This window comes from Primulina huaijiensis, chromosome 2, assembly GCF_012295235.1.
Source record: "Primulina huaijiensis isolate GDHJ02 chromosome 2, ASM1229523v2, whole genome shotgun sequence".
In the NCBI taxonomy this organism is placed as follows: domain Eukaryota; kingdom Viridiplantae; phylum Streptophyta; class Magnoliopsida; order Lamiales; family Gesneriaceae; genus Primulina; species Primulina huaijiensis.
In genome coordinates this window covers 8,627,394-8,699,482 of record NC_133307.1, presented here as the reverse complement: position 1 = coordinate 8,699,482, position 72,089 = coordinate 8,627,394, and the positions used below count along the sequence as shown (strand labels likewise).

At 38.8% G+C, this 72,089-nt stretch overlaps 1 protein-coding gene and 1 pseudogene across 1 annotated transcript; one reads left to right on the top strand and one right to left on the bottom strand.

The window, feature by feature from the left end:
- Positions 1-36,802: 36,802 nt before the first annotated feature.
- On the top strand, positions 36,803-37,339 carry LOC140991898 (uncharacterized). The gene is made up of 2 exons (XM_073462064.1): positions 36,803-36,972; positions 37,057-37,339. The coding sequence occupies exons 1-2, from the start codon at positions 36,803-36,805 to the stop codon at positions 37,337-37,339; spliced, it is 453 nt and encodes a 150-aa protein (XP_073318165.1).
- A 23,412-nt stretch (positions 37,340-60,751) lies between these two features.
- On the bottom strand, positions 60,752-63,643 carry LOC140966632 (cinnamoyl-CoA reductase 1-like; annotated as a pseudogene).
- Positions 63,644-72,089: the final 8,446 nt, after the last annotated feature.

Here is a 72,089-nt window from a genome sequence, read left to right as displayed (position 1 = left end):
CCCCTAATTGCAAACGACGCTGGTGCAAAATTGAGGCATTTTATGGATGGTCTGCGGCCGATCTTACGCCGTGATGTTAGGGTGGCTGGCTCTACTACCTATGATGTTGCTGTTTCCAGAACTCTAGCGGCAGAGCAAGACCAGAATGATATTGAGCGCGATCGCCAGGGTAAACGACCATTTCAGGCACCACACCGTCCTCCCCAGCAGCATCATCAGAATAAGAGACCTTTCCACGGTCCACCCAGGAACAGAGGGCAGCAGCAGCAGCAACAGGGACGGGCAGTCCCGAGGACAGTGGAGTATCCAGTCTGTGCCAAGTGCTCACGTCGTCATGCTGGGACTTGTATGTATGGTTCGGGAAAGTGTTATAAATGTGGTAGTACTAACCACATATTGAAGAATTGTCCTCAGAAGAATCTGCCTACCCAAGGCAGAGTTTTTGCTCTCCATGCTGCGGAGACTAACCCAGAGACGATGCTCATGACATGTATCCTAAATCTTTAAGTTGTATTTGAAGTTTAATGTTTTGGGTTAAGATTTTGAACTTAGAATTTATGATAGGATTGCATGTTCTAATCAATGTTATTTACGGAAATTTAGGTTAGGAGAACTTTGACCTTTGCATGTCTATAAGCATAGTTCTTGTAAAACTATTGGGTTTAGCATGATATTCCAATATTTCATGGAGAATCTTTATAACCGATTCAGTTATGAAAGCCTTGATAGCTTCAGGGGCTACTCATTCATTTATTTCAGAAACCTTTGCAAATTCTCTCAAGATCTAGACAATTGGGCTAGACATAGCGTATTCAGTAGCATTGCCTTCTGGAGAGGAGATGACAGCTACTAATGTGATCCGAGACATAGACCTCGAACTTCATGGTAATCTCGTTTATGCGGATCTTATCGTGCTACCAATGCCCGAGTTTGATATCATTCTGGGTATGGACTCGCTTTTGAGGAACAGAGTTTTGATTGACTTTCAGCGGAGATCTGTTCTAGTTCGACCGCCTGGGATGGAACAATTCTTATTCGAACCAGACAGGTACTTTCATTTACCGCGTATGATATCTTGTGTTCAGGCTAGGAAGCTCATTCATAGAGGGTGCCGAGCATTTTTAGCTACTCTTGTATCTGTTCTTGAGACGCCCAAACAGTCAGCATCCGATGTTCCTATTGTCAAAGACTTTCTAGACGTTTTTCCTGATGACGTCACTGGTTTACCACCTGTGCGAGAGGTGGAATTCTCTATTGAGCTTATGCCAGGTACCGCGCCGATCTCAAAGGCACCGTACCGATTAGCACCGACAGAGATGGCAGAACTCAAGAAGCAGATTCAGGAACTTCTTGACAAGGAGTTCATTCGCCCGAGTTTTTCTCCATGGGGCGCGCCAGTCTTATTTGTGAAGAAGAAGGATGGGTCGATGAGGCTTTGCATTGATTATCGGGAGTTGAACAAAGTTACAGTGAAGAACAAATACCCACTCCCGAGGATTGAAGATTTATTTGATCAGTTGCAGGGAGCTTCAGTATTCTCCAAGATTGATCTGCGTTCTGGGTATCATCAGTTGCGGGTGAAAGACGCTGATGTTCTCAAGACTGCTTTTAGGACTCGTTATGGCCACTTCGAGTTTCTTGTGATGCCGTTCGGTTTGACGAATGCGCCAGCGATCTTCATGGATCTCATGAATCGCGTATTTCAGCCGTATCTTGATCAGTTTGTGATAGTATTCATAGACGATATTCTCATTTACTCAAAGAATCAAGAGGATCACAGCAGACATTTGACCACAATATTGCAGACCTTACAAAAGCACAAGTTATTTGCGAAGTTCAGCAAGTGCGAGTTATGGTTAGAGAAGGTGGCGTTCTTAGGCCACGTAGTTTCTATCAGTGGTATTGAGGTAGACCTGGCGAAAGTTGCAGCAGTCAAAGATTGGGTTGTGCCGCAAAATGCATCAGAGATCCGTAGTTTCCTTGGGCTAGCAGGATACTATCGGAAGTTTATTCGGGGATTCTCTTCCATCATAGTTCCACTCACGTCATTGACGAAGAAGAATGTTAAGTATGTGTGGAGCGATGAATGTCAGAAGAGCTTCGATACATTGAAGCAAGCTCTGATTTCAGTACCAGTATTGGCCATGCCTTCAGGACCCGGAGATTTTGTTTTGTAGACCGATGCTTCGAAACTCGGTTTAGGTGCAGTATAGATGCAGCATGGAAAGGTGATAGCATATGCTTCTCGTCAGTTGAAGATTCATGAGAAGAATTATCCTACCCATGATCTAGAGTTGGCAGCCGTAGTATTTGCATTGAAGATTTGGAGACATTATTTGTACGGGGAGAAGTTCCAGATCTTTATCGACCACAAGAGTCTCAAATACTTCTTTACACAGAAAGAGTTGAATATGCGGCAGAGGCGTTGGTTGGAGCTAGTGAAGGACTATGGCTGTGACATTAGGTATCATCCTAGCAAAGCTAATGTAGTTGCGGATGCGTTGAGCAGGAAGGTCGCAGGGATGGCTCATTTGGTGGTTTCGAGACCTCTTCAGTTTGAGATGCAGAGGTTTGATCTAGAGACGTATCCTCGAGGTAGAGTTCCTCGTCTATCTACTTTGACGATCCAGTTTTCTCTTCTAGACCGTATTCGCAGTGGACAGTTAGCAGACGAGCAGTTGGCAAAGTGGAGACAGAGAGATGAGGCCAAGGGCAGTATTTTGTACGCAGTTAGAGACGGTATTGTAGGATATCGAGAAAGAATATGGGTTCCTAGCGGTGATTCTATTCGAGAGGATATCTTATCTGAGGCCCATATGTCGTCATACTCTATTCATCCGTGGAGTACGAAGATGTACAAAGATTTGCAGTTATTATATTGGTGGCCCGGAATAAAGAGGGATATCAGACGCTTTGTGTCTGAATGTCTGACATGTCAACTAGTGAAAGCGGAGCATCAAAGACCAGCAGGCATGCTCAAGCCTCTTCCTATTCCCGAATGGAAGTGGGAGAATGTTACCATGGACTTCGTTGTCGGATTGCCGAAGTCAGTCAGAGGGTCGAATGCTATATGGGTGATTGTTGATCGTCTTACGAAATCAGCCCATTTCTTGCCTACTAAGGCGACTTTCTCCATGATCCAGTATGCGGAGTTATATATCCAGGAGATCGTTAGACTTCATGGTATTCCCATTTCTATCGTGTCTGACCGAGATCCTAGATTCACTTCCTCATTTTGGAAGAGTCTACATTCAGCTATGGGTACGAAGTTGTTGTTTAGCACAGCTTTTCACCCACAGACAGATGGTCAGTCTGAGAGAGTCATTTAGATTTTGGAGGATCTTCATCGTGCATGTGTCCTTGATTTCTCCGGGAGTTGGGAATCAAAGCTACCGTTGGTGGAGTTTACCTATAACAACAGTTTTCAGTCGTCTATAGGTATGGCTCCATATGAAGCACTGTACGGTCGTAAGTGTAGATCTCCTATACATTGGGATGAAGTAGGGGAGAAATCTGAGTTGGGTCCGGAGATTGTGCAGCAGGCTGCTGATACAGTAGTCAAGATCCGTGACAGGATGAGGACTGCTCAGAGTAGACAGAAGAGTTATGCGGATCAGAGGAGGAGAGATCTAGAGTTTGCTGTTGGTGACCATGTTTTCATGAAGATTGCACCGATGAAAGGTGTCATGCGGTTCGGAAAGAAAGGAAAGCTCAGTCCGGGATTCATTGGACCATTTGAGATCCCCGACAGAGTTGGGACATTAGCTTATCGTGTTGCTCTTCCGCCGAATCTGGCCGGAGTACACAACGTGTTTCACGTCTCCATGTTGAGGAAGTATATGGCGAATCCATCACATGTCTTGAACTTTGAACCGTTGCAGCTCACTCCCAACTTGTCTTATGAGGAAAGGCCAGTGAAAATTTTAGACAGGCAGGAGAAAAAGCTTCGGAACAAAATGGTCAAGCTAGTGAAAGTCAAATGGCTCAATCATTCGGAGGAAGAAGCTACGTGGGAATCTGAGCCGGAGATGAGGAGTCGTTATCCCGAGTTATTTGGTAAGTTTTAATTTCGAGGACGAAATTCCTTTAAGGGGGGTAGAGTTGTAGAACCCGAAAATCAGATTACGTATAAGCCATGCATAATTTCTATTATTTAATTAAAATGAATTTTTATTTAAATATGAAGTGATTTAATTATTTTAAAAGAAGATGTTTAGTTTTATCTTTACAGGGTAAATACGCGAGGTCGGAACGGAGTTTGGAGATTTAAGATAAAATTAATAATAGGAAAAATATTCCTAAATTTAATTTAAGTCAAGGAATAATTTAATTTAAAGAAAAAGAATGTTTTAGGATTTATTAAAATTAGTTGGAACCAAGTTATTAAATAAATTCTTTTAGGTTCAATATTTAATTAAAGCTAAAATTAAAATGTGTAAACAATTGAGGAGGAATTAATTTAGGCTTAATATATTTAAGAAATTAAACATAACATTTAAATATTTAAATTTTAAGTCAAGCATGCCATGCAATATTCTATACTAAAATAATTTGTCATTCATTAAAAATATATATAATGAGTGTATTAAACCTTAAGAAGTTAAAATGCAAGATTAAAACACTATTATACCATGCAAGAAGTAGTAATAATATTTGGTTAAGACAATTCAAAAATTGTAGTAAACCACATTCAAATTTATCACTAAATGGTTTTATAGTGTATTCATTTCCTACTTTTAATCTCCATAATTATTGGTAATACATACACCATAATTCTCTTTGAAGCTCCTCAACCCCTTTATGCTAGCAAATAACGTGAATTACAGCAAGAAAATTTGCAAAAAAAAAATAATAATAATCGGCAGCCAAGAAAGCTAGAAACAATTTGAATCCATTCAACTCCTTCACATATAACTCCCATTTTAATGTATATTATGGTCCTTTAACACCACTTATAACATTTCCTCTTCCTTACCCTCATATCCTACACTCAAATGCTAGAAAAAAATCAAAAGGAAACAGCTGAGAAATCGTGAAAAACAACAGCAGCAATAAACAAGAGAATAAGAAACAATTCAAACTCCTTCAATTTCTTGACTTGTAACTCCCAAACTAAAGGCATATAATGGCACCTTTAACACTTATTATATTGTTCACTTTCATCACCTACATTCCCCACAACCTCACCTTCAAAAATTAGCAGAAAATAGCAGCATAGAATTGAGTGAAAGACAGCAGGAATAAGAAAAGAGATTCAACTCCGCTCCGCCGCGCCGTATTCGTCGTATTGGTTTGTTTTCTTCAAAAAAATTTCCAGGCATGTATATGTTGTTTCTTTGCTCTTCAATCAAGTCCTATAAATATTTTTAAGCATTATATGTTCAGGGTTCATGAGGTAAAAACGAAATTTTGACAGTAACTACACACAAGTTTCGGTACAGAATTTTTTTGGCTTCATCTTTGTGGCTCACGGGTTTGCTGAGTTTTATTTATTTCAGGATGTTGCTCGGTTCCAGGCTCACATGGCTGCTATGAGGCTTGAATTAAAATGTGTTAGGATGTTTTTAGTTCAATGGTTCAAGCCCATACACGCATAAACCGAGAGATGACAACAACAATTCCATGGGTACAGATTTTGTACACGTTTTCTGTCATCGGATGGTAAAGGGTGTGTTCAAATCTTGGCTGTCCTATGGACAATAGCCATGGTTAGAACCCTTCCTTATCATGTCTAGGATCTGACCAAATCATCTTTTCAAAGCTTGCTTCATGGATCTCTAAGATTTTTACAGAAACATGACAAGTGCTCTTCAGTTTTTCAAAATCTGATTTTTGTGTGAGTGACTTCGGTTTTGAGGTGTTGGGATGGGCTGTGGCTGGCCTCTAGCCCATAGCCATGGTTCACACAACACTCTATCATGTCTAGATCGAGCCATGGTCAATCAAATGGCCATTGAAACGACCCAAGACAGTAAACCATGTCAATACATCACACTACACAGAAAGTTGCATTCTCGGTTTGGTATTGTAATTGTCTTAGGTGTTTGCTTGGGTTGTGGTTGGCTTTTAGCCCTTAGCCATGGTACAAGCCATGCCTTAGGATGTTGATAAGAGTCTTTGGTTGGTGGTTCAAGTCAACGACCATTTGTTTCAGATTTGTACACCAAATACGCACAGCAGTTACTGCTGCAATTTTTGTTTTTTTGACAGCAAGTTCCGTTTTGTTTCAGAGGTCATGTTTGGGTTTTTGGTTGGCTTTTAGCCCATGGCCTTGGACTGGAGAGTACCTCAATGAGTTAGGAAGGTCATGTTTTTGGCCGTTTGTGATTTTGGTCGAGTTTAGAGGTCATACGAGAATTTACGGTGAAAGGTGCCAATATGACTCTCGAAAGAATGTTTTATGTTTTTGGATTCTGTTCACCTATTTTCGTGTTTTGAAATTCTTATGCATGTTTTTCAGTATATTAGGGGTATTTGTAATCATGGTTAAATGTCGGTTTAATCTTGGTTCGGGTTAATACGAATCCATGATTAAAAATCAAGTTGTTGATCCTAATCGTCTCATTTTTTGTTCTATTGTTAAGTTTTGGTCAAGATGTGAATATTTGCATGTGTCACATATTAGAATTAGGTTGCAGCAAGCCTGGGAGCGATCCAACTCATCCGGTAAAAATAAGGTTTTAATTATATTACGTGCATAAAAATATAAAATGTTTATTTTTGAGATATATGCGATATGTCTTGTGGCCATCTTATGCTTATGGGTTTGGAAGTCGGTAGGCGCAACCGAGGACCTCTCCACCCGGTGACTTACGACCTGTTATGATTATGTATGGTTACGGACATCCAGTCCAAGGGCTGTGATTGATCTCTACCGCCCAGTATACTGTAGTTTAGTCTGATCAGGCGCTTACGTTATGTTATGGGCCACTTGCTTAGAAACATTATCTCTACCAGAAAATTATGATATGATATGACAGAGCTCTATTGAGCAAAGCTTTTACGTATGATTTTCAGATATGCACGTAGTTATAATTATTCATGACACGATTTTCACCATGTGCTTTACGATACCATATTTTTATGTTGCATGCGATTTTATTATATATTTATTTGTTATTCACGATATATACATGTTGAGTCTTTAGACTCACTAGACTTGATTGTTGTAGGTATTGATGAGGTCGAGACTGCGGGCGGAGACCAGTGAGTTATCTTGGGGCAGCAGTAGTAAACCCAAGGACCTCATGTTTTAGTTTATGCACCTTTTATCGTTCAAACTCGATTTTAATATGTTGGGTTATTTTTAAATTGTTGTTTGAAATACAATGTTGACTTCCGCTGTTATTTTAAAAGTTTAAATTATTTACATGTTTATTTTATAAATGAGGCAAGTTATTTATTTATTTAGAAAAATTTAATAATTCCGCAAAAATTATGAATACGAAATGCGGGCCTTTACATGTACTATAGCTTAACAACACCTAACCATACATTATACAATCCAATTCAAACCATTTAGAACCCTTGATCAAGCCTAGGAAGCTACTGAAACATTCTGCCATAAATTGCACAAAACCCTAGCCTCCCAACCTTGCACCCCTTCGGCCCTAGCCAGTAATCAGCCCAGCCAAACCCTAGCTGACCATCCTAGGACCATGAAAAAACCCTAGGGACCCTACTAGACTGAGATTAAAGGACCTAGAACCACAACCCCTCAAACTCGACCCCAAGGCATACGCAACTCCCCAACCCTCATGCGATCACCCTAGCCTTCGAACCAACCCTCATTCTATCACCCTAGGACCCTCATACCATCCTCTTAGGTCTCCTAGATGTGAACTGAAAGTAGCTAGAATCCGTTCCCTTCTAGGAACCCAATTCGCAAACCATAGTCTCAAACAAACCAAATTTTCGTTCAACCTTAGCCTATCTATTGTCCGGCCCTTATGCAGCTTTGTCTAGGATCCTAAAACCTCTAAAATTCATCTTTTTTTATTTCCTTAGCATGGCAGCACCATTATGCACCATTAAAAAGAGTTTTAAAAAAAGAAAACACTAGTTTTGTGCATGTATAGCCATAAAAACGAAAATACAAGAAGTATATCATATTTTTCATGCAAGGATTGTTAAATACATATAATATGGTATGAAAGATGTTAGAAAGAAGATTTAAGGTGTGCCTTTGCGTATATTACGCACGAAAATCAACTTGCGATGCGAGGGACGTTGGCGGAGAGGCGCGGGGTGCAACCTTTCTGATTTACTTCAAATTTCGTGATTTTTCCTTCAAATTTCGAAAATTTCATTAAAATACACCACTCATTAAATAATTAAAAATAATTATTTAATAAAAATATTTTTTCTCATATGGTCCGCGGTCTCCGTTCCTCGATCGCTTCTCGAATAACCTTTAAAACATAGTTTTTATTCATTAATGTAGAAGACTGCATTTTAAATATGTAAACATGCACACCATATTTAATTTATGCAATTAAAACCATCTAATTAGTTATTTTCCATTTTCCCTAGATTTGCATGCAGTTAGATTACGTTATCGCATTTTGGACCTTACAATTCCTCCATCCCTTAAATAAAATTTCGTCATCGAAATTAAGATTTACCAAATATCTCCGGATAACGACTCCTCATGTCTATCTCGATTTTCCAAGTAGCTTTCTCCTCCGAGTGATTTAGCCACTTGACTTTGACCATTTGTATAACCTTCTTTCGGAGTCTTCTTTCTTGTCTATCCAAAATTTGTATATATCTTTCCTCGTATGACATGTTCGGAGTCAACTTCAGAGGCTCATAATTTAGTACATGTGAAGGGTTCTACATATACTTTCGCAGCATCGAGATATGGAACCCATTATGTACTCCAGCTAGCATGGGTGACAACGTCACTCTATAGGCTAATGTTTCAATCTTCTTTAGAATTTCAAACGGCCCTATGAACCTCGGACTGAGTTTGCCTTTCTTGCCAAATCTCACAACACCTTTCATAGGTGCTATTTCACGAATACGTGGTCACACACTGCAAACTCTAGTTTTCTTCGTCTCTTATCAGAGTAGCTCTTTTTTCGGCTTTGTTCAGTCTTCATCTTATCTCGGATTTTTGACTACCAGCTCAACTGTTTTCTTGATCAAGTCCGGACAAAATTCCCCTCTTTCACCAACCTCGTCCCAATCTATGAATGATCTACACTTCCTTTCATATAGTGCCTCGTAATTAGCCACTCCTATAGACGATCGGTAGCTATTGTTATAGGTGAACTCCACTAGAGGTAACTTCAGTTCTCAACTTCCTTGGAAATCGATCACATAAGCTCAGAGTAGATTATCCAAAATTTGAATCACCCTTTCAGACTGACCATCGGTTTGAGGATGGAATGTTGTACTGAATAACAACTTTGCCCACATCGCTGCATGTAGACTCTTCCAGGATGATGAAGTGAACCTCAGATCTCGGTCAGAAACTATGGACACTGGAATTCCATGCAGTCGGACTATCTCTCGAATATATAACTCTGCATACTGTGTCATGGTGAATGTCGTCTTAATAGGTAGAAAGTGCGCTGATTTCGTAAGATGATCAACTATCACCCAAATGGCATTAAAACCCTTGTTAGTCCTTGGCAATCCTACTAAAAAATCCATTGTAATATTTTTCCATTTCCACTCGAGAATAGGAAGTAGATTAAGCTACCTTGCTGGCCTCTGATGCTCTGCCTTAATTTGCTGGCATGTCAAAAATTCGGACACAAAACGTAAGATATCTCGTTTCATGCCCGGCCACCAATACAATAACTGCAGATCCTTGTACATCTTCGTACGTCCAGGATAAATATAGTACGAGGTATTGCAAGCTTCCTTCAAAATAACCTCTCTCAGTGAATCGCCACGAGGAACCCATAGTCGATCTCGATATCAAACTATGTCATCTTCCTCAGAATACAGCTTCTGACCCTTAGCTTCATCTCTCAGTCTCCACTTTTGCAATTGCTCATCAGAAGACTGACCCTCGAGAATTCTTTCCTAATGTTCGACTGTACTTTCATAGTAGAAAGATTAGGAGCCTCGTTCCTAGCATACACTGCAAGCTCGAATCACTGAATTTCTGCTTGCAATGGTCTTTGAACTAAAAATTGCGCGATGACTATTGTCTTTCTACTCAATGCATTCGCAACTAAATTAGCTTTTCCCGGATGGAAACTAATATCGCAGTCGTAGTCCTTTATCAACTCTAGTCATCTTCGTTGCCTCATATTCAACTCTTTTTGGGTGAAGAAGTACTTCAAGCTCTTATGATCAGTGATGTAACGCCCCGAAAATTTGAAGGTCTACGCGAACCACATACATGCAAGTTATTAAATTCCTTGTGTATTTCAATTAATTGTTTTAAATGCATAAATTAATTATGTTGTGCATGTTGACATGTTTAAAATATATTTTTCCTACATGGTTGCATTAAAATATATTTTTTAAAGGTTATTCGAGCTGCAATCGAGTAACGGAGACCGATGGCTGAAAAACAGAAAATGTTTTATTAAATAATTGTTTTTAATTATTTAAAATATGGTTGATGCTTTTTCTTATTTTTGAAAATAATGAGTTTTTAGGTGATTTTATACGCCGGGACGTAAATTTTATCGGTGTTGGATTTTCAACAAAAATACGAACGTATTGGCAACCCGGCTAATAAATTCACAAACTTTATTAAACAAAATAATTTTTAATTAGCACTAATGGACTTATAGGGCCTAATTAAATTTCCTAATGGCTTTTGTTAGTGTTTTTGTTTATTGTTTAAAGCCCCAAACCCTTCCCCACACCACACAATCACACGCCCCTTCCCCAACAATTCAAGGACTCCTTTACACAAGCAAACACACGGCACACACAATAATTCAAGGAGAAAGTTTCGGCCATCCATAGTCTTCAAGCAAAGGGTTCTCGTTCGTCGTCGTTCTTCTATCCGTCAACGTTTATTCGTACGTTAAACACGCAAAGGCACACCTTATTCTTTCATTTACTCATCATCACACCATATTATGTATTTAACTATGAATTGCATGAAGTTCAAGTGACACTTTTTATTTATTTTTCGTTTTTGTTCAAACATGAGTTTTTAAGGCATGGTATAGATTCCAAAAATTGTTGTTTTCATACGCAAAAGGGCTGCCATGATTAGGGATTGTTTAAGGGTTGTTTTTACACAATTTAAAGAGTCCTAAGATGCACTAATATGCTGCACAAGAGACATGGTAGAAGATGGAATCAGAAATTACGTAATTGGGAGTCAAGGGCTTGGGTTCAAGGGAAATATTTGCATGGCTTGGCTTGGGTCACGGCTGGGGCTTGGCTCGAGTCAGGGAAGGAGTCCTAGTCATGCTAGGACTCGAGGGTCATGGTTGGGGAGGAGTCCTAGCCACCCGAGAGCTACATCAAAGAGTGGTGCAGGTTTGCAGCTGGTGCAGGGAAGAAGGAGCTCGGCCAGGGGGCTTTGGGCTGGGCTAGGTCGAGTCATTAGGGTCCTAGGAGGGTGCTTGAGGGGCTATTCAAGGGCTGGATCGTTGGTTAGGTGGCAAAGCAAGAAAACAAGAGTCCTTGTCAAGTGGGTCTTCTCGGCTGTGTTTCTGCAGCTGATGTGGTGGCTGGGGTCGAGTCCTTAGGTTCTAAGGGTCTAGGAGGGTTCCTAGAAGAGCTGGGTAGGGGCTGGTGTGGCTTAGGTGGCTGCTGGCTCGAGAGGAAACAAGAGAACGTGAGATAACAAGTGAGAAGCGCAGCTGCTGGTTTCTAAACTAGGGGCTCGCCGCATGGGTTCTAGGGCTTGGGCTGGTCTTGGCTGGGTTTGGGCGTGGTCCAGGGTTGGTTAGGGACACGGTGGTTCAGTGGTGGCTCGGCTGGAAGAGCCCGAGGCTAGCTAGGAGTACTAGTGCAACTAGAACACCTCACATGCACATATGCATGCAGTTGGGTCATATTCCAGCAGGGTTTGAGCAAGCTAGGGCCAGGTTCTATGGGCTAGGCTTGGTCAAGAGGGTGTCTAGGTGGGTTGGCTCGGGTTTGGCTTGAGGTGGCTCGACCATGGCTCGGGTAAATTGGGAGATGGCTCGGTGGATTCAATAATGTGTCAAATTCGAAAATTAAAAGGCTAAACTTGGAACCATGGGTCCACGGGTATGGTTCATGGCTCACAAGGGTAGAATAAATAATAAAAATGATATGTTTAAAATTTGGGATCAAATTTTGGAGCTTTGGATTTATTTGGGATTTAAATGCATTACGAAACGTTAATTAAAGAATTAATTGAAACGCCGAGATTTAAGCATAATAAAATTATGAAAAATTATATTTAAGCTCAACTAATTATTAAAAGTCTAAGTTTTTAATTTGAGAATTTTGTATGAATGTTTGGTTTAATTCGGGATTAAAACGCAGTAATACGTCATATTTAAAAATTAAATTAAAAGTACTCGATTTAAGCCAAATAAAAATATGAGAAAATTAATGTAAGCTTAAATAATTATTTGGGATGGTCTAGAGTCGTCGGAATTAAAAAAAAAAGTCAAAAACGTGAAATTTTACGTCTAGGGGTAAAACAGTAATTTTACATCCAAAAATTAATAAACGTCATGGCAGTGTCCTGAATACTGTTTTATTTGCTAATATGATTATTTTAAATGTTTATATGACTTATTATGTTAAAATGTTTACGGATTTTTATATGTTAAAATGTTTATGTTTATGGAATTGTTATGAATTAATATGTCAAAATGTTATTTTAAATATTATGATTTATTATTTATAAAATGTTGGTTTTAAATGTGTATTTATTTTATGATTTAATATATTATGATTTATTATTTTAAATGTTTATGGGTTTTTATGTTAAAACGAAAACGTTAAAAGATATGTTACATGCTTGGTTTAAAAGAAAAACGTTATATGCATGTTTATTTTTATAAAGTAATGAGAATACGAAACGTTGAATGAGTGAAGTAATTGTGACTAATACGATGATATGTTGGAGATATCGTGAGGATGAAGTTATCAGTGGGAGCCCGACGATCGTATTTCTATTGATACGAATATGATGATATGTTGGAGATATCGTGAGGGAGAAGGCCCCAGAGGGAGCCCGTTTACGGGAGAAGGTCCCAGAGGGAGCCCGACGATCGTATTTTCATTGACACGATATGATATGTTAATACGTAAGGCCAATGCTCAGTTGACGGGTGAGAGTGTCGCTGATGTCCCCATCGCCCAGTACTGTTGTTACATGTAGATGGATCCATCGCCCAATACGTAGACGAATATGAAAGTCATAATTAACGATCTGAATTCAAGAAAGAGAAAAGGAATACGTATATGTTTATGATAATATGAAAATGTTTATGAAAAGTTTATGGAAATGTATATGTTTAAAGTTTATGCATCTTCATGAAAACAATATTTTAAGTACAAGTATTTTCACTGTTGTATGTGATCTGTATATGTAGCACTTGTTATCAAGATTATGGTGTGTTGAGTCTTTAGACTCACTAGGTGTGATTGATGTAGGTGATTATGATAATAATGTTAATAGAGGTCTTGTTGATTGACTTTGCTGGACTGAAGGTGCACATAACCTCAGGACCGACGCTAGTTTTTCGCACTAGTTTATGATTATGATTTATGTTAAAGATATTTTTACGACAATTTATTTATGTTTGTGAGTGGTTTCGAGATGTTATAGTATGAGCTATACTTTTCAAATAATGTTTTTAGGTTTGATAAAACGTGAGATGATTTTATGATTCAATATTGTCTTTTGTATTTTTAAATGTTAGTTGAGTGTTTTATTTTAAAAAATGGTGTCAAGACATTTTAAAGTATTTATATATATGTATATTTTGAATTATGGAGATTAAGGAGGAGAGAAAAAAAAATTAGCACGTTTTAAGAAAACAAATAGCAGACGTTTTAAGTGGAAATCTTGTACTTCTCTCCATATAAGTAATGTCATTAAATCTTCAATGCAAAAACCACTGCTGCGAGCTCGAGGTCATGAGTCGGGTAATTATTCTCATGAACCTTCAACTATCTAGACGTGTCCGCTATCAATTGGTCATTTTGCATCAAGACTGCACCTAAACCAAACTTCGAAGCATTCGTGTAAAGAACATATTCTCCTTGCCCTGATGGCATCGACAGGACTGGCGCTGTAGTCAAAGATTGTTTCAACTTCTCGAAACTTGCTTGGCATTCGGATCCCCAAATAAACTTCGCATTCTTCTTTGTTAAAGCGGTCAAGGGTACCGCAATAGAAGAGAATCCTTGAATGAACTTTCGGCAGTAGCCAGCTAGACCCAAGAAACTACCCGATCTCGGTTACGCTCTTCGGTACTGGCCATTCTTTAACTGCCTCGACTTTGCTCGGATCAAACTCAACTCCATCTCTAGAAATAATGTGGCCTAAGAACGTCACTCTCTCGAGCCAAAACTCGCACTTGCTGAACTTAGCCAATAATTTTCTATATCGCAATATTTGTAGCGTCGTTGTCAAGTGCTGACTATGCTCCTCTCGGCTCTTTGAGTAAATCAGAATGTCATCAATGAAGACTATGATGAATTGATCTATATACGGCTGAAATACGAGAATTATGAGATTCATGAAGATCGCTGACGCATTGATCAACCCAAATGACATGAACCTAAACTCATAGTGCTCATATCGAGTCCTAAAGGCGCTTACATTGGTGTTCAAACCAATTGGTTAGAACACCAATGAAGTGTTAATATCAATGTGGGTGGATGTTCATCACCCACCCACTTGTGCAATATGATGTTGAACGCCCACATCACTTCATTTTGAACGCCCATATCACTTCATTTTCTTTTTTTTTTTAAATATTTTATTATTATTTTTTAAATTTGAAAGTGAAAAAGCAGTCCTCATTAATTACATGTATTTATATATATAATATATATGTATATTATTTAATTTAATAATTTATTTAAATAGTTAAAATAAAGATTATTTATTTTTAATAATATTAAAATAGTAACGGTTAGTTTTATTAAAAATATTAAAAAATTATTTTAATGGCTATTTAACTGCTAATTAACGACTACTTTAATATAAAAATTAAATATTCATCTATAAATACTCACACATTCCAAAATTATTTCAAACATCCAAACACATTATTCTACGTCATAAATCACTAAAAAAATCTTCTCTATTCTATTTTCACCATATCAATATTATTTGAAAATTTTATTTATAAAATCTTACTTTGAGCCGAAATGGATGAAAATTACCGAGGTTTTTTTAGAAATTTCTAAATTATCCAAAAATACCGGAAGAAAAACTTCTTCCCCAAATTCACAAATTCCACCAAATTATCCCTATAATCCATATCCATCAAATTATCCATATAATTCGTATCCACCAAATTATTCATCTAATCCACATGCAACCAGTATGCTTTTTACATCTCCGATGGAAAATGAACCTGCCACCCCGACTTTCGTCCCATAGATTCAATTGTCCGACTATGAATCCCCAATTGAAGTCCCAAATTTGGAGAATGTGGATTCTTGCGCTGAGGGTGGAAAAAAAGGTCAACCTGGAAAAATGTTGAAGACGAGATCTTAGCGAGATCGTTTGTCACTATCAGCAATGACCCAATCATCGGCAATGATCAAAAGGCGGAAGTTTCTGGGGACGTGTTGTAAGCTAATACAATGACAATCGTCTTGTAGGTACACAAAATAGAAGTGCAAGTGTCATAAGATCGCACTGGCACAATACCATCCCAAAAAAGTATATCGATTCAATGCAAACTACAATAGCATTTATAGTGCATATCATAGCGGTCACAGTGATGAGGATATACTTAGGCTTGCGTCTGAAAAATATTGCGAGGAAAATAACGGCATCACATTTAATCTCGAGCATGCATGGAGAATCGTAAAAGATCGTCCAATGTTTACTCCATAGTCCGTTGATCACCTTGTTTGCACGAAAAAGGCAAGGCCCTCGGAGTCTGGAGCAAGCAACACCTCATCCAACCAAGATGCGAGTCTACATGTAGACCTAAACAAAGAATAAAATCGTCCAATAGGTCAGAAGGCTGCAAAAAGAAAAGGAAAAGGCAAAACGAGATCGGACATGGAGTGTATGACAACAAACTTAGACAATATGTTTGCAAAGTTTACTGAGTATACAAGCATGAAAAAACCTGAAGTTGAAATGAAGTAAAAACAACTCGAAGTAGAGGAGATGAAAGCAAAAGCTGCCATGGCCAAAGTTCAACTAAAGGAATACACAATCCTTTCGAAGGATACTTTGCAAATGACATATGAGCAACTTATCATCCACTAACGTCTATGTCAAGAGATTAGGGGGAGATGGAATATTTAATTTTCAGTTATTGTAATTTTCGATTATTTTAATTTGCATTCAATATAATTTTCATATCCGTTAATGTAACTCTCTGGTCAATTAATATAGTTGTTGCAAAGTAGTCGTTGGAATATAGCCGTTGCAAATATGGTCGTTGGAAAATATCCGTTGGAATATAACCGTTGCAAATTAAAAAAAAATATATAGACATCTTGTGCTATAAAATTCTTCACTCTACAAACATACCACTTGACAAACACGTAGACTTGAATTTGTTTACTCCAAAATGTCTCAATATTCCAGTAGTTCCAGCTCTAGCTCGGCAAGTGAAAACGAAGTCCAAGTTGAAGTTGATGACGAAGATTATGATCCGGAGAAAGAGCTAATGTCATTGATACTTCAACAAAGCCGACAAATAGTTGAAGCATATCAAAGTAATAACGTGATGTGGCGAAGAAGAAGGTTCATCCAAAGAAATCATGAAGCAGGGCATGCGAGGCTCTTCAATGATTATTTCTCCACAAACACGGTGTATCCAGATCAAATATTTCGAAGACAATTTCGCATGCAAAGAGAGTTATTCTTTCGAATAGTGAATGCACTTGAGAATCTTTCACCGTATTTTCAAGAAAGGGACGATACTGTGAGAAGAAAAGGCTTGTCACCACTACAAAAATGCACGGCTGCAATTCGTCAATTGCAGTATGGAGTCCCGGCCGACCATCTTGATGAGTACCTACTCATGGATGAATCAACTGCCATCAATTGTATTTTCAAGTTCTACGGATATGTAGTTGAACTATTTAGTGATCGATATTTGAGAAGGCCAAATGCTGATGATGTTCAACGTCTTCTTCAAATGTATGATGAGAGGCACGGGTTCCCTGGAATGTTTGGCAGCCTTGATTGCATGCACTGGGAATGGAAAACTTGCCCAGTTTCTTGGAAAAGCCAGTTTACAAGAGGCCATGGGTCACCAACAATCGTGCTTGAAGCGGTCGCGTCTCAAGATTTGTGGATATGGCATGCATTCTTTAGTGTCTCCGGTTCACATAATGATCTTAACGTGTTGTACGAATCTTCCATATTCAATAACGTCTTGTAATGAAATGCCCCAGAGATTAATTTCATGGTCAACGAGACTCAATATACGAAGGGGTGTTATTTAACAAATGGAATATATCCGGAATGATCCACTTTCGTTAAGGGTTTTCTTTGCCCGGAGGATCCAAAGAGGAGGCTTTTTAAGGAAAGACAAGAGTCTGCAAGAAAAGATGTTGAACGAGCATTTGGGGTGCTCCAAGCTTGATGGGCAATTGTCAGAGGTCCAGCTCGTTACTTGTACAGAAAAAAGTTAAAACATATTATGTTAGCATGCATTATTTTACATAACATGATTGTTGAAGGTGAGGGGGTTCACGTGACAAATTGGTACAACGATGAAGGTGACGAACCCACACAACCCGTCCAGGGCTCAAACCGAGAATTTCATGAATATCTCCGAACAAATTCCGAAATACGTGATACTCATGTGCATCACCAACTTCGTGCCGACTTAGTTGAACATATTTGGTCATAATACAACAACAATCCTTGAATTAGTATTTACATTTTCTCTTACATTTAATTTATATGTTTTTTTTTTTATTTTTATGCAAGTATTATTTATTTTTATATGTTATACTGTTTCATTTTAAATTTATAATAAAATTTAATTTTAAATAAATGACACTTAGAAAATAAGATAAAACTACGTACTAAATATATAAATACATATTATTATTTATATAAAATATTTTAAATTTTGTAAATAATTTGAAATTTAATTTATTTACTTTTAAATAAAAATAATATGAATGAGTGGACAACGAGACCTACAAATAATGAGTGTTAATGTAAATGAATGTGAGAGAATAGATTTTCTAATATAATGTGTATGTGGCATGTGGACCTTAAGATTTTTGATGAGGTGGTGGGTGTTATAACGGTAACGAATGCGGGTGTCCTAAAAGCCGTCTTTTGAACATCAGATTCTTTTACCTTCAGCTGATGGTATCCCGAACGAAGATCTATTTTTGAGAAAATCGATGATCGATGCAATTGATCAAATAAGTCTTCGATTCAATGAAAGGGATACTTATTCTTGATGATGACTCACTTCAGCTCTCGTTAATCAATGCAGAGTTGCATACTACCATTCTTTTTCTTCACAAATAATGCCTGTGCGCCCCACGGAGAACAACTAGGGCGGATAAAACCCGTGTCCAGCAACTCTTGAATTTTATCCTTTAACTATTTTATTTCGGCGGGTGCTAGATGATAGGATGCTTTAGAAATTGGTACAACTCCCAACATCAATTCAATAGAAAATTCCACCTCTCGGTCCAGTGGAATGTGAGAAACATCATCAAAAAAGAAGTTAGGAAAGTCTCTGACAATCTCAACATCCTCTAGCTTATGACTGACGGGAGCAGGCGCTAAAATAATACATGCTAGAAAAGCTTGGCAGCCTCGCTTCATAAGTTTCCTCGCACAGATGCAGGATTTAATATGCGGCATTTTCTTATTCCTCGCTGCCTCAAAGACAAAAAATTTCCCGCTGGGCGGTCGAATAGACAATGGCCTCTACCAAAAATCATTCGAAACTCCATTCAATGATAGTCAATACATGCCAAGAGTGATGTCGAATTCAAGCATTGGGAGCACGATAAGATCTGCCTGAACCACATCTTTATGCAAGTGAAGCTCCAGATTCTTCACGATACTCGAAGTGACCATTTGATCACCAGAAGGAATAGAAACCTTGAAGCCCAATCCCATATCCTGGGGTATAATCTTTAGTCGCTTGACGAATGTCTCAGATGAATGAGCGTGTAGCTCTCGAATCCAACAATATGTAGGTTGCTACACCTAAAATGAATATCCTCACTGCGACGAATATACTATCAAATCTAATCTTGTTGAAACTTAAGGTATTTCTATCATTAATTACCCAAAATTTCTCGAAAATTAACGCTTTAAACCTTAATGTTTCTCAAAAAATACACATTTGGACCCCAAGAAATGTTTGAAAATAGCATTGTCAACGCTTGAATTTTCGAAATTCTTCAATTTGGCCCTAAATTTTCAAAAATTTGCATTCCAAACCCATAAGTTCGAATTCCATCATGTTTAGCTCTAAAGTCTTGGAAATCATTGTTTTAACCCTTGGAATTCTAGAATAGCGAAAACAGCCCCCCGTTTATTGAGGTTTTGTAAACAGCCCCTAAACTTTTTAAAGTTTGCAATTAAGTCCCTGAATTTTTTAAAATTCTTGATTTTACCCTTAACTTTCGGTTCCCTCAATTTCGGTCCTTGGACTCTTCAAATTTTCGGTTTAGCCCTCGAAATCTCGGCCCTATGCAATTTAGCCCTTAACTTTTTGGTTTTTTCATTTTGGTCCACAAGATTTCGAATTATGCCAAAACATCCCAAAATCTCTATTTTTCCAATTTTAAGCCTTAAAATTTTTATTTGGGTTCAATTCAATCCTTTACATTATTAAGGCTTATATTTTATGCTAAATTTCTATAGTTTTTCCATGTCGTCCTTTAAATCCAATTATAATAGAGCATGCAACCTAATTTCTTCTAAGTTCTTGATTATCCCAATCAATTCTCTTAATCAATTTAACATTTCATGCAATAAAAGCAATATAAAAACGTTAAATAACTAGGTTACCAATGATTAGAATTGTGTCTGGCTCTTCCTCAGCTTCTTCTGCTTGCATCACATAAGCTCTGCCCACATTTGGTCCTTTCTTCTTCGGGCAATCAACGGCCTTATGTCCCTCTTCCTTACGTATGAAGCACCTATATGATCCCCACATGCACTTGTTATAGTGTAAGTGAATGCATTCTTTGCATAATGGTCTCTCTTCAGGTTTCGGTGCTCCAGGCTGTGGTAGCTTCTGTTGCCCCGGCTTCTTCCATTGTCCCTGAGGTTTTTGTTGCCCTTGAGCTTTTGGAGGTCCCGTAAATTGCCTCTTGACTGGCTGAGAGCTCTGCTGGTGCTGCTGCCTCTTGCCCTGTGACTCAAAATCAATATCTTTCAGGGCTTGCTAAGCTTGGAATTCACAAACAGTGGCATCTGCATAGTCCGCTGGTCGCATCATCATCACATAACGGCGTATGGTAGGTCGTAAACCATCCAAGAAGTGCCTTAGTTTCTCAGCAGCATCCCTAGCAATAAGGGGTACAAAGTGACAACCCCTATCAAATCTCCTAACAAACTCAGACACAGGAGTGTTTCCTTGACGGAGAGTCATGAACTCCCTCTTCAAGCGTCCACAGACGTCAGTACTAAAATACTTCTCATAGAAGAAGTTCTTGAATTGAACCCAAGTGAGGGTGGCTAGATCAACTACATGCTCAGCTCCTTCTCACCAACGAGAAGCATCGTCTCGTAGCATATATGTAGCACACCTAACTCGATCAGCATCTCCCATATCTAGATAAAGGAAATGCACCTCAAGAGATTGAATCCAACCATCAGTAGCAAATGGGTCGGTGATGCCAGAAAATTCCTGCGGACCCAGCCTCCGAAACTGATCATACATGTCGTGATGTGGCCTCTCAGCATGCTGAGCTTGCTGCTCAAAGAAACGTGTCATGCCCTCTAGAACACGAGTAGCAGCATCCCCATTAGGAGGTAGGGTGAATTCCCTTGACAATCTTCATTAGTCTCAACTTGCCTATCGGTACTAGGTGCTCGTCTAGGAGGCATTATATCTGAATGTTTTTCAAATTCTAAAAGTAACCAACTTGCGATGCGAGTGACGTTGGCGGAGAGAGGCGGGGTGCAACCTTGCTGATTTTTTTTCAAATTTCATGACTCTTCCTCTCAAAATTTCGTGTGGTGTGTGTGCTGATGAAGAGTCCTAAATATCCTAGAGTGAGGGGCGTGTATTTGATGTGTGTGTGGGTAGGGTTTTAGGGCTTATATTTTAATTAAAACACATGGTGCAAGTTTAGGCTCATTAACCTAGTATAATAGACCCATTAGGCCCATTAGATAATATTTGAAATATTTTGTTTAGGAAAGTTTGTAAAAATATTAGCCGAGTTTTTGAAAGTCCCTATTTTCATTGGAAATTGATTGTTGGTTTAAAATACGACTCGGCGTGTAGAAATACTTTAAAATACCTTATTTTCGAAAATCTTATTAAAATACACCACTCATTAAACAATTAAAAATAATTATTTAATAAAAATATTTTTCCTCATATGGTCTCCGGTCTCCGTTCCTCGATCGCGTCTCGAATAACCTTTAAAACACAGTTTTTATGCATTCATGTAGAAGACTTTAAACATGTAAACATCCACATCATTTAATTTATGCAATTAAAACCATCTAATTATTTATTTTCTATTTTCCCTAAATTTGCATGCAGTTAGGTTACGTAATCCTTTTTTAGACCTTACAGAAAGCCCATAAAGGATTATTATTATTTTTTAAAAAAATAAATCAGGTTGCGTATTGTGAAAAGAAGATCGTGGGAGATTACAGGCTTGATCATGAAAGAGTGGGGGAACCGCCTAAATTTGAAAGAAAAGAGATTCATAGACAGAATTGAAAAAGAGAATTTAACTCAACTACACAACATTCAACAAATTTCTAATTCTCTACAAATTTTAGACAATATCTTTACGCATTTTTAGATATTAGATTAGGTTTTCAGTCTTCGCAAGAGTCTTCCGATTCCTAGTTTTTATTATATTTCTTTTTTTTACGTAAATTCCTACTATTTGTTTGTATTAATAACATCAAATATTTATTTCAATCATCCAGTTTTATTGTTGTTTCTTTGTTTTTTATTGCATCATAGTTTAGAAAATAATAACTGACAGTCAAATCTGGTATCCACTTCGTTTGATTTCATAGAAGTTAAATTTTTATTATTTTTCATTTTATTTGATGCTTGTAGCACCTGTCACTTCCGCAACTCCAAATATTGTTCAAACAAATGTGCCAAGTTGCAAACTAGACAAGTTTAATAATTTATCGTAAATTTATAGAAAAGAAATACTAAATAAACCAACAACACTTAAAAAAAATGATGGTGGAAGGTTAATTTTTAAATATTTCAATGGATAATTAACAAAAGTTTCATAATTATTTTTTATTGTTATTTAATTCGAGAGTTGTTTAGGGTAATTCACATAAGAAAATCTGGATTTTTTTATGATCATAGAACATCTAATTTTTATACGCTCAACTTGGTTTATATATTAAATTAATTAGTCTAATTCGATATGCAAAAAATTAAATATAATCTTTTAACAATTTTTATATAAAAAAATTTTAATTTCCAAAATAGAAACTATATTTTGTAAAATTTTGTATATAAACTTGCATAAACAATAAGATCAGTACAGAAATTAAAAACCGATCTCCTTTTCGGAATCCTACTATTTATTACACAATTATTTTCTTATAAAATCAAAATGTTAATAATGCATACAGATAAATTGCAATAACATCTAAGAATAAATACATGTCACGTGGAAATGATTATATAATTGTAACGTCCAAAAGCCAACCTACGCAAACCACATTCATGCAAATGAATTAAATTTCTTAATTGTTTTATTTAATTGATTTTAAATACTTACATGATGCATATTATATGATTAAAAGTCTGATTTCATGATTAAATGATTAGATGACATGATTTTATGAGAATTGAAGATTTATCCGAATACTCGATAATAAGCTGGGGAAAGGAGACTGGAGACGAACAAGATAAAATAACTATTTTTCAATAAATATTTTCAAGGCCTATTAATATGATTAAATTTTTCTAAAATTGGTAGAGTTCAAACTATTTTACGAGTCGAGTTCGATTTTATCCGGGAAGCCAGTTTTGGGCAAACGAGGGACTTTTAAAATATCAAAACTATTGTTTTTGAAAAATAATTTTTATAAACTTTTATTTTTCAATTAAATATGTGTTATTGGGCCTAATTTACCTAAGATTAATAGGCCCAATTTCTCCTAAACATAAAAACCCAAAAGCAAAGCTCATTATCATGCAATTTAAAATCTATTAAATGAAACCTAGGGTTTCAAAGAGCTCATACCAGCTGAAATCATATAATTCACACACACATAATTTTCGAAAATTTGGAGAGGAGAAAACAAGGAGTTCTTCGTCGTCCGTTCGTCTTTCTTCGCAACCCGTGCCGACAATCGTATATTCTAGCGTTCTAAAACGCAAAGACATGTTTCTAAATTTTTTTGACGCATAATTCAAATCATAATATGCATGTTTTATGTATTTTCGCATGTAAAATATTTGACTTCAAATTGCTTATCGTTTTGACGATTATTTTTAAAGTTTTGAAGATTCTTATGCGTATATGAACGTATTATGATTTCCAACGAGTACGTCGCCAACATAGGACATTTAAGGGATGGAACAAGTGACATTTAGGTGCGAGACGAGGGCTCGACAAGAGCTAGAAGGGCCGTGCATGGTGAGGGGTAGTGTCCTAGGGTTTTCATGAAAATTTTGGCATGTAAGGGTTCGGCTAGGGGAAGGAGGACGTGTGGCTCGACTTGGCTTGGTTTGATGTTAGGAAGATTCCTAGCATGGCAAGGACTCATTGACAGCAGCCGAGGAGGAGTCCAATAGGGCTAGGACTCCTCCCATGCGTGCGCAGGCGGCTCGATGCTGGCTTAGGCTGGCGAGCAGGGGTAGGAACATGGTCCAAGGATGGCTAGGGTACAAGAGGGTTGGTGGTTGCTGGAGTAAAAGAGTCATAGTGTGAGCTAGAGTCCTAGTGAGGTTAGAAGAGGGCGCCGTGACTCAGAGCTTGCGCAGGGGACCTTTGCATGGGCTGGGGGCTGCGGTGCTGGTCCAAGAGGGTTTAGGAAGGGGCCATGAGGGTCTGGTCAATGTATGGGCTAAAGTGGCTGGGCAATGGCTCGATGAAATTAGGTCGTGGCTCGAGATGGAAGGGTAGGGTTTGAATTTAGGGTTTATGAGAAAACGGTTCGAACCATGGTCCACGGGAGTCGGTTCATGATTCACAAGGGTATTTTAAGAATAAAAAGTTTATGTTTAAAGTTGGAAAGAAAATATTTAAGTAAAATTAGGAAATTAAACGCCTCGCGAATTAGTAATTAAGAAATTTTAAATCTTGGGGCAAAACAGTCATTTTACACCTGGGTAATACGGAAAGGGTTGGCAGTGTCCCGAGGGATCGTAACACATGTTAGATGATATTTCATGACTTTTATGATGAAAATGTGAGATTTTATGGTTTATGGTAAAGCTGTGCAATTTTTACTGTTAAAATGCTACTTTACGAAATTGGAAAGGATACGATATTTTATGATTAAAAAGGAAAAGAAAAATATTTTGAAGGATGTGAATTGGCTGTGACAAAAAGGATATGATATATGATTTTTGGGAATATCATCAGGGAGAAAGCCCCAGAGGTAGCCCGTTTATGGGAGAAAGCTCCAGAGGGAGCCCAACGATCGTATTTCCATTTTACGTCGATGCTTAGTGCCCATCCCATGCGCAATGGTGACCTAATACCAATCATTCGATCAGATGATAAAAGCTAGTTACTTTCAAGTATCAAACTTCACCTAAAATGATTGAAAGCTTTACGATTTATGATTTATTTATGATTACAATCTTATTTTGAATAAAAATATGATTCTAATGAATGTGTTTGTATATGTATTATTTTCTGCTCCTGTTTAGAATGTACTGAGTCATTAAACTTACTAGGTTTGAATGCTGCAGGTTATGATGCTATTGAGGGAGGCGCTGGCGCTTGAGTGTGTGGAGTGTGATCATATATCATATCCTCTCTATCACAAACTTCAACTCACTTAAAGTTATGCTTGAGTTGGTAGAGTATTGACGCTTGAGTAGGTGGAGTAATTAGAGATTTTTATGCTTAATTTTGAAGTTAGTACGATCATGTTAAAGGGTGGAGTTGAAATTTGTTAATTGACGATTTAAGGATTTTTATACACTTGGGATTTTAAATGTTAAATTATTTTGATAAATGAAAATGTTAAGTTATTTTAAATGGTGAATTTCGAAATTATGTTTGTAGAAAAAAAATAAAATAAAATTTAGGATGATTTTAAAGTTAAAAAGTAGTAGATATTTCAGTTGGTATCAGAGCCAAGGATCCCAAAAGTTTGTGTTACTACCACTCCGAGAAGTTCAAGAAGTCACGCTTCAAAGTATGTGAGTTTTACTGCTTTAATTTTATATGCTAAATTTTTAAAAGCTTTCATGATGAATGATATAGAGGTTAGGTACATGATATTTTTAAATATTAAGTGCATGTTGGTTATGTGGTGTGGATAATTTGTACAGAGATGTTTCCTAGACGAGTTATTCGTAGGGATAATGAGGATAGACATGAGGAGGAGATTTCACAGCCTCCACCTAATCAGTATGCTAGAGTCCGTGTGCTAGCCGGTATGGCTCGTTTATTAGAGCAGCACATGGAGAATGGGGCGAGGGTCCGATCAGAAGGTGTCCATGAGCGATTGAGGATTATGGATCCCGCAGATTTTTCTGGCACTACTGACCCATTCGTGGCTGAGGGATGAAGTATATCTTTAGAGGTGATTTCGATATATGGATATGACGGACGCCGACCGAGTTCGTTGTACCATCTATTTGCTGAAAGGCGACGCTTCGTTATGGTGGGAGGAAGCGGAGCGAGGGGTGAATCTAGCGACACTGACTCGGGAGGATTTCAAGAGGAGATTCAATTATAAATATTTCACTGCCGACGTTTTTATGAGTTTCCGCCAAGGGGACTTTACTGTTGCTGAGTTTGTGCAGAAGTTTGATAGGGGCTATCATTTTGTTCCCTTGATTGCTAATTATACTGCGGAGAAGTTACGGTACTTCTTTGATGGATTGACGACGACGATCCGTAGTGATGTGATGCTCACTGATCTTATTGACTATACTACTGTCGTTGCTAAAGCTTTTCGAGCCGAGCAATCACTTAAGGATATTGATTAGAAGATGCAGTGTAAGAGGAATCGCGCCCAACAAGATAGTCAGTATAATAAAAAACCATTCACGGGACCACCTAAGCTACTGGGACAGCCGAAACCATAAGGACAATCACCTAGAGAAAACAGCCTGAAGACTACTGAGAAGCAACTTTGCAAAGAGTGTGATCGCAATTACTACGACAAGTGCATGTGGGCACCTACAAGTGCTTCAAGTGCGGAAGAATGAGACATAAGGCTGGTGATTGTCCAAAGCTCAAGAAACCACGACTGTAAGGGCTTACGTGATGCATGCTGAGCAAGCGGAGCCAGACACTACGCTTATTACAGGTATTTTGACTATTTAAGCATTTTACATTGTTTTACTGCTTAAGATAAAAGCATGGATGCTAGAATTAAATTGAGATGTATTGAAGTTGATGAATTGAAATTTCATGCTACAAACTCTAGGGTTTAAGAAATTGATTTCTAGAAAACACTAGTTATTTGGATCAAATTGTAAAAGATTGAAATTTTTAAGGGCTAAATTGAAATTTATGAAAAATAATTTATGAGAACCTAGTGCAATTCAAAACGTAAGGGAGTAGATAGCAATTTTCGAAAAATGTTGAGGAAAAATTTAGACAAACTCGAAATTTCTTAGGACTTAATTGCAAAATTCAAAAGTTTTAAAGGATCATTTGGTATTTTTTGAAATTTAAGGGGTTGAAATGCTAATATGGGAAATTATAGGGGCCTAGATGATATGAAATTTCTAAATTTTATGGATTTAATCGAGAATAATACAAATATTACCAAAACGAATATTGCTAGCGGGAATAGCTACTTACGCTTTGCTAGATTCTGGAGCTACGCATTCTTTCATATTTGAATCATTCGTGAAACAATTGAGAATTTCCCAGTGGACGTAGAGTCGGTATTTCGAGTTACAGTGCCTTCTGGCAAACATATGGTTTTTAGTAGCATGGTTGAGGATGTGGAACTTAAATTGCAAAAGAATATTATACGAGCGGACCTTAAAGTACTACAAATGCTCGAGTTCGACACTATTTTGGGGATGGATTGACTCACACCGAATGGGGCTGCTATTGATTTTCGACGGAGGTCAATATCTATTAAGCCACCGAATGGGAAAGCATTTATCTTTGAGGCGACGCAAAAAAATCAAATGCCGCATATTATTTCATTCATGCATGCGAAGAAGCTTATTCAAAAGGGTTGCCAAGGTTTTCTCGTTAGTATTATATCTGCACCCGGCACTGACAGTCGATCTATTGAGGATGTGGAGGTAGTTAAGGGTATTTCCCGACGATGTTTCTGGCATCCCACCCGTAAGAGAAGTGGAATTCAATATAGAGTTGATGTCTGGTACAGTACCAATCTCTAAAGCACCATATCGATTAACATCCGCTGAAATGAAGGAATTAAAGGACCAAATTCAAGAGCTGTTAGACAAAAGATTTATTCGCCTTAGTTTGTAGAGCCCAAATTCAGTACACGTAAAACCCATGCATTTATTAAATTGTCAAATTATTTATTTAAGTTTAAAATGATTTATAGCGATGCATGATCTATTTAATTGCATGATTTTAAATTATTTATGTTTATGTGATGCACGTTAATTGTTTTCTTGAGTTTCATGTTTCAGGCGATTATTCGATGCAAGATCGAGGTAAAGTGACCGACGACGATTTTGACAATTTTAAAATGTGGTATTTTATTTAAAGTAAGAAAATGTCATTTTAAAAGATTTATTAAGTTTTAGTTTTTTTTTAGCATAATTTAATTATTTGGTGATTTATGATTTTAAACTTTTAAAGATTTAGTATGGGTGTGCTTTTATTTTTAATTTTGGGATTAGTGTTATTAGTGTGGGTTAAAATTTTAATTAGCATGTTAATAATTTGTCTAAGCTAAATTAATCCCCCTAATTACCCAACTCACACACACGATACAAATTTATACACTAAAATCACGCACACACACATTTACACACACACACAAGTTCAGCACACACATATCACACATACACCTTCCATTTCATTTCATTTTTGAGAGGAAATTCTAGGGTTCTATGAACAAGAGCAGCCGCCCCCTCCCTCTCCATTTTCCAGCAAGTTTTCTTAAATTTTCTTCAAGAAAAATCGAGCCACAAATCATTCCGGATCAACCTCGCATCTTTCTTGCTTCGGTATCGTCGGTTCGGTAATTTTAAATATCAAAAGGCATGTATAATCTTTTGTTTTTGCTTCGATCTCATCATATTATGTGTTGTGATTTTTATTATGCATAAAAATTTATGTATGTTGTGCAAAGTTTGAGCAGAAAATTGTTGGATCGATTTTGAAACGTTTTTGGATCTAAAACTCAAAATTTGCTGTCATTTTAAATAATGCGACTCTTCGGTCAATTTTTTGAATAAAGTTTTAACTTATAAAACGTATTAATTTTTGATACCTTCGATTTGATATAAAATTCGTAATTTTTGGACAAGAAACGAGTGAGTTATAATCATTTTCGTGGGACTGCTCAAACTGAAATATTCTTAAAATATGTTCTTGACTAATTCTTGAAGTTTATTTGTTGGGGCTTCGATGCTGCATTTAAGTATGTTGAGTATGATGTTGGGATGGTTTTTGGTGTGTCGGTTTACATCGATAGACACTTGTTTGCATTAGAAGTCGTAAGATACGTTTTGGTGTCAAATGTCGTGTTCACGGATTGGGTTGCGTTGTTTGTGACGCGTAGTTATTTTGGGGCGTTTGTTTGGGTTTGAATTAGTGCCATAGCATCCTAGGATGGGTCTTGAGGCATTGGTTCACGGGCCATATGATCGAGTTAGGAGGAATAAGCCATCAATGTAGTGTTTCTTCGTTGGTTTACAATTCCAGCACCTACACGAACCTGTATCCGGACCCGGACAAGGAGTCCGTGCCCTTTATCCTTCAAAATATGAATTTCCAGCATCTACCCGGACCCTTACCCGGACATGTACACGGGGTCCGTGTACCCACCTTTAAAAAAAACAAATTTTTTTTAAAATATGAATATAAAATATAGGATGTGTTTTATGGTTATGAATATAAAGTATAGGATTTGATTTGTGGTTATGAATATAAAATATAGGATTTTTTTGGGATTTTATGTCATGGTTTAGTACAATGATTAAACGAGGTCAAGTCCCGAGTGATTTAGAATATCATAAGCTATTCATTTACTTCAATAGTGAGCACGAGTACCTACGTCTAAGATATGAAACATAAGTGTTTGAACTCATGTTAGTATGTACAGCAGTCATCCCACCATATGGAAGCGTCGCCTTTCAGCAGATAGATGGTACAACGAACTCGGTCGACGTTTTTATGAGTTTCCGCCAGGGGGACTTTACTATTGCTGAGTTTGTGCAGAAGTTTGATAGGGGCTGTCATTTTGTGCCCTTGATTGCTAATGATACTGCGGAGAAGTTACGGTACTTCTTTGATGGATTGGATTGAGGCCGAAGATCCGTCGTGATGTGATGCTCACTGATCTTATTGACTATACTACTGTCGTTGCTAAAGCTTTTCGAGCCGAGCAATCACTTAAAGATATTGATTAGGAGATGAAGTGTAAGAGGAATCGCGCCCAGCAAGCTAGTCAGTATAATAAAAAACCATTCACGGGACCACCTAAGCTACAGGGACAGCCGAAACCACAAGGACAATCACCTAGAGAAAACATCCCGAAGACTACTGAGAAGCAACTTTGCAAGGAGTGCGATTGCAATTACTACGACAAGTGCATGTGGGCACCTACAAGTGCTTCAAGTGCAGAGGAATGGGACATAAGGCTGGTGATTGCCCAAAGCTCAATAAACCACGACTGTAAGGGCTTACGTGATGCATGCTGAGCAAGCGGAGCCAGACACTATGCTTATTACAGGTATTTTGACTATTTAAGCATTTTATATTGTTTTAATGCTTAAGATAAAAGCATGGATGCTAGAATTAAATTGAGATGTATTGAACTTGATGAATTAAAATTTCATGCTACAAACTCTAGGGTTTAAGAAATTGAATTCTAGAAAACACTAGTTATTTGTATCAAATTGTAAAAGATTGAAATTTTTAGGGGATAAATTATAATTTACGAAAAATAATTAATGAGAACCTAGTGCAATTCAAAACGTAAGGGAGTAGATAGCAATTTTCGAAAAATGTTGAGGAAAAATTTAGACAAACTCGAAATTTCTTAGGACTTAATTGCAAAATTCAAAAGTTTTAAAGGATCATTTGGTATTTTTTGAAATTTAAGGGGTTGAAATGCTAATATGGGAAATTATAGGGGCCTAGATGATATGAAATTTCTAAGTTTTATGGATTTAATCGAGAATAATACAAATATTACCAGAACGAATATTGCTAGCGGGAATAGCTACTTACGCTTTGCCAGATTCTGGAGCTACGCATTCTTTCATATTTGAATCCTTCGTGAAACAATTGAGAATCTTACCAGTGGACGTAGAGTCGGGATTCCGAGTTACAGTGCCTTCTGGCAAACATATGGTTTTTAGTAGCATGGTTGAGGATGTGGAACTTAAATTGCAAAAGAATATTATACGAGCGGACCTTAAAGTACTACAAATGCCCGAGTTCGACATTATTTTGGGGATGGATTGACTCACACTGAATGGGGCTGCTATTGATTTTCGACGGAGGTCAATATTTATTGAGCCACCGAATGGGAAAGCATTTATCTTTGAGGCGGCGCAAAACAATCAAATGCCGCATATTATTTAATTCATGCATGCGAAGAAGCTTATTCAAAAGGGTTGCCAAGGTTTTCTCGCTAGTATTATATCTGCACTCGGCACTGACAGTTGATCTATTTAGGATGTGGGGGTAGTTAAGGGTATTTCTCGAAGATTTTTCTGGCATCCCACCCGAAAGGGAAGTGGAATTCGATATTGAGTTGATGTCTGGTACAGTGCCAATCTCTAAGGCACCATATCGATTAACACCCGCTGAAATGAAGGAATTAAAGGACCAAATTCAAGAGCTGTTAGACAAAAGATTTATTCGTCTTAGTTTGTAGAGCCCAAATTCAGTACACGTAAAACCCATGCATTTATTAAATTGTCAAATTGTTTATTTAAGTTTAAAATGATTTATAGCGATGCATGATCTATTTAATTGCATTATTTTAAATTATTTATGTTTATGTGATACACGTTAATTGTTTTCTTGAGTTTCATGTTTCAGGCGATTATTCGATACGGGATCGAGAAAAAGAGAACGACGACGATTTTGACAATTTTAAAATGTGGTATTTTATTTCAAGTAAGAAAATGTCATTTTAAAAGATTTATTAAGTTTTAGTATTTTTTTAGCATAATTTAATTATTAGGTGATTTATGATTTTAAACTTTTAAAGAGTTAGTATGGGTTTGCTTTTATTTTTAATTTTGGGATTAGTGTAATTAGTGTGGGTTAAAATTCTAATTAGCATGTTAATAATTTGTCTAAGCTAAATTAATCCCCCTGATTACCCAACTCACACACACGTTACAAATTTATACACTAAACTCACCCACACACACACACAAGTTCAGCACACACATATCACACATACACCTTCCATTTCATTTCATTTCATTTTTGAGAGGAAATTCTAAGGTTCATAGAACAAGAGCAGCCGCCCCCTCCCTCTCCATTTTTCAGCAAGTTTTCTTAAATTTTCTTCAAGAAAAATCGAACCACAAATCATTCCGGATCAACCTCCACTACTATAAAAACGGCAAACGACAACGGATTTTATCCGTTGTCGTAGCCATTTAAAAATTGTTGTAACTGAGGGTGTTGTTGAAAGTCCGTTCAACGACAACGGTTTTTATCCGTTGTGGTAGATCAAATTTGAAACCGTCGCAAATAAAAATAGTGACGGGTATGAATAAAACCGTCGCTAATTCAAAATTAGCGACGGGCAGCAATCACAGCGACGGTCATCTGTCAAGATTTCCGTCGCTAATGTGTTTCGAAAAATTAAAAAAAATACTTTTAATAATTTATTAAATCTAAAAGAAACTAATAATCCAAACTAAAATCGTGTAAAAGAAAAAAAATTTTAAGTGTTGTGAAATAGTAAAATCGTGTAAAAGAGAAAAATTTTAAGTGTTATAAAATGGTTAGAAAAATTTTACGTGTTGTATGAAGTGATAAAATTGTGTAAGAGAAAAAAAATTTTAAGTGTTGTGTGAAGTGATGAAATGGTGTAAGAGAGAAAAATTTTAAGTGTTATGAAGTGGTGAGAAAAATTTTAAGTGTTGTGTGAAGTGATAAAATGGTGTAAAAGAGAAAAATTTTAAGTGTTGTGAAGTGTTGTGGAGGAAAATGGAACGAAAATGGAGATATTTATAGACAGTTTGCAACGCGTTTTGGTTAAACCGTCGCTATTGGCGACGGTAAATAATAAACCGTCGCATATTTTTATTTGGCAACGGTTTGGATTTAAACCGTCGATAAAATTAGCGACGATTTCAAAAAAATGTCGCTAATACAAACTCGTCGCTAAATTTAAAGATGCGACGGGTTTTTTTTAAACAGTCGCTAAAATAAATAACCGTCGCTACGTTTAAATTAGCGACAGTTTTGGCGACGGTTTTTGAAATAACCGTCGCTAAATTTTGCAACGTTTTCCAAAACCGTTGTTGTTTGTCAAAAAACCACGCTAATCGACAACGATTTCTTCAAACCGTTGTCCATTTTCCAAAAAAACACGCTAATCGACAACAGTTCATAGAACCGTTGTCGGTGACTCAAAAAAAACGCTCAAAGACAACGGTTCTATAAAACCGTTGTCATTGATCCCAAAAACCGTTGTCTTTGAACCCCCAAAGACAACGGTTTTTAAAAACCGTTGTCTTTGCCCCCGAAAAGACAACGGTTTTCGATAAAATCGTTGTTAAAAAACATACGACAATAGTTTTTGGGAAAAACCGTTGTCGTATGTGCGTTGTTGTATGCAGAATTTCTTGTAGTGCTCGCATCTTTCCCGCTTCGGTATCGTCGGTTCGGTAATTTTAAATATCAAAAGGCATGTATAATCTTTTGTTTCTGCTTCGATCTCATCATATTATGTGTTGTGATGTTTATTATGCATAAAAATTTATGTATGTTGCGCAAAGTTTGAGCAGAAAATTGTTGGATCGATTTTGAAACNTCGATGCTGCATTTAAGTATGTTGAGTATGATGTTGGGATGGTTTTTGGTGTGTCGGTTTGCATCGAAAGGCACTTGTTTGCATTAGAAGTCGTAGGATACGTTTTGGTGTCAAATGTCGTGTTCACGGATTGGGTTGCGTTGTTTGTGACGCGTAGTTATTTTGGGGCGTTTGTTTGGGTTTGATTTAGTGCCATAACATCCTAGGATGGATCTCGAGGCGTTGGTTCACGGTCCGTATGATCGAGTTAGGAGGAATAAGCCATCAATGTAGTGTTTCTTCGTTGGTTTACAATTCCAGCACCTACACGAACCTATATCCGGACCCGGACAAAGGGTCCGTGCCCTTTTTCCTTCAAAATATGAATTTCCAGCATCTACCCGGACCCTTACCCGGACATGTACACGGGGTCCGTGTACCCACCTTTAAAAAAAAACAATTTTTTTTTTAAATATGAATATAAAATATAGGATATGTTTTATGGTTATGAATATAAAGTATATGATTTGATTTGTGGTTATGAATATAAAATATAGGATTTGTTTTGGGATTCTATGTCATGGTTTAGTATGATGATTAAACGAGGTCAAGTCCCGAGTGATTTAGAATGTCATAAGCTATTTATTTACTTCAATGGTGAGCAAGAGTACCTACGTCTAAGATATGAAAGATAAGTGTTTGAACTCATGTTAGTATGTGTAGCAGTGGCCCCAAGCGAAATCAAACGAATCCCTCAACGCCTAGTAAGTATGTTCGACGTGCAAAAGAAAATATTTTTAAGTTTTTGAGGCATGCTAAATGTCTTGTGACCAATTATGAACGGAATTGGAAAGCGGTAAAGCATGACCAGGGACCAATCCACTCGGTAAANAGCGTAAAGCATGACCAGGGACCAATCCACTCGGTAAAGCATGACCGAGTTTAGATCAGGATTGGAAAGTGGTAAAGAATGACCAGGGACCAATCCAGCCGTTAAAGCATGAACGGGGATCTCATGTATGTGGTAGTGGACTTTTCTTGCCAGCCCAGTACTGTGCTTTAGTCTGATCAGGCACTTTTATGTATGTGTCACTTGCTTTGAAACATATCTGTACGCAAAATTATGTGATGTATGCTCAAGTATGTATGATGCAAGCATGTTTATGAAAAGTTTNAGATGGTTTTTGGTGTGTCGGTTTGCATCGATAGGCACTTGTTTGCATTAGAAGTCGTAGGATACGTTTTGGTGTCAAATGTCGTGTTCACGGATTGGGTTGCGTTGTTTGTGACGCGTAGTTATTTTGGGGCGTTTGTTTGGGTTTGATTTAGTGCCATAGCATCCTAGGATGGATCTCGAGGCGTTGGTTCACGGTCCGTATGATCGAGTTAGGAGGAATAAGCCATCAATGTAGTGTTTCTTCTTTGGTTTACAATTCCAGCACCTACACGAACCTATATCCGGACCCGGACAAAAGGTCCGTGCCCTTTTTCCTTCAAAATATGAATTTCGAGCATCTACCCGGACCCTTACCCGGACTTGTACACGGGGTCCGTGTACCCACCTTTAAAAAAAAACAATTTTTTTTTTAAATATGAATATAAAATATAGGATATGTTTTATGGTTATGAATATAAAGTATATGATTTGATTTGTGGTTATGAATATAAAATATAGGATTTGTTTTGGGATTCTATGTCATGGTTTAGTATGATGATTAAACGAGGTCAAGTCCCGAGTGATTTAGAATGTCATAAGCTATTTATTTACTTCAGGTGAGCAAGAGTACCTACGTCTAAGATATGAAAGATAAGTGTTTGAACTCATGTTAGTATGTGCAGCAGTGGCCCCAAGCGAAATCAAACGAATTCCTCAACGCCAAGTAAGTATGTTCGACGTGCAAAAGAAAATATTTTTAAGTTTTTGAGGTATGCTAAATGTCTTGTGACCAATTATGAACGGAATTGGAAAGCGTAAAGCATGACCAGGGACCAATCCACTCGGTAAAGCATGACCGAGTTTAGATCAGGATTGGAAAGTGGTAAAGAATGACCAGGGACCAATCCAGCCGTTAAAGCATGAACGGGGATCTCATGTATGTGGTAGTGGACTTTTCTTGCCAGCCCAGTACTGTGCTTTAGTCTGATCAGGCACTTTTATGTATGTGTCACTTGCTTTGAAACATATCTGTACGCAAAATTATGTGATGTATGCTCAAGTATGTATGATGCAAGCATGTTTATGAAAAGTTTTACGTTGATGTCACGTCTATGCTATGTATGTATGATCAAGCTTTTGTATGCATGTTCAAGTTTCAAGTATGTACGCTCTATTTTAAAGATGCATGTGGTTTTATTACATATTACTTGTTATTTCCAGTTTATACATGTTGAGTCTTTAGACTCACCAGATTTGATCAATGCAGGTGAGGATGACTTTGAGCAGACGAGGGGTGGGGATCAATGAGCCGACTTGGACTGTGCAGGAGGCTGAACCCGAGGACCGCCTATGTTTTTAAGAATATTTTTATGCATGTTGATTCGAGCACTCTGATTTTCATGAAGTGGTTTATGATGTTTAAACGATTATTACTTTTGGCAAACTTGGTTGTGGTTGTTTTTATTGCAAATATTTTTTGACGAGCAAGTTATTTTAATGTGAATTTGAAAGTTTATTTTGTATTTAAGAAAATTTTTATTTTTTCGTAAATTTTAAATAGTTTAAAAGTACGGTATGTTATAGTTGGTATCAGAGCGGTGTTCTTGTAAAGGGTTATGCCTACTGCCAGTTGCGAGAAGCTCACGAAGTCACACCTCAAGTCTGTAAGTTTTAAAGTTTTAAATTCTTTCATGTAATATGTATCCAGTCATGATTTCTGCATGTGCATGTTTGAGTAAAATTACGTGCATCGTATGATATTAGTATTATGTTCATGCATATTAGGTTTACGTGTTGGGTAAATGTTGGAACAGTATGCCTCCAGACGTAGGATTGTGCGTGAAGCTGTCGATGAGAATAGGGAAGCCCAAGATGGGGAGAGGGTCACTCCCCCTCGTCCACCCCCAAATACACAGGCTCAGATGCTTGCAGGAATGACTTAGTTCTTCGCACAGTTTGCGGGGAATCAAGCTGCAGTGGATACAGGGGCGAGGCCCAGACCAGAGGCTGTGTATGAAAGGTTTAGGAGGATGGATCCTAAGGAGTTCTCTGGGACTACTGATCCGATGATAGCTGAAGGATGGATTAAGTCCATAGAGGTGATTTTCGCTTTCATGGAGCTGCAGGATGCAGACAGAGTTAGATGTGCCACCTTCTTATTGACTGGAGAAGCAAGGCTATGGTGGGAAAGTGCGTCTGTGTCGGTTAATTTGCAGACTTTGACTTGGAACGATTTCAGCGAGGTCTTTTACTCGAAGTAATTCACTAAGGAAGTATGCTCCAGATTGACTGGAGAGTTCATGACGCTGCGACAGAGAGACAATAGCGTAGCTGAATTTGTGAGGAAGTTCGAGAGGGGGTGTCACTTCGTGCCCCTGATAGATAATGATGCCTGGGAGAAGTTGAGGCATTTTATCGATGGGTTGCGGTCGATCTTACGTCGTGATGCGAGGGTTGCTAGTCCGACTACTTATGCCGTTGCAGTATCTAGAGTTTTGGCGGCAGAGCAGGACCAAAGAGAAATCGAGAGTGATAGACAGGGCAAGAGGCCCTATCAGGCACCTTAGCAGCAACAACAACAGCGACTCCAGTTTAAGAGGCCCTTCCAGGGTCAGCAGGGGAAGAGGACATTTCAGGGACCGCCGTAAGGCAAGGGTCCTGTTCCACAGCAGAAGGCTCCTCAGAGGCCGGGTGAGTACCCGGTGAGCCCAAAGTGCCACCGCAAGCATCTGGGACAGTGTTTATATGGATCGGGCAAGTGCTTTAATTGCGGAGCCAGCGATCATATGTTGAAGGGCTGCCCACAGTGTAGGCGGCCGACCCAGGGTAGAGTGTTCGCCATGCATGCAGAGGAGGCGAACAAAGATGGGGAGAAGGTCACTCCCCCTCGTCCACCCCCAGATATGCAGGCTCAGATGCTTGCAAGAATGACTCAGTTNAGCCCAAAGTGCCACCGCAAGCATCTGGGACAGTGTTTATATGGATCGGGCAAGTGCTTTAATTGCGGAGCCAGCGATCATATGTTGAAGGGCTGCCCACAGTGTAGGTGGCCGACCCAGGGTAGAGTGTATGCCATGCATGCAGAGGAGGCGAACAAAGATGGGGAGAGGGTCACTCCCCCTCGTCCACCCCCAGATATGCACGCTCAGATGCTTGCAGGAATGACTCAGTTCTTCTCACAATTTGCGGGGAATCAAGCTGCAGTGGATACAGGGGCGANCTTATTGACTGGAGACGTCAAGCTATGGTGGGAAGTGTGTCTGTGTCAGTTAATTTGCAGACTTTGACTTGGAACGATTTCAACGAGGTCTTTTACTCCAAGTAATTCACTAAGGAAGTATGCTCCAGATTGACTAGAGAGTTCATGACGCTGCGACAGAGAGACAGTAGCGTAGCTGAATTTGTGAGGAAGTTCGAGATGGGGTGTCACTTCGTGCCCCTGAGAGATAATGATGCCTGGGAGAAGTTGAGGCATTTTATCGATGGGTTGCGGTCGATCTTACGTCGTGATGCGAGGGTTGCTGGTCCGACTGCTTATGCCGTTGCAGTATCTAGAGTCTTGGCGGCAGAGAAAGACCAAAGAGACATCGAGAGTGATAGACAGGGCAAGAAGCCCTATCAGGCACCTTAGCAGCAACAACAACAGCGACCCCATTTTAAGAGGCCCTTCCAGGGTCAGCAGGGGAAGAGGCCATTTCAGGGACCGCCGAAAGGCAATGGTCCTGTTCCACAGCAGAAGGCTCCTCAGAGGCCGGGTGAGTACCCGGCGTGCCCAAAGTGCCACCGCCAGCATCTGGGACAATTTTTATATTGATCGGGCAAGTGCTTTAAATGCGGAGCCAGCGATCATATGTTGAAGGACTGCCCACAGTGGAGGCGGCCGACCCAGGGTAGAGTGTTCGCCATGCAGGCAGAGGAGGCGAACCTAGACACGACCCTGCTGACTGGTAACTAATTTAATTCAGCACCGCATTATTCTTGCTATGCATGTTTTGAATTTATTTGGGGATTATTATTGTGTCAGTTAATATTTTGGTGACTTGGGATAGAAATTTTCTGCTATGCTTGAGGTTAAGATTCGAAGTTTTTGGATATAAGTTTTGTATTATGCTAACGTCTCTCATGAAATATTTTCATAAAGAGAGTAGCCACGAAGGCCTTGATAGATTCAGGGGCCACACACTCTTTTATTTCTGAAACGTTTGCTAATCATTTGGACGTCAAGTCTATTGGACTCGACGTGAGCCATTCAGTGACAGTCCCATCAGGGGAAGAGTTATCAGCTACTAGTCTTGTCAGAGACATCGACCTTGAACTACAGGGCCACTTAGTGTATGCCGATTTGATTGTGTTGCCAATACCAGAATTTGATATCATTTTGGGAATGGACTGGCTGACAAAGAACAGAGTTCTTATTGATTTTCAGAAAAGGTCAAGGTTGGTAAGACCTTTGGGCATGGAGCAGTTTCTCTTTGAGCCAGATAGATGGAGAAGTTTCCTTCGCATGATCTCATGCATGCAGGCTCGGAGACTTATTCACAAGGATTGTCAGGATTTCTTGGTCAGCATCATTTCAACACTTGATGTGCCCACTACATTTATATTGGATGTGCCAGTAGTAAAAGATTTTCCTGACGTTTTTCCAGATGACGTCACAGGCCTTCCACCGGAGAGAGAGTTGGAGTTCGCTATTGATCTCGTGCCAGGTACTGTGCCAATCTCTAAGGCACAATACCGGTTAGCTCCAGCTGAGATGTTAGAACTCAAGCAGCAGATTCAGGAGCTCCCAGATAAAGAATTCATTCACCCTAGTTTCTCACCATGGGGCGCACCAGTGCTCTTTGTAAAGAAGAAAGATGGGAGCATGAGGCTGTGTATCGATTACCGAGAATTGAACAAGGTAACGATTAAGAACAAATACCCACTTCCAAGGATCGAGGACTTGTTTGATCAGTTGCAGGGAGCTACAGTGTTCTCTAAGATAGATCTTCGGTCAGGGTATCATCAACTGAAGGTAAAAGATGCAGATGTTCATAAGACGACCTTCAGAACCAGATATGAGAATTACGAGTTCTTAGTGATGTCGTTCGACTGACGAATGCTCCAGCGATATTTATGGACCTCATGAATTGAGTATTTCAGCCCTACCTAGATCAGTTTGTCATAGTGTTCATTGACGACATTCTTATCTACTCGAAGATCCATGAGGAGCACAGTCAGCATTTGAGGACAGTATTGCAGGTTTTGCAGAGCCACAAGTTGTACGCAAAATTCAGTAAGTGTGAATTCTGGTTGGAGAAGGTAGCGTTTTTGGGTCACATAACATCTAGCAGTGGCATCGAGGTAGATCCAGCGAAGGTAGCAGCCGTTAAGAAATGGGTTGAGCCGAAGAATGCGTCAGAGATCCGCAGTTTTCTAGGCTTGGCAGGCTACTACAGAAAGTTTATTCAGGGATTTTCTTCGATAGCAGTGCCACTCACTTCATTGACTAAGAAGAATGCCAAATTCGTATGGAGTGAGGAATGTCAGAAGAGCTTTGATACTTTGAAGCAAACTCTTATTTCAGCGCCAGTTCTAGCCATGCCACCAGGTCAAGGTAATTTTTTGTTATACATCGATGCATCTATGCTCGGGTTAGGCGCAGTGTTGATGCAACATGGTCGAATCATAGCTTATGCCTCCAGACAGTTGAAGGTGCATGAAGAGAATTACCCGACTCATGATCTTGAGTTAGCTGCCATTGTCTTCGCGTTGAAGATATGGAGACACTACTTGTACGACGAGAAATGCCAGATATTCACTGATCACAAGAGTCTCAAGTATTTCTTCACGCAGAAAGAACTGAATATGAGACAGACACGGTGGTTAGAGTTACTGAAAGACTACGATTGTGAGATTAGCTACCATCCGGGTAAAGCTAACGTTGTGGCATATGCCTTGAGCAGAAAAGTTGCAGTCGTAGCACAGCTGTCAGCGTAGAGATCTCTTCAGTCAGAGATTCAGAGGTTTGGCTTAGAAGTTTATCATAAGGGCAGAGCTCCTAAGCTGTCTAATCTGACAATCCAGTCGTCTTTGCTAGACCGAATCCGTGCAGGTCAATCTTCAGATGAGCAGTTACAGAAATGGAGACTGAAGGATGAGGCCAAAGGCAGTGTACTCTTCACAGTGTCTGATGGTATTGTGAGATACAGAGGTAGAATGTGGGTGCCTAGTGTTGATTCGATCAAAGATGATATTCTGACAGAGGCACATACATCTCCGTACTTCATCCACCCAGGAGGTACTAAGATGTACAAGGATTTGCAGATCCTGTATTGGTGGCCAGGTATGAAGTGTAACATCCGCCGATTTGTGTCTGAATGCCTCCCTTGTCAACAAGTGAAGGCAGAGCATCAGAGGCCAGCAGGAATGCTCAAGCCACTCCCTATCCCCGAGTGAAAATGGGAGAATATCACCTTGGATTTTGTTGTTGTTTTGCCGTGGTCATTCATAAGATCCAATGCTATTTGGGTTATAGTGGATCGACTTACCAAGTCGGCACACTTCTTGCCAGTGAAGACGACTTTCTCCATGACGCAGTATGCGGAGCTCTATATCAGGGAAATAGTTAGATTACACGGGATCCCAGTTTCTATTGTGTCCGACAGGGACACGAGGTTTACATCGTCCTTCTGGAAGAGTTTGCAAGCAGCCATGGGGACGAAGTTGCTATTCAGTACAGCTTTCCACTCTCAGACAGATGGCCAGTCTGAGCGAGTGATTCAGATTTTGGAGAATTTGTTGCGAGCCTGTGTGATAGATTTCCATGGGAATTGGGAATCGAAGCTACCTCTTGTGGAGTTTACCTATAACAACAGCTTCCAATCATCTATAGGTATGGCTCCCTACGAGACATTGTATGGTAGGAAGTGCAGATCGCCGATTTATTGGGATAAAATCGGTGAGAGATCAGAACTTGGTCCAGAGATTGTTCATCATACTGCAGATGTGGTGGTCAAGATCCGAGACAGGATGAAGACCGCACAGAGTCGTCAAAAGAGTTATGCTGACAAGAGGAGAAGGGATCTCGAGTTTGTCATAGGTGATCACGTTTTCGTGAACATAGCACCCATGAAGGGTGTTATAAGATTTGGGAAGAGAGGCAAGCTCAGTCCGAGATTTATTGGGCCGTTCGAGATTCTTGACAGAGTTGGGACACTAGCTTATCGTGTAGCCCTACCGTCGAATCTAGTCGGTGTACATAATGTGTTCCACGTCTCAATGCAGAGGAAATAGTTAGTGAATCCTTCGCGTGTTTTGAGCTATGAGCCGTTGCAATTTGCTCCAGATCTGTCGTATAAGGGAAGACCTGTCCAAATGCTAGACCGATAAGAACGGATACTTCGGAACAGAGTAACCAAATTGGTCAAAGTCCGGTGGCTAAATCAATCAGTAGAGGAGGTAACTTGGGAGACAGAAGCAGATATGAGAAGTCGTTATCCGGAACTATTTGGTAAGAATTAATTTCGAGTACGAAATTTATATAAGTGTGGGAGGAACTATAGAGCCCAAATTCGGTACACGTAAAACCCATGCACTTATTAAATTGTCAAATTGTTTATTTAAGTTTAAAATGATTTATAGCGATGCATGATCTATTTAATTGCATTATTTTAAATTATTTAAGTTTATGTGATGTACATTAATTGTTTTCTTGAGTTTCATGTTTCAGACGATTATTCGATGTGAGATCGATGAAAAGAGACCGACGACAAGTTTGGAAATTTTAAAATGTGGTATTTTATTTCAAGTAAGAAAATGTCATTTTAAAAGATTTATTAAGTTTTAGTATTTTTTTAGCATAATTTAATTATTAGGCTATTTATGATTTTAAACTTTTAAAGATTTAGTATGGGTGTGCTTTTATTTTTAATTTGGGGATTAGTGTAATTAGTGTGGGTTAAAATATTAATTAGCATGTTAATAATTTTTCTAAGCTAAATTAATCCCCCTAATTACCCAACTCACACACACGTTACAAATTTATACACTAAACTCACGCACGCACACATTTACACACACACACGTTCAGCACACACAAATCACACATAGACCTTCCATTTCATTTCATTTTTGAGAGGAAATTATAGGGTTCATAGAACAAGAGCAGCCGCCCCCTCTCACTCCATTTTCCACCAAGTTTTCGTAAGTTTTCTTCAAGAAAAATCGAGCCACAAATCGTTCCGGATCAACCTGGCATCTTTCTCGCTTCGGTATCGTCGGTTCGGTAATTTCAAATATCAAAAGGCATGTATAATCTTTTGTTTCAACATCGATCTCGTCATATTATGTGTTGAGATGTTAATTATGCATAAAAATCTATGTATGTTGTGAAAAGTTTGAGCAGAAAATTGTTGGATCGATTTTGAAAAGTTTTTGGATCTAAAACTCAAAATTTGCTGTCATTTTAAATACTGCAACTTTTCGGTCGATTTTTTGGGAAAACTTTCAACGTATAAAACATATCTTTTTGATACCTTCGATTTGATATAAAATTTGTAATTTTTTGACCAAAAACAAGTGAGTTATGATCATTTTTGTGGGACTGCTCAAATTGAAATTTTATGAAAATATGTTCTTGATAAATTCTTGAAGTTTATTTGTTGCAAGCTTCGTTGGAAATCGTTGGGTGTTCGTTGCTGCATTTAAGTATGTTGAGTATGATGTTGGGATGGTTTTTGGTTCGTCGGTTTGCATCGATAGGCACTTGTTTGCATTAGAAGTCGTAGGATACGTTTTGGTGTCAAATATCATGTTCACGGATTGGGTTGCGTTGTTGGTGATGCGTAGTTGTTTTGGGACGTTTGTTTGGGTTTGAATCAGTGCCATAGTATCCTAGGATGGGTCTCGAGGCGTTGGTTCACGGTCTGTATGATCGAGTTAGGAGGAATAAGCCATAAGTGTAGTGTTTCTTCATTGGTTTACAATTCCAGCACATACACGGACCTGTAGCCGGACCCGGACAAGGGATTCGTGCCCTTTTTCCTTCAAAATATGAATTTCCAGCATCTACCCGGACCCTTACCCGGACCCGTACACTGGTTCCGTGTACCTCCCTTTAAAAAAAAACAATTTTTTTTTAAATATGAATATAAAATATAGAATGTGTTTTATGGTTATGAATATAAAGTATATGATTTGATTTGTGGTTATGAATATAAAATATAGGATTTGTTTTGGGATTCTATGTCATGGTTTAGTATGATGATTAAACGAGGTCAAGTCCCGAGTGATTTAGAATGTCATAAGCTATTTATTTACTTCAATGGTGAGCATGAGTACCTACGTCTAAGATATGAAAGATAAGTGTTTGAACTCATGTTAGTATGTGCAGCAGTGGCCCCAAGCGAAATCAAACGAATTCCTCAACGCCAAGTAATATGTTCGACGTGCAAAAGAAAATATTTTTAAGTTTTTGAGGTATGCTAAATGTCTTGTGACCAATTATGAACGGGATTGGAAAGCGGTAAAGCATGACCAGGGACCAATCCACTCAGTAACGCATGACCGGGTTTAGATCAGGATTGGAAAGCGGTAAAGCATGACCAGGGACCAATCCACCCGTTGAAGCATGACCGAGGATCTCATGTATGTGGTAGTGAACTTTCCCTGCCAGCCTAGTACTGTGGTTTTGTCTGATCAGGCACTTTTATGTATGGGTCACTTGCTTTGAAACATATCTCTACGCAAAACTATGTTATGTATGCTCAAGTATGTATGATGCAAGCATGTTTACGAAAGGTTTTACGGTGATGGCACGTCTATGTTATGAATGTATGATCAAGCTTTTGTATGCATGTTAAAGTTTCAAGTATGTACGCTCTATTTTAAAGATGCATGTGGTTTTATTACATATTACTTGTTATTTCCAGTTTATACATGTTGAGTCTTTAGACTCACCAGATTTGATCAATGCACGTGAGGATGACTTTGAGCAGACGAGGGGTGGGGATCAATGAGCCTACTTGGACTGTGCAGGAGGCTAAACCCGATGACCGCCCATGTTTTTAAGAATATTTTTATGCATGTTGATTCGAGCACTCAGATTTTCATGAAGTGGTTTATGATGTTTAAACGATTATTACTTTTGGCAAACTTGGTTGTGGTTGTTTTTATTGCAAATGTTTTTAGACGAGCAAGTTATTTTAATACGAATTTGAAATTTTATTTTGTATTTAAGAAAATTTTTATTTTTCCGTAAATTTTAAAAAGTTTAGAAGTACGGTATGTAACATAGTTTCTCTCCATGGGACGCGCCAATGTTATTTGTGAAAAAGAAGAATGAGACTATGAGGTTATGCATCGACTACAGGGAGCTAAATAGAGTGAAAGTAAAGAATAAGTATCCTTGCCCCGAATCAAGGATTTATTTGATCAATTGCAAGGAGCTTCGGTATTTTCAAAGATAGATCTTAGGTCTGAATATCACCAGTTGAGGGTTAAGCAGTTGGATGTACATAAAACGAAGTTCAGGACACGTTATTAACATTATGATTTTTTAATGATGCCGTTTGGGCTGACTAACGCCCCAGCGATCTTCATGGATCTCATGAATCGCGTATTTCAGTCGTATCTCGATAAGTTCATTATTTTTTCATCGATGATAGCTTGATCTCTTCCAAGAGCCGTGAGGAGCATGATCACCATTTGAGGACGACCTTTCAAGTTTTAAGAGATTGGAAATTATATGCAAAGTTCAACAAAGTACGAGTTTTGGCTAAAGAGGGTGGCATTCTTAGGTCACATCGTGTCAAAAGAGGGAGTAGAGGTCGACCCTTCGAAGGTCGAGTCAGTTATGAAGTGGCATGTGCCTAAAGTGTGACAGAAATACGCAGTTTCTTGGGTTTAGCTGGCTACCATCGTAAGTTCATCAAGGGTTTTTCATCCATTGCAGTACCCTTGAGATCTTTGACGAAGAAGAATGCGAAATTTATATGAGGACCGGAATGTCAAAATAGCTTCGATCAGTTGAAACAAGAATTCACTACAGCGCCGGTTTTAGCAATGCCGACAGAGCAAGGGTATTATGTGGTATTTACTGATGCTTCGAAGCTAGGACTGGGCGCAGTTCTTATGCAGCATGAGCGAGTTATAACGTATGCATCTATAAAGCTAAAAGCACATGAGAAGAATTATCTGACGCATGATCTTGAGCTTACAAAAGTTGTATTTGCGTTGAAAATTTGGAGGCACTATTTGTATGGTGATAAATGCAAAATCTTTACGGATCATAAAAGTCTTAAATATTTCTTCACCCAAAAGGACTTGAATATGAGACAAAGACGGTGGCTAGAGCTTGTTAAGGACTACGACTGTGACATTAGCTACCATCCCGATAAGGTTAATGTAGTTGCGGATGCTTTAAGTAGAAAGGGTACAGTCTTGGCACATTTATCAGTACAGAAGCCTTTACAAGTGGAAATTCAGCAATTTGATCTTGAAGTTTATGCTAGGAGAGAGGCCCCTAATCTCGCTACATTGACAATGCATTCCACTTTACGAGATAGAATTCGAGTCGGACAGTCGAATGAAGAACAATTGCAGAAATAGAGACAGCGAGATGAATCAAAGGGCATCATGTTATATTCAATCAAGGATGGCGTTGTTAAGTATCGAGGTCGACTATGGGTTCCTAGTGGTGATTCACTTAGAGTTGACAGTACCCCTTATTCTGTTCATCTAAGAAGTACCAAGACGTACAAGGACTTGCAACTTTTATATTGGTGGTCGGGAAAGAAACGAGACATTATGCGCCTTGTATCGAATGCTTGACATGTTAACAAGTGAAGGCAGAGCTTCAAAGGCACGCGGAAATGCTTCGACCACTTCCCATCCCCGAGTGGAAGTGGGAAAACATTACTATGGATTTCGTGGTAGGATTGCCAAAGATAGTGAGAGGACTCAATGTCATTTGGGTAATATTGGAATGTAGTGCCCAAATTCAGTACACGTATAACACATGCATTTATTTAAATTGTTAAATATTTTATTTAAGTTTAAAATGATTTTAGTGATGCATGATTTATTTAAATTGCATTATTTTAATGTTTATATGATGCACGTTAAAATGTTTTTCAAGTTTCATGTTCCAGGCGATTATTCGATGCGGGATCGAGGAAAAGAGACCGGTGACGATCTTGGCAATTTAAAATACAGTATTTTATTTTAAGTTGAGGGTGAGGCATTTTAAATAATTTAATTAGTTTAGCATTTTAAAAGCCTTATTATCGTGTTTAGGGATTTTAGAATTTTTTTTAAGCTCTTAAAGTTAGCATGGTGTATTTTATTTTGGTAATTAGGGGATTAACTTTTAAGTAACACTTTTAATTATCATTAAGCAAATTATATACCCTTAATTAAAACACACACACACATTTTCCACCAAAACACACTTTTACATACACACACCACACGACACAACACACACACACACAATTCATTCTAGTTTTATTTTAAAAAAAAAAGGAGTGAAAAACCTAGGGTTCTTGTGAGACTCAGCAGCCACCCCTCCCTCCAAAGAATTTCAGCACTTTTCGGTGATTTTATTGCAAGAAATTCGAGCCGCAAGTCGTCCCAGATCAAGCCTCACTCCGTTCCCGCTTCGGTAAAGTTTATCATCAAAAGGCACGTATAATATTTCTTTTGCTGCATCGATCATGTCATATTACGTGTTGCGTTGTTTATGCGTAAAAATATATGTGTTACGTTCGTCGTTTGAGCGAAAAAAGATTTGGATCAGTTTTAAAATAGATTTTAGATCTAAATTCACGTTTTGCTTTTTTTTTAAATACTGCGAATTTTCAGTCATGATTTTGAGAAAACTTTCAACACAAAAATCGTAGAACTTCTCGATACCTTCGATTTGATATAAAATCCAAAAATTGTGGATAAAAATTGAGTGAGTTATGACCGTTTTTGCGGAACTGCTCAAACTGTGTTTTTCCGAAAAATATGTTATTGATGAATTCTTGAAGTTTTATTGTTGCAGGCTTCGTTGTGGATCGACGGGTGATCGTTGCTGCATTTAGGTTGGTTTTAATGATGTTGGGTTGGTCTTTGACATTTTGTTTCGCGTCGTTAGGTACTTTGAAGATCGAGTGGTCGTAAAGCTATTTTGTTGTGTCAAAATTTTGGTTTATGAGAGTTATTGTGTTACGTGGGGTGCGTCATTTCCTTGGAGATGATTGGGACAATTGTGGAGTCCCATAGTGTCCTAGGATGGGTCTCGAGGCGTTGTTCACCATTTGTGTAATCGAATTCGAAGAGTATAAGATTTTAAGTCGCGGAGTCCAGGAGACGCGGCGCCCGAGCGGTAATTTATTACCGCCCGAGCGCCGCTCGTTCTGTCCAGTGTATAACATCAGAAAACTCTGCGCCCGAGCGGTAACATTTTACCGCCCGAGCGCCACTCTTTCTGCCGAGAGTTTTGTTCTGCGAGCTCGGCGCCCGAGCGGTAATGCTTTACCACCCGAGCGCCATTCATTCTGTACGAATGTTTGGTTTCCCACTTCTTTTCAAGTTCTAATAGTGAGTTCATGTATTTACTGTTGGGAAGGGTTCACACGACACCTTAGAGTTTGGTTCGGGGTTTAATGTCATGGTTAGTATGATTAAACGATGTCAAGTCCCGAGTGATCTAGAATGACATCAGCTATTTATGCACTTCGGTGGTGAGCTCGAGTACCTACGTCAAATTTATGCAAATTAAGTGTTGAAATTCATTTAGTATGTGCAGCAGCGGCCCAAGTGAAATCCAACGAATCCCTCAACGCCAAGTAAGTATGTATGACGTGCAGGAAAATATTTTAAGTTTTGAGGTATGCTAATTGTCTTGTGACCAAATGTATGAATGGGTTTGGAAGTCGGTGAACGTGGCCGAGGACCTCTCCGCCCCGTTAAACTTATGAACGGGTTCAGATCAGGATTGGGAAGCGGTAAACTTATGACCAGGGACCAATCCACCCGTTAAACTTATGAACGGGGATCTTATGTATGCGGCAGTGGATACGTCCCTGTCAGCCCAGTACTGTGGTGTGTCTGATCAGGCTTTATTATGTTATGGGTCACTCGCTTTGAAACATGCCTCTACGCAAAATTACGTTACGTACGCTCAAGTTTATGATGCAAGTATGTTTAAGAAAAGCTTTATGTTGATGGCACGTCTAATTTAAGTTCATGATGTTCAAGTATGCCAGTTCAAGTTTTAGTACGTACGCTCTATTTTAAAGTTGCATGTGGTTTTATTACGTAATACTCGTTATTCCGGTTTATACGTGTTGAGTCTTTAGACTCACTAGACTTGATCGATGCAGGCGAGTATGTTGATGAGGAGACAGGAGGTGGCGACCGAGGGGCAGGCTTGGACTGAGCGGGAGGCTAAACCCGAGGACCGCCATGTTTAAGTTTTATGCAAAAGTTAAATTACTCTGATTTCATATTTTGATGGAAACACTTTGAGCAAACCTTTTGTTAGCAAATTTTATTGTAGTTATTTTGAACAACCATGTCTTATGGGGGACTTGGTTGAGATATTTTATGGCAAGCTTTGAAGGTTATTTTATGTTTAAGAAAATTTTAAATTTTTCCGCAAATTTTGAATGGTAAAAGTACGGTACGCCACAGTTGGTATCAGAGCCGTGTTCTTGTAAAGGGTTACGCCTACCGCCAGCCGCAAGAAGCTCACAAAGTCACACCTCAAGTTTGTAAGTTTTAAAGTTTCAAAAAAAATTTATGCTATGTAGTACGCATTAAGCCATGATCTCAACATGTTCATGTTTAAGTTCAAATTTCGTGCATCGTATGTCATTTACATCATATTCATGCATGTTGGGTTTACGTGTTGGGTAATTCATTGGAACAGTATGCCTCCTAGACGTATGATTAACCGGGAAGCTAGGGAGGAGGACAGAGAGCATCGTGATGAGGAGAGGGTCACTCCTCCTCGTCCACCTCCGGATATGCAGGCGCAGATGCTTGCTGGTATGACGCAATTCTTCACACAGTTTGCGAGGAACCAGACTGTTGTAGGCCCTGAGGAGAGGCCTAGACCAGAGGCAGTATATGAGAGGTTCAGGAGGATGAGTCCGAAGGAGTTTTCGGGTACTACTGACCCGATGGTAGCTGAGGGATGGATCAAATCCATCGAGGTAATATTTGACTTTATGGAGCTGACTGACGCTGACAGGGTCAGATGCGCTATATTCTTGCTGTTAGGGGATGCTAGATTATGGTGGGAGAGTGCATCAGTGGCAGTAAACTTGCAGACTCTGTCGTGGAACGGATTCAAAGAGGTGTTCTATGCCAAATACTTCATTGAAGAGGTACGCTCTCGTCTGACCAGGGAATTTATGACACTGATACAGGGAGACAGTATTGTGGCAGATTTTGTCAGAAAGTTTGAGAGGGGGTGTTACTTCGTACCCCTCATTGAGAATGATGCCCAAGCAAAGCTGAGGCATTTCATGCGGCCGATCTTGCGCCGTGATGTGAGGGTAGCTGGCCCTGCTACCTATGCAGTCGCCGTATCTAGAGCGCTGGCGGCAGAGCAAGACCAGCGAGATATTGAGGCTGACAGGCAGGGCAAGAGGCCCTATCAGGCTCCGCAGTACCAGCAGCAGCAGCATCAGCGACCCCAGCATAGGAGGCCTCTCCAGGGGCCGCCAGGGAAGAAGCAGTATCATGGACCGCCGCAGGGCAAGGATCCAATCCAGCATCAGGGACTTCCTCTGAAGCCAGAATACCCCGTGTGCTCAAAGTGCAATCGTCGGCATAGGGGCCAGTGTTTGTATGGAGCAGGCAAATGCTTTAAATGCGGGTCCAGTGACCACATTGTGAAGGAGTGCCCCCAGTGGAAGCAGCCAACCCAGGGCAGGGTGTTCGCCCTGCACGCACAGGAGGCGGATCCAGACACCACTTTACTGACTGGTAAACTTTTCTACCTAAACCCAGTATTATTTTGCCATGCTTGTGGAAATTTTGCTTAGGATTATTAGGGTGCCAGTAATATTTTGTGTGACTTGGGATATTGAGTTCTAGTATACTTTAGGTTACTGTTTGTATGTTGGGGATATAAGTTTTGTGTTGTGCTAACGCATCTCAGGAAATATTTTTATTAAGAGATTATCCATCACTGCACTGATAGACTCAGGAGCCACTCACTCTTTCATATCGGAGACTTTTGCTAATCATTTGGACCTCAAGTCCATTTCCTAGACGTGAACTTCTCAGTGACAGTCCCATCAGGGGAAGAGCTGATAGCTACCAGTGTGGCCTGAGATATCGATCTAGAACTGCATGGCCACCTAGTATATGAAGATTTAATCCTATTGCCAATGCCAGAATTCGACATCATATTGGGAATGGACTGGCTGACTAAGAACAGAGTTCTTAGCGACTTTCAGAAGAGATCAGTGTTAGTCAGACCATTGGGCATGGAGCAGTTTTTTTTTGAGCCAGCCAGATGGAGGAGTTTCCCGCGCGTGATCTCTTGCATGCAGGCACAGAGACTCATTTCGAAGGGGTGTCAGGCCTTCTTGGCCAGCGTTATCTCAGCACCGGACGTGCCCACTCCTTCTATATCAGATGTGCCGGTAGTCAGAGACTTCCCAGACGTCTTTCCTGACGACGTCACAGGACTTCCACCGGATAGAGAGGTGGAGTTTTCCATTGATCTTATGCCAGGCAAAGTGCCAATCTCCAAGGCACCGTACCGACTAGCTCCAGCTGAGATGCTAGAGCTCAAACAGCAGATTCAGGAGCTTCTTGATAAGGAATTTATTCGCCCTAGTTTCTCTCCATGGGGTGCACCAGTGCTGTTTGTAAAGAAGAAGGAAGGGAACATGAGGCTGTGTATCGATTACCGAGAGTTGAACAAGGTAACGATCAAAAACAAATACCCACTTCCAAGGATCGAGGACTTGTTCGATCAGTTGCAGGGAGCTTCAGTGTTCTCTAAGATAGATCTTTGATCGCGGTATCATCAGCTGAAGGTGAAAGATGCAGATGTTCACAAGACAGCCTTCAAGACTAGATATGGGCATTATGAGTTCTTAGTGATGCCATTTGGATTGACAAATGCTCCAGCTATTTTAATGGACCTCATGAACCGAGTATTTCAGCCGTTCCTCGACCAGTTTTTCATAGTATTCATTGACGATATTCTTATATACTCGAAGAGCCATGAGGAGCACAGCCAGCACTTGAGGACAGTTTTATGGACCTTGCAGGGCCGTAAGTTGTTTGCAAAGTTTAGTAAGTGCGAGTTTTGGTTGTAGAAAGTTGCATTCTTGGGGCATATAGTATCTAGCAGTGGTATTGAGGTGGACCCAGCGAAGGTAGCAGCCGTTAAGGAATGGGTTGAGCCGAAGAATGCATCAGAAGTCCGCAGCTTTCTGGGTTTAGCCGGTTACTACCGTAAGTTTATTCGGGGATTTTCGTCGATAGCAGTGCCACTCACTTCACTAACCAAGAAAAATGCCAAATTTGTGTGGAGTGATGAATGTCAGAAGCGCTTCGACACTTTGAAGCAAGCTCTTATTTCAGCGCCGGTGCTGGCCATGCCATCAGGGCAAGGAGACTTTGTGTTATATACCGATGCATCTCAACTCGGGTTAGGCGCAGAATTGATGCAGCAGGGTCGGGTCATAGCTTATGCTTCCAGACAATTGAAGGTGCACGAGAAAAACTATCCGACTCACGATCTGGAGTTAGCCACCGTGGTGTTTGCGTTGAAGATTTGGAGACACTATCTATATGGCGAGAAATGTCAGATTTTCACCGACCACAAGAGTCTCAAATATTTCTTCACGCAGAAAGAGCTGAATATGAGACAGAGACGGTGGTTGGAACTTGTGAAAGATTACGACTGCGAAATTAGCTACCATCCAGGGAAGGCTAATGTTGTCGCAGACGCTTTGAGCAGAAAAGTGGCCGTTGTCGCTCAGTTGTCAGCTCAGAGACCGCTTCAGTCTGAGATTCAGAAATTTGGTCTAGAGGTCTATCCTAAGGGCAGAGCTCCGAGGCTGTCTAATCTGACAGTCAAGTCTGATTTACTAGACCGTATCCGTCAAGGACAGTCTTCAGACGAGCAGTTGCAGAAATGGAGACTGAAGGATGAAGCTAAGGGCAGCGTACTTTACACAGTTTCAGATGGCATTGTGAAATACAGAGATAGAATGTAAGTGCCTAGTGTTAATTCGATCAAACAGGATCTTCTGACAGAGGCACATGCATCTCCGTATTCAATCCACCAAGGAGGTACCAAGATGTACAAGGACCTGCAGATCTTGTATTGGTGGCCGGGGATGAAGAGGGACATTCGCAGATTCGTATCAGAATGTCTTACTTGTCAGCAAGTGAAAGCTGAACATCAGAGGTCAGCAAGAATGCTTAAGCCGCTCCCTATTTCAGAGTGGAAATGGGAGAATATCAGTATGGACTTCGTCGTTGGATTGCCTAGATCAGTCAGAGGTTTTAATGTTATTTGGGTCATAGTGGATCGACTCACTAAGTCAGCACACTTTTTGCCAGTAAAGACGACTTTCTCCATGACGCAGCATGCGGAGCTTTATATCAGGGAGATAGTCCGTTTACATGGGTTCCCAGTTTCAATTGTGTCCGACAGGGACCCGAGGTTTACGTCGTCCTTCTGGAAGAGCTTACATGTAGCCATGGGGACAAAGTTGCTGTTCAGCACAGCTTTTCACCCGCAGACAGATGGCCAGACTAAGCGAGTGATTTAGATATTAGAGGATTTGCTGAGAGCCTGTATGATTGATTTTCAGGGGACATGGGAGTCTAAGATACCTCTAGTGGAGTTTACCTACAACAACAGCTTCCAATCATCTATAGGTATGGCTCCCTACGAGGCTTTGTATGGAAGAAAGTGCAGATCACCGGTTCATTGGGATGAAATTGGTGAGAGAGCAAATCTTGGCCCAGAGATAGTTCAACAGACTGCAGATGTGGTGGTCAAAATTAGAGATAGAATGAAGACCGCCCAGATTCGCCAAAAGAGTTATGCTGATAAGAGAAGGAGAGATCTCGAGTTTGCCGTTGGTGATCACGTTTTTGTAAAGATAGCACCCATGAAGGGCATTATGAGATTTGGGAAGAGAGGCAAGCTGAGTCCGAGGTTTATTGGACCGTTCGAGATTTTGGACAGAGTTGGGACATTAGCTTACCGTGTAGCCCTCCCGCCGAATCTGGCTGGGGTACATAATGTGTTCCATGTCTCGATGCTGAGGAAATATTTGGCTAATCCTTCGCATGTCCTGAGCTACGAGCTATTGCAGTTGACTCCAGACCTGTCGTACGAGGAAAGACCTATCCAAATCCTAGACAGACAGGAGCGGAGGCTACGAAACAAAGTGACCAAGTTGGTCAAAGTCCGGTGGCTAAACCAATCAGTGGAAGAAGCCACTTGGGAGTCAGAGGCAAATTTGGTAAGATTTAATTTCGAGGACGAAATTTTTATAAGTGGGGGAGGAACTGTAGTGCCAAATTCAGTACACGTATAACCCATGCATTTATTTAAATTGTTAAATATTTTATTTAAGTTTAAAATGATTTTAGTGATGCATGATTTATTTAAATTGCATTATTTTAATGTTTATATGATGCACGTTAAAATGTTTTTCAAGTTTCATGTTCCAGGCGATTATTCGAAGCGGGATCGAGGAAAAGAGACCGGTGACGATATTGACAATTTAAAATGCAGTATTTTATTTAAGTTGAGGGTGAGGCATTTTAAATAATTTAATTAGTTTAGCATTTTAAAAGCCTTATTATTGTGTTTAGGGATTTTAGAATTTTTTTTAAGCTCTTAAAGTTAGCATGGTGTATTTTATTTTGGTAATTAGGGGATTAACTTTTAAGTAACACTTTTAATTATCATTAAGCAAATTATATACCCCTAATTAAAACACACACACACATTTTCCACCAAAACACACTTTTACACACACACACCACACGACACAACACACACACACACACACAATTCATTCTAGTTTTATTTTTAAAAAAAAAAAAGGAGTGAAAAACCTAGGGTTCTTGTGAGACTCAGCAGCCACCCCTCCCTCCAAAGAATTTCAGCACTTTTCGGTGATTTTATTGCAAGAAATTCGAGCCGCAAGTCGTCCCGGATCAAGCCTCGCTCCGTTCCTGCTTCGGTATCGCCGCTTGGGTAAAGTTTATCATCAAAAGGCACGTATAATATTTCTTTTGCTGCATCGATCATGTCATATTACGTGTTGCGTTGTTTATGCGTAAAAATATGTGTGTTACGTTCGTCGTTTGAGCGGAAAAGGATTTGGATCAGTTTTGAAATAGATTTTAGATCTAAATTAGTTTCGCTGTTTTTTTTTTAATTACTGCGAATTTTTGGTCATTATTTTGAGAAAACTTTCAACACAAAAATCGTAGAACTTCTTGATACCTTCGATTTGATATAAAATTCGAAACTTTTAGATAAAAATTGAGTGAGGTATGACCGTTTTCGAGGGACTGCTCAAACTGTGTTTTTCCGAAAAATATGTTATTGATGAATTCTTGAAGTTTTATAGTTGCAGGCTTTGTTGGGGATCGACGGGTGATCGTTGCTGCATTTAGGTTGGTTTTAATGATGTTGGGTTGGTCTTTGACGTTTTGTTTCGCGTCGTTAGGCACTTTGAAGATCGAGTGGTCGTAAAGCTATTTTGTTGTGTCAAAATTTTAGTTTATGAGAGTTATTGTGTTACGTGGGGTTCGTCATTTCCTTGGAGATGATTGGGACAATTGTGGAGTCAAGTCAGTTCCATAGTGTCCTAGGATGGGTCTCGAGGCGTTGTTCACCATTTGTGTAATCGAATTCGAAGAGTATAAGATTTTAAGTCGCGGAGTCCAGGAGACGCGGCGCCCGAGCAGTAATTTATTACAGCCCGAGCGCCACTCGTTCTGTCCAATGTATAACATCAGAAAACTCTGCGCCCGAGCGGTAACATTTTACCGCCCGAGCGCCACTCTTTCTGCCGAGAGTTTTGTTCTGCGAGCTCGGCGCCCGAGCGGTAATGCTTTACCGCCCGAGCGCCATTCATTCTGTACGAATGTTTGGTTACCCACTTCTTTTCAAGTTGTAGTAGTGAGTTCATGTAATTTATTGTTGGGAAGGTTTCACACGACACCTTAGAGTTTGGTTCGGGGTTTAATGTCATGGTTAGTATGATTAAACGAGGTCAAGTCCCGAGTGATCTAGAATGACATCAGCTATTTATGCACTTCGGTGGTGAGCTCGAGTACCTACGTCAAATTTATGCAAATTAAGTGTTGAAATTCATTTAGTATGTGCAGCAGCGGCCTAAGTGAAATCAAATGAATCCCTCAACGCCAAGTAAGTATGTATGATGTACAGGAAAATATTTTAAGTTTTGAGGTATGCTAATTGTCTTGTGACCAAATGTATGAATGGGTTTGGAAGTCGGTGAACGTGGCCGAGGACCTCTCCGCCCCGTTAAACTTATGAACGGGTTCAGATCAGGATTGGGAAGCGGTAAACTTATGACCAGGGACCAATCCACCAGTTAAACTTATGAACGGGGATCTTATGTATGCGGCAGTGGATACGTCCCTGTCAGCCCAGTACTGTGGTGTGTCTGATCAGGCTTTATTATGTTATGGGTCACTCGCTTTGAAACATGCCTCTACGCAAAATTACGTTACGTACGCTCAAGTTTATGATGCAAGTATGTTTAAGAAAAGCTTTATGTTGATGGCACGTCTAATTTAAGTTCATGATGTTCAAGTATGTCAGTTCAAGTTTTAGTACGTACGCTCTATTTTAAAGTTGCATGTGGTTTTATTACGTAATACTCGTTATTCCGGTTTATACGTGTTGAGTCTTAAGACTCACTAAACTTGATCGATGCAGGCGAGTATGTTGATGAGGAGACATGAGGTGGCGACCGAGTGGCAGGCTTGGAATGAGCGGGAGGCTAAACCCGAGGACCGCCATGTTTAAGTTTTATGCAAAAGTTAAATTACTCTGATTTCATATTTTGATGGAAACACTTTGAGCAAACCTTTTGTTAGCAAATTTTATTGTAGTTATGTTGAACAACCATGTGTTATGGGGGACTTGGTTGAGATATTTTATGGCAAGCTTTGAAGGTTATTTTATGTTTAAGAAAATTTTAAATTTTTCCGCAAATTTTGAATGGTAAAAGTATGGTACGCCACATGGACCGTCTTACTAAATCAGCACATTTCCTACCAATCAAGATGACTTTTTCCATGACTCAATATGAGGAGTTATATATTCGAGAGATAGTTAGACTGCATGGGATTCCAGTGTCTATAGTGTCGGATAGATACACACGTTTCACTTCATCGTTTTGGACGATTCTACATGCAGCATTGGGAACTAAGCTACTATTCAGTACCGCATTTCATCCTCAGACCGACGGTCAGTCTGAGAGAGTCATACAGATTTTAGAGGATTTACTCCTAGCATGCGTGATCGATTTCCAAGGAATTTAGGAACCGAAGCTACCTCTAGTGGAGTTTGCTTACAATAATAGTTATCATTCATCTATAGGAATGGCTCCATACGAGGCAATCTACGGAAAGAAATGTAGATCATCTATTCATTGGGACGAGGTAGGAGAAAGGACTACGATGGGACCCGAGATATTTCATCACACCGTAGAAATGGTCGCCAAGATTCGAGATAGAATGAAAACTGCGCAGAGTCGACAAAAGAGCTAAACGGACAAAAGAAGATGAGATCTCGAGTTTGCAGTAGGTGATCATGTGTTTATAAAGATAGCACCTATGAAGGGTGTTATGAGATTTGGTAAAAAAGACAAACTTAGTCCAAGATTCATTGGACCATTCGAGATACTCGAAAGAGTGGGGGTATTAGCATATCGAGTGACGTTGTCACCTAATCTCGCAGGAGTCCACAATGCCTTCCACATAGCGATGCCCCGCAAGTACATGTCGAACCTCTCACATGTATTTAACTTTGAGCTACTGTAACTTACACCAAACATGTCTTATGAGGAGAGGCCTACTCAAATCTTGGGTAGACAAGAGAGAAAATTGCGGAACAAGGTGATAAAAATGGTCAAAGTCAAATGGCTAAATCACACGGAGGAAGAAGCCACTTGGGAGACTGAGTCAGAGATGAGGAGTCGCTATCCCGAAATATGTGGTAAGTTTTAATTTCGAGGACAAAATTTTATTTAAGGGGGGGGAGGATTTGCAACCTCCAAAAGCCAACCTTCGTAAACCACATGCATGCAAATGAATTAAATTGCTTAATTGTTTTATTTAATTGATTTTAAATGTTTACATGATGCATATTATATGATTAAATGATTAGATGACATGATTTCATGAGGATTGAAGATTTTATCTGAATACTCGATAATTGGCTGGGGAAAGGAGATCGGGGACGACCAAGATAAAATAAATATTTTTCAAGGCTTATTAATATGATTAAATTTTTCTAAAATTTGTAGAGTTTAAACTATTTTACGAGACGAGCTCGATTTTATCCGGTTAGCTGGTTTTGGGCAAACGAGAGACTTTTAAAAGATCAAAACTATTATATCTGAAAACTAATTTTTATAAACTTTTATTTTTCAATTAAATAAGTGTTATTGGGCCTAATTTACCTAAGATTAGTAGGCATAATTTCTTCTAAACATAAAATCCCAAAACCAAAGCTCATTATCATGCAAATTAAAATCTATAAAATAAAACCTAGGGTTTCTAAGAACACAAACCAGCCGAAATCGTACACTTCACACACACATAATTTTCGAAAATTTGGAGAGGAGAATACAAGGAGTTCTTCGTTGCCCGTTCGTCCTTCTTCGCACTCCACGGCGACGATAGTATATTCGAGCGTTCTAAAACGCAAATGCACGTTTCTAAATTTTTTTGACGCATCATTCGAATCATAATATGCATGTTTTATGTATTTTCGCATGCAAAATATTTGACTTCAAATTGGTTATCGTTTTGACGATTACTTTCAAAGTTTTGAAGATTCTTATGCGTATATGAACGTGTTATGATTTCCAACGAGTACACCGTAAACATAGGACGTTTAAGAGATGGAACAAGTGCCGTTTAGGTGCGAGATGAGGGCTGGACAAGAGCTAGAAGGTTCCGTGCATGGTGAGGGGTAGTGTCCTAAGGTTTTCATGGAAATTTTGGCATGTAAGAGTTCGGCTAGGGGAAGGAGGGCATGCGGCTCGACCTGGGCCTGGGCAGGTGGTCGTGCTGGACATGGCTTCATGTTAAGAAGAGTCCTAGCATGGCTAGGACTCATTGACAGCAGCCGAGGAGGAATCCAATAGGGCTAGGACTCTTCCCATGTGTGCGTAGGAGGCTCGACGATGGCTTAGGCTGGAGAGCAGAGGTAGGAACAAGGTCCAGGGATGGCTAGGGTGCGAGAGGGTCGGTGATTGCTGGAGTAAAAGAGTCCTAGTGTGAGCTAGAGTCCTAGTGAGGCTAGAAGAGGGCGCCGCGACTCGGAGCTTGCGTAGGGTAACTTTGCGTGGGTTGGGGGCTGCGGTGCTTGTCCAAGAGGGTTCAGAAAGGGCCATGAGGGTCTGATCAGTGAATGGGCTAAAGTGGCTTAGCCATGGCTCGATGAAATTGGGCCGTGTCTCGAGATGGAAGGGTAGGGTTCGAACTTAGGGTTTAGGAGAAAAGGGTTCGAACCATGGTCCACGAGGGTCGGTTTATGGTTCACGAGCTTATTTTAGAAATAAAAAGTTTATGTTTAAAGTTTGGAAAGAAAATATTTTAAGTTTGAATTAATTCGAGAAATTAAACGCCTCAGGAATTATTAATTAAGGAATTAAAATCGAAATCCACGAGTTTACGTTAAATAAAAATATTAAAAATTAAATTTAAGCTTAAATAATTATTTGGGATAGTCTCGAGTCAATAAAAGTAAGAAAAAGTCAAAATCGAGAAATTTTAAGTCCAGAGGCAAAACAGTCATTTTATACCTAGGTAGTACGAAATGTTTGGAAGTGTCCCGAGGGATTAGAACGCGTGTTAAATGATATGTTATAACGTTTATGATGAAAATATGAGATTTTATTATTTATGGTAAAACTGTGCACTTTTTACTATTAAAATGTTATTTTACGAAATTGGAAAGGACGTGATATTTTATGATTAAAAAGGAAAAAAAAATATTTTGAAAGAAATGAATTGAATGTGACAAAGAGGATATGATATATGATTTTTGAGAATATCTAGAGTGAGAAGTCTCTAGAGGGAGATCGTTTACCGGAGAAGGCCCCAGATGAAGCCTAACGATCGTATTTTCATTTTACGTCAGTGCCTAGTGCCCGTTTCCATGCGCAATGGTGAGCTAACAGTGATCAGTCAACCAGAAGATAAAAGCTAGTCACTTTCAAGGATCAAACTTCATCCAAAATGATTGAAAGCTTTACGATTTATGATTTATTTAAGATTATAAGCTTATTTTGAATAAAAGTATGATTTTATTGCATGTGCTTGTATATGTATTATTTGCTACTCCTGTTTAGAACGTGCTGAGTCATTAGACTCACTAGATTTGAATGCTGCAGGTGATGATGATTTTGAGGAAGGCGCTCATGCTTGAGTGAATCGAGTCCGACAGTACACTCCCGGGGGATTTTATTTTTCGCATTAACTTGATAGTCAAAGTTTTAAAGGATTTTATTAATGAGTTAATTACAGATTTTTATGATTTATTTTGAAGTTACTATGATCATATTAAAGGATAGAGTTGAAATATGTTATTTGACGATTTATGAATTTTTATACACTTAGATTTTAAATGTTAAATTATTTTGATTTATGTAAATGTTAAGTTATGTTAAATTGTGAATTTCGAAATTATGTTTGAAGTAAAAAAATTTATTAAGATTTTAAAGTTAAAAAGTAGTTCATGTTTCAATAATCTTTAAATTAATCACTTGGAAAGAACACCATGGAGTACTGTATTTGGTAACACACCAAGTCGAAGTCCATTTAAAGATCGAGAATTCAAGTTATTGGAAATGCTCGCCCTGACGCATAGAACTGATTTGTTCCAACTGGATATTTATGTTGCATCATGAATCAAGCATGGACATCTGTTCGTAACTCTCCACCGCATCAACAAGTGTTTCTTTAAGCGGCCTGTACCTCCAACCCAGTTTCTGCAGTCTCTCCGAAGTGAGCTTCAGCGTGTCATCTCCCTCCTCTTTGAAGCTGAAAAAAGTGTATGGTACATCTTTATCAAGTGAAACTCCTTAAGAGTTGATGTTTCACGGTGAAACATTCTTACCTCTTGGGATACTCATAGTTAGGATACATTTCCCTCAAAATTTCCACCATACCCTGATATGAAACCGTGTGCGCCATGCATATATACCGACTTTCAGCTTCAGGTGTTTCGTAGACAAATTTTAACGCTTCAGCTACATCACGTACATCCACCACCTTCCGGAAGCGGTTAACCACTTGTTCATTTCCTCCTACAGGATCGAACACAGTGTACAAAGCAGTGTTATATGGGATAATCAAAAGGCTGCACACAAATGTGTAAACGTGAAGCCTGTTTAGAGAAATAAGGAGAAAAGGTACTTTAAAGGCTTTCCATTTGTGTAAACTTTCATAAATTCTTGGGTTTTAGTGGTAAATCGCATAAAGACCCCCTGTGTTATTTTAAATAAACCAACACTCCAATGGACAATTCAAATATAATCTTCATTCTGTAAATATATAGAAGCTGGGAAAGACACAATAAGATTACTTTTAATCACCAGACCTAAAGTCTACGACCTTCAGTTTGGCCATGACGCAGTCGACATTAAATTTTAAAAGATAACAACATAGTAAATAGCTGAAATTTTAAAAAATAATATTTATTTAGAGAAAATTAAAGAAAATGAAATAAACTAAATTAAGCAATGCAACAAGAAACAATGGTCAAAGGTAATACCTTTCAAAAGGTTGATGAGAACAAGACTGCTAGCGTTTACCTTCTGCAACAGCATCGGTCCCAGTACAAGGCAGGGACACAAAGATATAACCTCAAGTCCACTTTTCTTTGCATACTCCAGAGCCTCGATCTCTGCCATTGTTTTCGAATAACAATACCAGTTCTGTGGATATAGAATCAAGTGATCAAATATAGATTCTATAAATTGTCCAATGAGAAGCACAAAATAGTATTTCAAGTTATTGGCAATCCACTAGCAATTACGTTTGTCATCTTGCAGTATTCTGCATCTGACCAACATGTCTCATCCAGCAATTGATCCTTGGGCAAGTTGGGGTTCATCACAACAGCAGCTGCTGACGATACAAAAACAACACGTCTGACTTTAGCTTCAGAGCATGCCTTCAAGACATTAAGTGTACCTTTTACTGCAGGCTCAACGAGTTCTACCTGCAAAGATGTCATGTCAGCAAATTTATGCAAGAAAGTATGCGGAATTGTCCTTCAAACCAATTTAGCACTCACGGAAAGTCAAGAAGTTGGTGTCACTATGTTCAGACAAACATGTTCTCGAATATCAATTTAATTTTTAAATTAAGTAAAGAGTTTGAAAATCATACCTCTGGATTTGGAACAAAGCCTCTAGGAACTGGGCTGGCAACATGGAATACTCCATCACATTCATCAACTGCCGCAAGCACTGAGTTATAATCCAGCAAATCTGCCTTAAAAAGTTTAAGCTTCTCAGCTGCATACTCAAGGCTTTTCAGCTGAACATTTTTGTCATACCCTGCAACAAACAAGAAGAAAGTCATATGACACATCAGTAACACTGAAAAGCAAAATTATTTTACACTAGCAACCACAATGATTTTTATTAATATAGAGTACGAGCATAACAGATTAAAGAGTCGATCAAAAATAATATCCCCAAGCAAGTATATGATATGTTTCCAGGTCGTTTTTGTCGAATACAGGTATTTGCACATAAAAAATCATGGACAGGTTAAAAGATAGGAAAGAAGAAACAAAGGAGCACAAAACATGCACCAGTCAACCCTAAAGGCAGTAAACCCAGCGTCAGACTATCATCCAAGGTGTGAATGAACAACCAGTTCCCAGGCAAAGTCAAACTCAATATCCAAGTTCACGAACAGATATTTGAAACAATACTTGTGAACCCAAATGACTCGTGAGATTGATTTTCTTCAACCTCTTTTTCATTTTTGTTTTGTATCAAACTCAAACGTGTGCTTGTGAAATTTCATATGCAAGGTTTATTCCCAAAGAAAAGTTCGTAAATGCTATTCAAAGTTTAATACACAATACCAGGTTTCAATTCAAAGTACGAACTAATTCAATTAGTGGCTCGAGTTCGAGCTCGAAATTGACAAGCATAGATATCACCTCGAATGAATTCCAATGATTTACCCCCATTCCTATAAACTGCGAGCAACTACATAAACTATCAGCTGATCATCAAAACCGATTTAATTAAAAATCAAGAATCACTCATAGGATCAACGAGTCACTCAAACACATGCTAACAAAGTACCTAGGTTAACTTTACCAATATTTCCGGGAAAAAATCCAATCTAATCCAAGCACTATACTGCATGCAAAAATTGATAAAACAAAAAAATAACCCGAATCTCTGACTGTGCCATGAACCGATGTAAGATTTGGAAAGAAGCAGCTTGATCAGCCATGAAGCAATGTAGCCTCCCGCCCCCGTCACGCAAACTCTGCTATTTTCTCCCATTTTCGCCACAAACTTCAAAACTTTGGGCGTTTAGTATGAATACCTTAAAGCGTATATAAACAAGCTCTGGGTGGCAAATGGCAATCTACTGGACTGCTAACGGACACGGCACCCCAACAAGAGGGTATTTTATTTTTTAATTTTGGTAATTATATATTTAAGAAAAGACAAAAATTTATGTGAGACGGTCTCACGGATCGTATTTTGTGAGACAAATATCTTATTTGGGTAATCAATGAAAAAGTTTTAATTTTTATGCTAAGAGTATTACTTTTTATTGTGAATATCGATATGTTGACCCGTCTCACAGATAAAGATTCGTGAGATTGTCTCACAAGAGACCTACTCTTAAGAATATAATATTTTTAAATGTATTTGGAATATATTTGAGGATGTCATTTTTTTAAAATTGTCTAGTACTATAACTGGAAAGAAGATGATGATACGTGATATTCTCTGCAAGATTGTCTGGAATCTTGTACGACTATGAGTAATGATTATATTTATTTACTTGGATCAACATCTATAAATAGATAATGCATTAGAAATATTACGACAACTACTACTATAAATCTATCATAATATTGATCATCGACATCACTCATAATCTTATCTCATGCCGATTTGTACACACTGAAAAGATCTATCATATCGATTAATGATGATTTTGTGCAAATTTTTTCTCAGTTGTCTTTTGATTACACGAACTTTATTATATTGTGAGAATCATTGTAACTGTCAAAAAAGTATTTTTGAACATATTAAGTTGTTTGAATAGGAATTTCAGCTCAATCGGGTTGGTGAATTGAGCTGAAGTGCGTTTGTATAAAAGTTGTACCAATCAAATATTCTTGTGGAATCTTTCTCGAAATAAAAGAAGGGGTGAAACGTCCACTACTCGTTTTGTTTTAAAAGTACTATAAATTTTTTTTTTACCCTNTGATATCATTTTACAAATAAACAACCAACTATATTTGAAAATTCAAATGAAATAGTTCAAAGCATAAAATCATCAAACGTTTTACCAATCCTAAGTTTAGCAATATTTCAAAATAAAGCCAACTTTATCAACCTCTCAAAACCAATCAAAAGCATAATAAAAGTCGTAAAAATCTTTAACATAAACTTTAAATCATAACTGCGGAAAAAAACTAGCGCTGGTCCTCTAACTACGTACACCTTTAGTCCAGTAAGATCAGCCATCAATTCCTTCAACATCAATATTATCATGCTGGCCTGCATCCATCACACCTAGTGAGTCTAAAGACTCAGCAAACCATAATCATTATAACAAATAATACATATACAATCGCATGCAACATTGAAAATACTTTTACTTAAAATAACATTTTATAATCATGCATAAACTTAAACATTTTCATATCATCATAAACATATTCATTTTCATCATATACGTATACGTTTTCTTTTCGTTGAATTCAGATCGTTAATCGTGACTTTCGTATTCAAGGTCGATGGATCCATCTACATGTAACCACAGTAATGGGCGGAGGGGACATCAGCGACACTCTCACACGTCAACTGAGCCTTGGCCTTACGTATTATCGTATCATTGTATCAGTCACAATTACTTCACTTCCTTCAACATTTCTTATTTTCATCATTTTTTAAAATTCATGCAATTAATAATCATTTTCTTTTAAACCAAGCATGCACCATGTCTTTTAGTATTAACATTTTATCATAAAATTCTAACATATAAAATAATCATATAAACATATTTTTCAGCATTCGGGTAACTTCTATGACGTCTAACATTTTTCAGGTGTAAAATGACTGTTTTACCCCTAGACGTAAAATTTCTCGATTTTGACTTTTTCTTATTTCCGTTGACTCTAGATCATGCCAAATAAATATTTAAGCTTAAATAAATTTTTTGACATTTTTATTTGGCTTAAATTCGAGGCTTTTCATTTATTTCGTAATTATTAATTCGTAGTGCGTTTTAATCCCGAATTAATTTCAAACTATAATATAAAATTTTCAAATTTAAAAACAGACTTTTTAAATTTAATTTACCCTCATGAACCATGATTCGACCCCCGTGAACCATGTTCGAACCCTTAGCCATTTAAAACAGAAAAGCCGAACCCTAAGCCAAAAACCCTCGAGCCATGTCTCGTTTTTCCTCGAGCCAAGCCCAAGCCACCCTGAGCCAAACTCCTCCTAGGCCCTATATGGACCCCACTGGACCCACTGGACTCCTAGGACTTAGCCCTAACCCGCACCGAAGCTCGCTGCTCCAAACAAGTGTTGTGGTCGAGACTCCTACCACACTAGGATTCATGTATCTCGGCTAGGACTCCTAGCCTCGAGCCACCAACGAGCCCTCATCCTCTGGACCCTCACAGGACCTTGACAGACCTATCCTAGACCCTTGTCCGAGCCATGACACCATCGTGCAAGCTGCTGCTCTCGGCTCGCGTGGAGGGAGTCCTATCGCGCAAGGATTCCTTCCTAGAAGCTATGCATGAGTCCTAGCGTGGCTAGGACTCTACTAAACACCCCACCACATCTAGCCCTAGCCCTGGTCAAGCCCTGGTCGAGCCCTGAACCGTGGTTCCTTCTAGCCGAGACCCTATTGCATAAACATGCTACAACTCGTTCCAGCTTGTTCTAGTTCCGTGTGCCTTCAATACCGTGCATCCTAGGACCCTTAAAATCGTGTAAAAACATTCTACCTTGATCTCTTAAACATGGCAGCCCCTTCACACAAATATGTAACAAGTTTTGGGACAAAAATCATACATTAAACACATGGTTATGCATAAAAATGAAAATAATGAAAAGGGATACTTGTCTTTCATGCAAACAATAATAAAATACATATTAGGATGTGATAGAATGAGAAAAAAAAAAGAATTATGGCATGCCTTTGCGTATATTACTCACAGAAATACGTTTACGATGCGAAGAACGGCGACGAAAACCCTTGGCTGAATAATCCTTGCAAAAACCGAAGCTTTGCCTCTTGAAAATCGTGTGTGCCGTGAATTTGAGGGGGAGAGGGGAGAGTCCTTGTGATTGAGGGGAGGGGGCGAGTTTATTAGTTTAATAGGGATGGTTTAGGCTTATTTATTTGTTTAATTATCAAATAAACAATCTTAGGCCCGATAACATGGTTAAATAGGCCCATTAAGCCCATTAGTGCATAATTAAAAAATTTCGTTTAGGCAAGTTTGTGAAATTATTAGCCGAGTTGCCAAAATGTTCATGTTTTTGTTGAAAATAGAATGCCGATAAAAAATACGTCTCGGCGTATAAAATCACATCAAAACTCCTTATTTTCAAAAATATTATAAAACATCAACCTTATTTTAAATAATCAAAAACAATTATTTAATAAAAATATTTCTATTTTTCAGTCCTCGGTCTCTGTTCATTGATCGCATCTCGAATAATCTTTTAAAAATACAGTTTTATGCAATCGAATAGAAAACTACTTTAAGACCATATAAACATAATCAATGAAGCAATTAAAATCGTTTAATTAGTTATTTTCCATTTTGCCTAGATTTGCATGCAGTTGGTTTACGTCGTGTTATTTTTGGACCTTACAATTCCTCCCTCCCTTAAATAAAATTTCGTTCTCGAAATTAGAACTTACCGAATAACTCTGGGTAGCGACTCCTCAAGTCCCTCTCGGTTTTCCAAGTAGCTTCTTCCTCCGAGTGATTTAGCCACTTGACCTTGACCATTGGAATGACTATATTTCGGAGTCTTCTTTCTTGCCTACCGAGGATTTGTATTGGCCTTTCTTCATAAGTCATATTTGGAGTCAATTGCAGAGATTCATGATTTAGTACATGTGAAGGGTTCGACATGTACTTTCGCAGCATCGAGATATGAAACACATTGTGTACTCCAGATAACATCGGTGGCAATGCCACTTTATAGGGTAGTGTTCCAATCCTCTCCAAAATCTCAAATGGCCCTATGAATCTTGGACTAAGTTTGCTTTTCTTGCCAAATCGCATAACACCCTTCATAGGTGCTATTTTCACAAATACGTTGTCTCCCACTACAAACTCTGGCTCTCTTCGTCGCTTGTCGACATAACTTTTCTGTCGGCTTTGTGCAGTCTACATTTCTTTCCATATAGTGCCTCATAAAGAGTCATCCCTATAGATGATTGGTAGCAATTATTGTAGGTAAAATCCACTAGAGGCAACTTCGGTTCCAAACTTCCTTGAAAATCAATGACACAAATTCGAAATAGATCCTCTAAAATTTGAATAACAAATTCAAACTTACCATAGGTTTGAGGATGGAATGCTGTACTGAATAACAATTTAGTTCCCATCGCTGTTTGCAGACTCTTCCAGAAAGACGATGTTAATCTCGGATCTCTGTCATAAACAATAGATACATGAATCCCATGCAGACTGAAGATCTTATTTTTTTGCCAAACTGACATGCTGAACAAACTTTTTCTTTTTGAAAAATCTATTTTGGGAAACCAGTTACAAGATCATGGTTACTCAGATAGGCAATAGATTTAAAGTTTAAGTGGTTCAACCTCTTATGCCATAACCAGTTTTTAGAAGATTTGGAAGCAATAAAACTGCAAGAGTAGGTGCCCGACAAGCCAGCTTGTGGCTCGGGCTGTATTGACTCTAATGTAAAACAATATTTATTTTAATAATATTTTACGATTTTATTCGATTATGGCATTATACTTTATCTGTATACTCATGCAAGCTGCATAAATAAAGTCCTTGAATATACAATAGGTACCACAAGGTCTGCGTCACAACGTAAGATCATGAAACTCATTAGGAAGTTTACCGTATATTCTAAACAGGTTTCTAGTCGATTCAGCCGCCTAAAACAAGGATAAAGGTCGCTCGAGCTTGAGACTAGCATTTGTGGTGTAAACGCTATGTTTCATTGGCAAGGGCAAGGAGATGTCCATTCACACAGATGAGTGATCATATGATGATGCACAGAACAATCCTCCCTCGGACTGTCCAAGTGGTTCTCACTTATCGAGTGGAATGGTCTGCAGTTATGGTTGTACACCATTAGTCCTTTGACCCGGGACAATGTAGGGGCTATACGTACTAGCATGCACTTTGATCCATTTATCGACTCCATCGAGGGTCATCAGGTGGCGAGGTTGGGTATAGTTTCGAAATACGTAAGTGCAAATGCATTGTAGTCGGAGATTCACCGTTCGCCTACTGGTGAAGATATCCTATGTGATCTGATGAGTTAATAATGCAAGAAGTCTCTGGCCAGAGCAAGAAATGTGCTTTAGGGAAAGGTGTTTTCCTAGTTGCACATATCATGCCACTATTAGTACTCAAAGATAAATCGCATCGTTATTGAATTCATATGCAACTCTCGATATACCAATAGTTGCAGATTCGATCGGGATATATGTGTTGAAGGGACCGTACTGTACGCTAACCATGACTAAAGGTTTTTGCAGGCACTATCAGTGATACCTAGGGGATCAAGGGGCGATGCTACTAGACGTTGTTACCATGATCCGATGGGTGCAATCAGAAATGAGTTCTGACATTCTTGATCAAAGAGTTGTTGAAAAGAATGGGGTTAACTAGGGTAAACCCGAATAAGAATAAATGTTATTCTGAATCACATGGAGATGTGAACCCACGGATAGTTATATCTCTGAACTATTAAGGGTCACACAAGTATCAGATTCTGTGTTCCCGTTGAGATAGTCAAATTTCAAGGAGTTGAAATTTGGCGACTATAGTTTGATGAAGATCAAACAAAAATCTTATAAAAGAGTTTATGAGCAGATTTCATAGGATGGAAGAAATGGAAGTTGGCATGATTGCTAAATAAGGAAGGAAATTGGAACTGTCTGTTTTGTGAAGGAGTTCACTAAAACTGGCACCTGCCCAAATTTGGTAAATGAAAATTTTGATCTTTGAAATTTTCATTTTCCATTATTTGAACAAGATTTGTATCCTTGACACATTGGCGCTCTCAGATCGTCGATCGGGGTTTTAATGAGTTCGGAATCATTTTTTTTAGTGAATTTAGNGGTGTTAGTAGTAGTGATTACTAACATGAACAAATTCTCATAAATATTCTAGAGGAGTCTAGAATTAAATTAATCAAGAATTTAATTTATAAATTAAATAATGGTTATTTAATTTTATATACATANGTATATTTTATATCATGATATAAAATATATGTATATGAAATTATTATATCATGTATTATTAAATGTTGATAAATACATTATATATTAAATATATGTGAGTTTAAATATAATGAAATTATTAGATCCCTTGTGAGAGATGGACTCCTAATTAGATTAGGAGTCTCATTCTATAAATACATCATTAGGGTTCCTTAATTGATGATGAATTTTTGCACACAAAAATAAAATCTCTCCTCCCTCTTCATTGCAACACACGGCCATGTGTAGTATGGAAGCAAAAGTCATGTAATTATTTTGGATTAATGACTTCATTAGCTTCAATAATAATTAATTAAGAATCAATTAATTTCCCACCCATGATGAAAAGCTCTCGGCCAATTTCAAAAGGGGATTTGGGAAATTTCAACCATGTGCAATCTCCTCCATCGCCGCACCATCGTCGCTGCACCGTCTCTGGATTTTGGAAATTCGGAGGCTANATTTTTGAAATCAAGCATGCAACATGTATTTTAAATGTCTTCCTTAAATCATAAAAATCAAACAGACATTTAAAAATCATAATTTCATCGTGAACATTTCATAAACATTTAAAAATAATCATTTTAACCTCAAAACATTTAAGATAACATTTTGACATATTAAATCATAAACATATAAAATTCCCTAAACATTTAAAATATCATTTTAACTTATAAAATCCCATAAACGTTTAAAATATCATTTTAACACTTAAAATTTCATAAGCATCCATAACTATAGAAAATAATCATATTAGCACATAAAACAGCATTCAGGGCACTGCCATGACGTTTACTACTTTTTAGGTGTAAAAAGACTGTTTTACCCCTGGCCTCGACATTCTATGTTTTGACTTTTTCTTTGATTTCTTAACTCTAACATGTCCCAAATAATTATATAAGCTTACATGAATTTTATCATATTTTTATTTAGCTTAAATCGAGGACTTTTAAATTAATCTTTAAATGTGACGTATTAATGCGTTTTAATCCCAAAAATCCCAAACCTTAATATAAAATTCCCAAATTAAAAACTTAGACTTCTAATAATTATTTAAGCTTAAATATAATTTTTCATAATTTTATAAAGCTTAAAACTATGCGTTTCAATTAACTCCTTAATTAGCGTTCCATGCGGCGATTAAATCCCAATTAAATCCAAAACTCGTTATTTTGATCCAAAATTTTAAACATAACATTTTAAAGATTTATTCTACCCTTCCAAGTCATGAGACACCCCTGTGGACCCATGGATTCAATTTTAGTCTAATTAAATTCGAAATTGACACCTTATCGAACACACCGAGCCATCTCCTAATTTACTCGAGCCACGCCCGAGCCACCTTGAGCCAAAACCTAGCCAACCCACCTAGGGACCCTACTGACCAAGCCCAGCCCGTAAAACAACCCCTGGCCCGACCAAAAGCTTGCTGGAATCTCACCCAATTTACATGCATGTGTACGTGTGTAGTGTTTTGGCACAATAGGACTCCTCCTCCTTCTAGGACACTACCAGCTGTTAAACACTTGACCCAACCTGACCCTAACCTTCCCTAGACCACGACTAGACCACAGACAGACCATCCCCAAGCTCCCACACCCAGCAACGAAGCACCTGAATCAGAAAACACCAGCTGCGCACATGCTGCCTCCAAGGTGCTCCCCTCACGTTTTTGTGTTTGGCTCGAGCCAGCAGCAACCCAAGCCACTCCAGACCCTGCCCCAACCCTGGACCATCTCCCTGAACCCTGACCGACCACCTAGCCCAGCCCAACCCGAGCCACAGCCCCTGAAACTCCCGAGCAGAACCTGCGCATGCTTTGGGGGAGAGTCCCACTTCACGTGGACTCTTCCCCAGCCCAAGGCTCGAGCCCTAGCCCTCCTAAGACCCTTCCTAGGACCTAACCATGACCCCTAGGACCCAACCACCAGGCCTGGTCGAGACCCAAGCCCCCATGCAACACAAACAAACCTTGCACCTTACAAAACCCAAACAAAACCTACGGCCCCCTTTTCCTGTTTCTCTTCCTTCGATTTCAGCCTGGTTTTCTTTATTATTTATCATGTTTTTGGCTATAAACCATTCCATATTAATACCCTAGCCATGGCAGCCCCTTAAACAAAATAAAAACATATTTTTGGAACCAAATAACACAAGTTTAACACCTATATGCACATAGTTACGAAAATAAAATTGTATGTCATGTTTTCTTTCAAATCATGATCAAATAAATATTATGGTGTGATAGATGTTTGAAAGAAAGAAATATGGCGTGCCTTTGCGTNAATTTAATAACTCGAGCATGTGGTTCGCGTGGACTTTTAAATTTTTGGGGCATTACACTCTCCCCCCTTA

Bases quoted from the DNA above. Each gene is read 5' to 3' on its own strand.
- LOC140991898 (XM_073462064.1), top strand. From the start codon at position 36,803: ATGGATCCTAAGGAGTTCTCTGGGACTACTGATCCGATGATAGCTGAA. The intron at 36,973-37,056 runs GTCGGTTAATTT...AGTATGCTCCAG, and splicing joins TGGTGGGAAAGTGCGTCTGT to ATTGACTGGAGAGTTCATGA.